Consider the following 71,460-nt stretch of genomic DNA (forward strand, 5'->3'; position numbering starts at 1 on the left):
GCAGCTTTATCTCCAAGAGTCCAACACTGGGAACAGCCCACGAGGCCGCCGAGTCTACAGAAGGCGAGTCGTGGTGCATCTGTGCAGCAGACCTGGCCTGGAGGTGGACAGGGCTGGCCACTCATGGCCGCAACGTGGAGCTCTCACACCTAAGACCACATGCTCTAAGTTCCCACTTTAGCGCAGGAGAAAATGAATCTAAGATAGAAAAATGGAGGGGAAGTAAACTGAGATGGCCTGGGAGGGAAGCAGGGAACTTCTGGCCCGCCTGCATCCACCTGCCCCGAAGGCGCCCTGGAGCTCAGTGGTTGGAGACAAAGCCCCGAGGGGAGAGCGACTCCTGATGAGAGAGCAGCCCTTGACCTTCTGTGGCCACTGTTGGGTTTTCAAAGTCGACGACAGTTCCCAGGCTTGCTAAGGTGTTTCCTGGTGCACAAAGCCTGTCTGTTTAAAGCCGTGCTCTGAAACTGCCCGTGGGCTGTACCACTGCGAACTGGGCTCACTGTTCAATTATTACACATCATGGCATGGGCGCCTCTGGGAAAAACCCTCCACTCAATATTCCAAGACATCAGCTCTTCTGAACTTAACCTCTAAATTCAATGCAATCCAAACCAAGACCCCAGTAGGTTATTCTGTGAGTTTTGACAAGCTGATTCCCAAGTTTATACAGAGGCAGAAGACCTAACTGACCAACACTGCAGTGGGGAGAGAGAAGGACGCAGCGGGGGCTGCACTGCCCGACTCGGGACTCACGATAAACCACGGTGCTCGGGACGGCGCAGGGCCGCAAAGAGCAGACAGACACACCAGCTGAACAGACAGAGGTTTGCTTTCATTTTCTGTTGTTTTTTGGGGGCTTCCCTGGTGGCTCAGTGGTAAAGAATCTGCCTGCAGTGCTGATAGACCCAAGTTCTATCCTTGGGTCAGAAGATCCCCTGGAGAAGGGAATGGCAACCCATTCCAGTAGTCTTGCCTGGGAAATCCCATGGACAGAGGAGCCCGGTGGGCTGCAGTCCACGGGGCCGCAAAGAGTCAGACACAATTGAGCAACTAACACACACAACACTGTTTTGTTGCTCGGTTCTCTGCTTCTTCAGCTTCTCTTTTACCTTTACTAACTGCTTTCCTTTTTGTCCTGTGGATTTGTTCTACTGATTTCTTAAAATTGATTGCTTGTTTTATATTTTTCCACCATTTCTATTTCCAGGTAAATGTACTCAAAGCAATACATTTCTAGGTATAACTTAATCTATAGTCCACAACTCACATGAACCTGTATGTGTGTGTGTGTGTATGTGTGTGTGTGCATATAAATGCCCCCCCCCCTCCACCTCTCACACACACATTTCTGAGTCTTCATCTGTTTGTGCTGCCTTGTCAGAAGGTTCCTTGATTTGATCTTCCATCCACTAATTTTCTAAACAAGGTCAAGAACTTTGCTCTTTACCCCATTTCCTGTTTTTGTTGTGCTCACTACCATTGCTTCTTCAGCCCTAATGATTCTACTTGATCCAGTTTCATGACTTCGTTCTACTTAAGTCTTCTCCTCTGTGAGGGTATTTGGTCTTCTGAAGGGGAGGACACAGGACGAGATGGTTGGATGGCATCACTGACTCGATGGACATGAGTTTGAGTAAGCTCTGGGAGTTGGTGATGGACAGGGAGGCCTGGCATGCTGCAGTCCATGGGGTCGCAGAGTTGGACTTGACTGAGGGACTGAACTGAGCTGAGCGTTACTGCTCACCTCACGGAGGCCCCTGGCCTTCATCTGTGCCTTGTCTGGTCCAGCAGTTTCCCACTGGCGTGTTTTGTTCAGCTTGGCTTCCCTTCCTCACGGCTGTGCCTCTGGGGGTCTGTCTTGGCCTGTGACTTCACGCTCCCCTGGGGGGCCAGCTACCCCGTCAGGTGAAGTGGACAGAGAAGAACCAGGAGCAGCCGTGGACCACGTCCCCAACAAGGAAGTAACGAGAGTGGTAGGCTGGGGTTGGGGCGGGTGGTGGGCAGCCACCCTCTCCAGCCGCCTGTCCGCTAGGGAGCTTCCGTGCTTAGAAGCACAGGGGCCAGGAGGCACTCCTCTGCGGCCGTGCCCACCGCTCGGGGTGCAGGTGGAGGCACGGGGGGTGAGTGGCAGCTGCACAGAGCGCACGCTGAGCCGCTCGGTTCTGAGCAGACGTTGGGGGCGCGGCACGAGAATGGCTCTGCTCCCTGAACCCTCCTCGGCGACTGCCTCCAGCCCCTGCCCCGACACCCAAACACACACAACAGTTCTGGTTCCCACTAGTGTTCCACTGTCTTTCCCCCTCAAACCCACACTTTTCTCTCCTTCTTGCGGTTTTTCAGTAACTAATTCTGGAGACTGAAGGCAACAGTCAGACTAGGTGCCATCTTCTCTACGAAAATACCAGATTGTGCCCAATGCAGCCAGGTCACCATATGCTAAGAGGAAGCAAAAAACAAGGCCAGCTAGAATAAACCCATTCACACCCCCCATAGTCACACTTCCTCTGAAAGTGCAGCAGAGCATGGAGGCAGCCAGCGCCCATCTACCTCATTGTCCCTGAGTCCCCAGCCCCAGCCCACAGATGGGAACTAACGTAACGTCCGTGCAGATGTGAAGGACTCCTCCGTATACCCTCAGGGAAAGGTCTGCAAATGGGGCTGTACACGCAAGTAACAGTCACAGACAGTCCTGCCCAAGAAAGGCCCAGACGCGCAGAGTCCGCAAAAGCCACTGTGTGAGGACTTAACTTGTCACAGTAACTGGGGGATTGCAACTGCTGGCTACAGAAAAACAACTCAAGCCTGCTTGAGAAAGTGAAAGGAGAGGGACCTGAAGAGGAGTTAATCCCGAGGAAGGCGGGTGTAGACACAAGGTGCCCAAGATGCCGATCCACCCGCAACAGGCCGTGTGCCGAGAGCAGAAGACACACGCACACGGGCGACTCTGTCACACGGAACGGGAGCCCCGCAGGCAGCCCCTCCCAGCCTGTCTCTGCACGTCGACCACGTCCCTCCAGGGTGGTCCCCGCCACGGCCCCGTCCAGACCGGCACAGGTGGCTGCAGCGCGAGGGCGCCTCTCGTGTGAGCCGGGGCCCAAGCTGGACGGCACGACTCCTCAGATGCTCGCTGCTCACGTAGCGAGTTCCAGGCCTCCGCGGCCGGAGCCACGCGGTAGCACAGCCCCACCTCCACCAGGCCACGGTGGCCCAGACCTGTGGACAGACCACCAGGCGTGCAGACTGGCCACCCGCACGTCGTCGGCCTCCAGCGGACCCCTGGACGCTCCGGTGTCGTCTCCTGCCCGGCAGAGTTCCCCAGGGCTACTGTTTCCATGTTTGTCTTAAGCAGCGACAGGCTCGCCTCCTGGGGGCAGGACCCAGGGTGTTAGAACCGGCTCCTGAGGGCTTCCTCTTGTGGGGCCCCAAGGTGAGGGTTTGGTCTGAGGGGAGAGTCAAAGCGAGAGGGCCTGGGACACGGCATCCGGACGGCATGTCCTCTATGGCTCCGGGCAGTAACCTGCGCGGGGGTGGGGGGTAGGAGTCGACGGCGGCCACACGCGGGGTGTGGGGTGGGCGGGGGCCCGGCTGCTGCTGCCCCTGACCGCTTCCTTCCAGCTGGGACACACACAGGGCCCACCCGAGGGTGAAGGGATACGAGGCACCAGGCAAGAGCGATGGCCGCTATGCAGATGGCTCCACGCCTGCCTGCTCCCCTTTTCTCTGCTTTGGAAACGTGGGATTTAAGGTCGTCTCTATTCAAGTGGCCCATTTGATCACTGATCACTGCCTCAGCCTAAAGTGCTGTGACCAATCACAGTCTAACCTCTCTGCAGCTTGTTTTGACTAACTTTTGGAACCAGGGCCTCATTTCATGAGCACAGCAGCTCTGCGAGAGCACACACCTGCCATGCTCCATTCAGGAAGCAGAGCGTGAGTGATTTGCCCAGGTCACAGGGAGAACTCAGGTAATGAAGATTAAGATAAAAGCACAAGGAGCCCTGCCTACCCGCTCTAGTGTATGCAAGGACTGGGAGGCTCATCAGCAATCGTGCCAGATCCTCCCACACAGCAAACCTCTGGAGAACTCCACATCAGAACCACCTGCAGACCTGCAGACAATCTCTGGAGAACAGGAAAGGAACCAGGCCTGCTTCATCTCCTGCCTGGCTGCCAGGAGGTGGGACTCAGAGAGACAGATGCTTGTACGTGGAGATGCTTCCTTGTGGAACCTGCAGGAAAAACCCTAAGCATTCCTGGGATTGTGTGGAAGGTTGAGCTGCATTGGTAGGGGGCAAGGGGTCTGCCAAGTGCAGGAAGAGTTGGCGTAAGGGCGGGCTGGCAGGGGGCCCATAAGGAACACACAGAGGTGGAGACTCATCTGGCTGAAGGCTAAACACCAATCCGGTCGTTAATACAAACAGCCCCTCGTGGCCCCAGGCTGCTGCTAATCAGAGGGCATGCAGCTTGGGCCTACCTGTCCTAGAGCCTCCCCAGAGGGGTGGCTGCAATGAGAGTCCCGCTCGTCACCCAGGGCAGGGATTCCAGGCTGCCAGATTCCCGCAGCTGCAGGGGCGACTGAGCAGGCAGCGGCCTCCACACGGACCTGCAGCCACTCTGTGTAAGAGTCGCAGCAAATCAGAGAAGCGGCTGGCCTTGTGACATGAAGCAGCTCGCTGGGCTCAGAGGCTTGGTGGAAGGAAGCTAAGTGCACAGGCAAATTCCCGTCCTCCCGGTCGCAGCAAACGGCCGCCCACCTTGGACGGGTTGGCCAAGGAGCCTGAGGGGAGTGGCCAGCGGCCGCAACACAGATGGGTGGCCAGGGAGGGGGCGCTTACACGGGCCGCCGGCTGGGAGTCGCCAGGCGTGCAAGGGCCCAGCCAGAGGTGCTGACAGCCGTGGCGAGTGAAGCGTGTGTGCCAAGCCCGGCTCTCAGGTGTGCCGAGCCCCGCTCCCAGGTGTGCCGAGCCCCGCTCCCAGGTGTGCCGAGCCCGGCTCCCAGGTGCCGACTTCATGGGGTTTTCCTCCAGCAGACCCGAGGGCCCTCCTCCTCCTCCCAGGCTGGGCCTCGCTTCCTGAACATCAGCCTGTGGGGACAGCCTCAGGGAGAAGCCCAGGCCTGGACATGTCAGGAGGAGATTCCTGTTTCCTGGAAGTCTCAAAACAGCCAACAGGGTTTTGTTGTTTTCTTAGAAAAGGTCGATTTTTGCTTTTTCCCCATAAAGAATAATGCCTAATGTTAACCAAGCTTTTGCAAACCAGAAACCCCACCCCCACCCCAGGAACAGCGATCGCCCCGTCCCTGGAGGGTCTTGATTGGGACCAACGCCCTCCAGGGGCCAGGCGGGTGGGCAGGGGGGCCCAAGCCCTCAGCGGTGCTGACGGCACAGACAGGTGTGGCAAGTGAAACATGCGGGCGGAGCCGGGAGAGCAGCGTGACCGCGAGGGGCAGGAAGGCCCCCTGCGTGTGAGCGCCCACCCTCGCAAACCTCCACAGTCACTACCCCTCATTCTCCGATGGGGACAAAACAGCTTCCGGTGTCAGCCACTCACAGCCACGCCTCTGAGACCTGCACCCGGCTCAGCTGGAACCTCGCGGGCACCTGGGGAGCAGGTGTCACATGAGGAGGCGGAGACGCAGGTGTGGACGCAGGTGCACACTCGGCCGGCCTGGCCTGAGCAGCTCCCCGGGGATCAGGGCCCCCTCCCTGTGGGCGTGGGCCAGTGTCCCTCCCAGAGGAGCGGGCGCCAGACAGGCCCTGAGAGGTGGGGCCGTCCCTGAAATGCTCAGACTGCTGCTCCCGGTGGGCCTGGGGCTCCGCTGTGTTGTGGGCTCACACCTGCAGCGAGGCAGCCCCGGGGCTCAGCCGATGCCTCCGCTGCACCGGCCAACCCGCTCTGGGCCTCCTGCAGCCCAGGTTCCGTCCCCAAGCCCCGAAGTTCTCCAAACTCAGACTCTCGGCAACGCCTGCCGCCCCCTCCTCTCGCACAGCCCCCGCCTGCCCTCTGGGCTCCACCTCAAGCCAGTGGTCAAGGCTGATTCCAGGCTTCAGGGTCACATGTGTCCGAAGTCTCCTGCCCAGGAAAGAGTTTCCCCTCTGAGTTTCCTCTAAGGATTCCAGCATTCTGTACCTTGTAATTTGTTATTTACATGTAAGTTATAACCCATGTGGGCAGGAGTTCAGTTCAGTTCAGTTCAGTCACTCAGTCATGTCTGACTCTTTGTGATGAATTGCAGAACGCCAGGCCTCCCTGTCCATCACCAACTTCTGGAGTTCACTCAAACTCATGTCCATTGAGTCGGTGATGCCATCCAGCCATCTCATCCTCTGTCGTCCCCTTCTCCTCCTGCCCCCAATCCCTCCCAGCATCAGAGTCTTTTCCAATGAATCAACTCTTCACATGAGGTGGCCAAAGTACTGGAGTTTCAGCTTCAGCATCAGTCCTTCCAATGAATATTCAGAACTGATTTTCTTCAGGATTGACTGGTTTGATCTCCTTGCAGTCCAAGGGACTCTCAAGAGTCTTCTCCAACACCACAATTCAAAAGCATCAATTCTTCAGCACTCAGCTTTCTTCACAGTCCAACTTTCACATCCATACATGACCCCTGGAAAAACCATAGCCTTGACTAGATGGACCTGTGTTGGCAAAGTAATGTCTCTGCTTTTGAATATGCTATCTAGGTTGGTCATAACTTTTTTCCCAAGGAGTAAGCATCTTTTAATTTCATGCCTGCAGTCACCATCTGCAGTGATTTCGGAGCCCAGAAAAATAAAGTCTGACACTGTTTCCACTGTTTCCCCATCTATTTTCCATGAAGTGATGGGACTGGATGCCATGATCTTCGTTTTCTGAATGTTGAGCTTTAAGCCAACTTTTTCACTCTCCACTTTCACTTTCATCAAGAGGCTTTTTAGTTCCTCTTCACTTTCTGCCATAAGGGTGGTGTCATCTGCATATCTGAGGTTATTGATATTTCTCCCGGCAATCTTGATTCCAGCTTGTGCTTCTTCCAGTCCAGCGTTTCTCATGATGTACTCTGCATATAATTTAAATAAGCAGGGTGATAATATACAACCTTGACATTCTCCTTTTCCTATTTGGAACCTGTCTGTTGTTCCATGTCCAGTTCTAACTGTTGCTTCCTGACCTGCATACAAATTTCTCAAGAGGCAGGTCAGGTGGTCTGGTATTCCCATGTCTTGAAGAATTTTCCACAGTTTATTGTGATCTACACAGTCAAAGGCTTTGGCATAGCCAATAAAGCAGAAAAAGACGTTTTTCTGGAACTCACTTGCTTTTTCGATGATCCAGCGGATGTTGGCAATTTGATCTCTGGTTCCTCTCCTTTTCTAAAACCAGCTTGAACATCTGGAAGTTCACGGTTCACGTATTGCTGTGCCTTACTCATCTTTCTAAGAGCAAAACAAATACCTGTCAATCAAATTTAGCACCAAGCCCAAAGCATTATTTCACATTTTCCTTTAAGGTCCAAGACAGTGGTTCGGGCCAGACAGGAGATCAGAGTGGGCAGACCCAGGAGCTGGGGCTGGAATTCCATCAGGTGAGAGGCTGGACCGAGGCTGCGCTGCCCACCCTGAGGTGGGTGTGAGTCTCCTGGGATTTCGCCAAAAGGCAGATTCTGATAAGGAAATCTGGGGTGGATCCAAGACTGCATTTCTAACAAGTGCCCAGGTGAAGTGGGGGCTGCTGGGCCTGGGGCCCCACCACCAGTAGTGAGGAACCCTCTAGAACTTTCCAGAGCTAATGTCCAACGAGAGGCAAAATAAAGTTAAGGCCAAGGTCTGCTGAGGCCTGGACTTAAGAGTTTGTACCCCAGCTCAACCCGGTGACCTCGACCAGGCCCCTTTGCACCCCTAAACCGTCCCTCCTGGAAACAGGGACCGAGGCCCGTGGCTGCTGCAACAATTACAGAAAAATTCACGCAGAGGTTGGCCCTGTGCTTGGCAGGGAAGGCTTCCAGACACCAGCGCCTACCTTGATTTTGGGATTCCCCACCCTGGCAGCCTCCTTAGGGCCCCAGGCCCCGGGGTGCTGAGAAGGGCACCCTCCACCCCAGAGTTGGGTCCCCAGGGCTTCCAGCCAGCTGCCTCTCCGACCAGCAGGGCGTCGGGAGGGTCCCTCTCCTCTGGCCCCTCTGAGGGCCTCCCTGCCCTCGGCATCGCTGCCCTGGGCAAGAGGCCATGAGCTGCAGGAGCAGGACGTGGAGGAGAAAATCTTCTGTTGTGTAAACACGGCCCGGGTTTGAGGTGGATGAACTCAACCCAAGCCAGTGCTCTGGCCGGCAGCTTTGAGCGCAGGGCACGGAGCTTCCACAGCCGGGCGTCTGTCCGGAGGCGGCGTCCAACGCCACAGGAGAGGGAGCGGGGCTGTGTTTCTGACGCAGCACCCACACGGAAGGAGGTTCAGGGCACAACGCCGGCAGCCCGACGCCCACGGCTCACCAGGCCCTCTGGGGAGCCCGGGCCCCCCAGGGTGCCTTGCAGAGGGCAGCACATCAGCTTTCCCACCCACTGTGTGCACCTGGCCCACGCACCCTATAGGGAGGGGAGCGCAGACACAGCTACCAAGGCCTGACTAGAACAGGTGTTCAATAACAGGATCGTGAAGGACGTGGTCTGCACAGCGCCCAGTGACGCCACTGAGTGCCTTCCGCCCACACGGGTGCTGGCACAGTCCACACTGCTGGTCAGCCCTACTTACGAAGCCACGATAGAAGCGGGCTGTGTTTCTGCACGGCTGCGCAAGCTCCCCAGGTGGCTCTCGTGGACAAGGCCCTGCCTGCCAGTGCAGGAGACGTAAGAGATGCGGGTTCCATCCCTGGGGGGATCTCCTGGAGGAGGGCATGGCAACCCACTCCAGTATTCTTGCCTGGAGAATCCCTTGGACAGAGGAGCTTGGCAGGCTACAGTCCATGGGGTCGCAGTCGGACACGACTGAATCAACTTAGCACACGCATGTGCAAGGGCACACAGAGCACCTGGCCCCTGACGAGCAGGAAGCCTGCAGGCTTCCGCCGGCTCCCAGCTGGTCCACGTCCCCACAGGGGAGTCGGCAGCACTGGTGACCGCCCCCTGCTCCACAGACAGTGGGTGTGCTCGGGCAGGGCCGCCAGGCCAGGGCAGCCCTGCTGGGCAGACAGCGGCCCAGCAGGAGAGCTGCAGCTCGGAGGCAGGGCGCTGCCCAGTTCCAGTGCCCCTGATGCCAACAGGGTGGCAGCCTCCTGGGAGCCCTGTGGGCTGAAAGGCCTGGACTCCTGAGAACAGAGCTGCCCTCGAGGGGCCACACTGGACAAGCGCTACTCTTGGCTATGGCCTCTGACTGACTGTTCTCTTCCCAAGCATTTTCCACCCACACCCCTTCAGAGTATGATATTCCTGTCAAATGAACCAAATACTTCCCCCAGTTGACAGTCCAGAATGAGGTGCCCCCGCCCCCAGAGAGCCTGTCCTCCCCAGCTGCAGCCCGGGGCTTTCCAGGGTGCAGGACCCTGAAGTCGGGCAGACGCTGGGCTGCCTCCCAGCCTGCCTCCCACAAGATGCGGTGCCTGCTTCCCATCAACAAGAGTGGGGTCAGGGGAGCCTGGAGCCATGGGAACCAGCTGCTGCACCCCAGCCCCACGTGACAGGCCCACAGGCCCCGCTGGGCAGGTCTCACCAAGGTCTCACCTTGGCTTCCTGGCACGCGGGCCTTGGAGCAGCCCTTGGTGGTCCCCAGCTGGGGCTTTGGTCTGACGCTGGGCACTCCTACAGCACCATGCCGGTGTGCGGCTGGTGTTTCCAGTAACAGACAGGACTGACCTTCCAACAGTGGGCATGTCTAGGAAGTTTAACGCGTGTGTAGAGCTGAGTAATCACAGTCTGGATCCAAACTCACAGTGGAACCCCCTGCAGCCACACTCCGCCTCTCCGCAGAGCCCCAGGCACTGACCTTCCCCCAGTTCTGTCCTGCTTACTGTCGTCACACATGGAAGGATACAGCAGGTAACCTCCAAATCTGGATTCTTTCACTCAGGAGAACAGCTCTGCACGGGGGCCTCATTGCTTGGTGGGTCGGCCTTGTCAGCTGAAAGAAAACACAACGTGGGAGCTTAAGCTTTACTTGGGGAAGATGAGGACTGCAGCCTGGGAGCCAGCGTTTCAGGCAGCCCTGAGGAGCTGGGGGCAGGTCAGCGCACACAATTTTGGTGAAAGAGGGGCACGCGCAATCAGCACACATTTTTGCACACGGTTGCTGCTGGTCACAAGGAGCAGTTGTCAACATTCATGACTTTAGTGCTTTTCTAAACGTTAGCAGATGCGAGAATTGAGCTCATAAATCTTGTCTGGAAAATATCTATCTGAAGGGCCCATTCTGCCAGTTTTTCCCAGAGCACATCATGCCTCATTCCACCCTGAACCTCCTTCAGCAGGTGTTGAAGGTCTGCAGTGGCAGCATCTTACTACTTAATCCTTCTGGAAGCAGATGGCAAGGAGCAGCTTTAGTCGGGTGCATCATCGTTCCTCACCGCCCAGTGGTGTTCATGGTGTGGATGGATCGGTTTGTTATCTCTTTACACAATGAAGAAAATTTGAGTTGTTTTGAAGTTTTGTCCGTGATGAATAGAACTCTGTAAATGTTCATGCAGGCTTGAGGGTGACCATACATTTTCATTTCCCAACAGTAGATCAAGTGGCCATGTTAAACCCTAAGGAACCACCGCAAGTGTTCAGAGTGGGGTCCACCCTGCAGCCCCACCAGAGACATGTGATCCAGGCACAGCCTCCTCTGCGGTGAGTGTTGCCAGCTTCTCTCACTTAAGCCATTTGGATGCACGATGGAGTCTCTCGGGGTTTAATCTGCATTTCCATCTTTATGTCCCCTCGCTGACCTATCCACTCACGTATTATTGGGTTATCTTCTCACTGTTGAGTTTTGAGTGCTGGCTGTTGGATACAAACCTTCTGTTGGATTCATAATTTGAAAATATTTTCTGCCACTCTACAGCTTGTCTTTTCATTCTCTTAACATGCTAAAAGCTCTTCATTTCGATAAAGCCCAATCGATCCATTGTGTAAAAGGGCTGTGCTTTTGGTGTCGGGTTTGTTCGAAAGGCTAGCCTCTCTCCACTGAATTGCCCTCGAATCTCCACCAAAAATCACTTGGCCTTGCCTTTCGAGTCTATTTCCAGACTATCTATTCCGTTCGGCTCTGTTGACCCACACGTCTATCTCTGCCAATCGTCCACTGTCTTAGTTGCAAAATCAGATAGTATGATGCCCTCAACTTAATTTTTCTTTTTCAAAATCATTTTGGCTACTCAGCCATTAAAAAGAATGAAATAATGCCATTTGCAGCAATATGGATGGGCCTAGAGATTGTCATACTGAGTGAAGTAAGACAAAGAAGGAGAAATATCATATGATACCCTTTATATGTGGACTCTGAAAAGAAAAGATACAAATGAACTTATTTATAAAATAGAAACAGACTCACAGACTCAGAGAATGAATGCATGGTTGCCAGGTGGAAGGATGGAGGGAAGGAGTAGTTGGGGAGTTTGGGATGGACAGGTATACACTGCTACATTTAAAATGGACAACCAGCAGGGAGCTACTGTGCAGCAGAGCGAACTTCGTTCAGAGTTACCTGGCAGCCTGAATGGGAGAGGAGTGCAGGAGAATGGATACACACAGCCTGGATGGGAGAGGAGTGCAGGAGAATGGGTACACGCGGCCTGGATGGGAGAGGAGTGCAGGAGAATGGGTACACGCGGCCTGGATGGGAGAGGAGTGCAGGAGAATGTGTACACGGTGCACATGCTTGAGTCCCTTTGCTGCCAACCTGAAACTATCACATTTTTAATCTGCTAAACTCCAATGTGAAATAAAAAGTTTAAAACAGAAAGCAAAAAGAAGTCATTTTGGCTATTCAAGTTTTCCTGTTCCATGCAAGTTTTAAAATTTTCACATATATATATATATAATATATTTATATATGCTCACACACAAAATACATCTAGGATTTATATTGGAATTGCATTAAATGTGTAGGTTAACTTGGGAAGAATACACGCGCTCACTACATTTTCCAGTTGATGAATACAGTGTGTCTCTTCATTTATTTAGTCCTTTGATTGGTTTCAATGGCATTTTGTAGTTTTCAATATGCTTGTCCTACACGTCTTTTGTTAAATTTACAACTAAATAGTTCACATTTTGCTGCTCTTACAAATGGTATTCTTATTTTGACTTCACTTGCTATTATTGATTTCTATTCTAGGCTTGATTTTTTATATATTAAGTTTGTATCTTACAAACTTGCTAAACTCACACGTTAGTTCTTTGAGATTTTTTTCTGTGTATTTCTTGGGGTTTTATGTGTAGACAGTCGTGTCGTCTGTGAATACAAAGAGCTTTATTTTTTCTTTCTCAGTCTGCATGGCGGTTCCTGCCCTGACTAGAGCTTCCCGTACAGTGCTTAACAGGAGACAGGAGAGTGGACAACCTTATCTTCCTCTCCAAGTGAATCTTAGGGTAAAAGCAATAGCTTCAGCATTGAGTGTAAAGTTAGCTGTAGGACTGATTGCTTTTTTATCTGACCTTTGTCAGGATCAGGAAATCCCCTACTGACCCTGGCTTACTGGGAGTTCGTCATGGAAGAATGCTAAATGTTTTTAAATTCTTTTTAATGTATCAGCTGATAAGATTTTTCTGTAGTTTTTCTTCTTTAAACTGTTAATATTATGACTTATGTTGATTGATTTTTGACTATTGAACCAACCTAGAATTCCAGGAATAAACTTCAGTTGCTTATGATATCAGATCAGATCAGATCAGATCAGTCGCTCAGTCGTGTCCGACTCTTTGCGACCCCATGAACCAGCACGCCAGGCCTCCCTGTCCATCATCAACTCCCGGAGTTCACCCAGACTCACGTCCATCGAGTCATTGATCCCATCCAGCCATCTCATCCTCTGTCATCCCCTTCTCCTCCTGCCCCCAATCCCTCCCAGCATCAGAGTCTTTTCCAATGAGTCAACTCTTCGCATGAGGTGCCCAAAGTACTGGAGTTTCAGCTTTAGCATCATTCCTTCCAAAGAAATCCCAGGGCTGATCTCCTTCAGAATGGACTGGTTGGATCTCCTTGCAGTCCAAGGGACTCTCAAGAGTCTTCTCCAACACCACAGTTCAAAAGCATCAATTCTTTGGCGCTCAGCCTTCTTCACAGTCCAACTCTCACAACCATACATGACCACAGGAAAAACCATAGCCTTGACTAGACGGACCTTTGTTGGCAAAGTAATGTCTCTGCTTTTGAATATGCTATCTAGGTTGGTCATAACTTTCCTTCCAAGGAGTAAGCGTCTTTTAATTTCATGCCTGCAGTCACCATCTGCAGTGATTTGGGAGCCCCCCCAAAATAAAGTCTGACACTGTTTCCACTGTTTCCCCATCTATTTCCCATGAAGTGGTGGGACTGGATGCCATGATCTTCGTTTTCTGAATGTTGAGCTTTAAGCTAACTTTTTCACTCTCCACTTTCACTTTCATCAAGAGGCTTTTTAGTTCCTCTTCACTTTCTGTCATAAGGGTGGTGTCATCTGCATATCTGAGGTTATTGATATTTCTCCCGGCAATCTTGATTCCAGCTTGTGTTTCTTCCAGTCTGGCGTTTCTCATGATGTACTCTGCATATAAGTTAAATAAACAGGGTGACAATATACAGCCTTGACATTCTCCTTTTCCTATTTGGAACCAGTCTGTTGTTCCATGTCCAGTTCTAACTGTTGCTTCCTGACCTGCATACAGATTTCTCAAAAGGCAGGTCAGGTGGTCTGGTATTCCCATCTCTTTCAGAATTTTCCACAGTTTCTTGTGATCCACACAGTCAAAGGCTTTGGCATAGTCAATAAAGCAGAAATAGATGCTTTTCTGGAACTCTCTTGCTTTTTCCATGATCCAGCGGATGTAGGCAATTTGATCTCTGGTTCCTCTGCCTTTTCTAAAACCAGCTTGAACATCAGGAAGTTCACGGTTCACATATTGCTGAAGCCTGGCTTGGAGAATTTTGAGCATTACTTTACTAGCGTGTGAGATGAGTGCAATTGTGCGGTAGTTTGAGCATTCTTTGGCATTGCCTTTCTTTGGGATTGGGATGAAAACTGACCTTTTCCAGTCCTGTGGCCACTGCTGAGTTTTCCAAATGTGTTGGCATATTGAGTGCAGCACTTTCACAGCATCATCTTTCAGGATTTGGAATAGCTCAACTGGAATTCCGTCACCTCCACTAGCTTTGTTCGTAGTGATGCTTTCTAAGGCCCACTTGACTTCACATTCCAGGATGTCTGGCTCTAGGTCAGTGATCACACCATCGTGATTATCTGGGTCATGAAGATCTTTTTTGTACAGTTCTTCTGTGTATTCTTGCCATCTCTTCTTAATATCTTCTGCTTCTGTTAGGTCCATACCATTTCTGTCCTTTATCGAGCTCATCTTTGCATGAAATGTTCCTTTGGTTTCTCTGATTTTCTTGAAGAGATCCCTAGTCTTTCCCATTCTGTTGTTTTCCTCTATTTCTTTGCATTGATCACTGAGGAAGGCTTTCTTATCTCTCCTTGCTGTTCTTTGGAACTCTGCATTCAAATGGGAATATCTTTCCTTTTCTCTGCTTTTCGCTTCTCTTCTTTTCACAGCTATTTGTAAGGCCTCCCCAGGCAGCCATTTTGCTTTTTTGCATTTCTTTTCCATGGGGATGCTCTTGATCCCTGTCTCCTGTACAATGTCACGAACCTCCGTCCATAGTTCATCAGGCACTCTGTCTATCGGATCTAGGCCCTTAAATCTATTTCTCACTTCCACTGTATAATCATAAGGCATTTGATTTAGGTCATACCTGAATGGTCTAGTGGTTTTCCCTACTGTCTTCAATTTAAGTCTGAATTTGGCAATAAGGAGTTCATGGTCTGAGCCACAGTCAGCTCCTGGTCTTGTTTTTGCTGACTGTATAGAGCTTCTCCAACTTTGGCTGCAAAGAATATAATCAATCTGATTTTGGTGTTGACCATCTGGTGATGTCCATGTATAGAGTCTTCTCTTGTGTTGTTGGAAGAGGGTGTTTGTTATGACCAGTGCATTTTCTTGGCAAAACCCTATTAGTCTTTGCCCTGCTTCATTCCATATTCCAAGGCCAAATTTGCCTGTTACTCCAGGTGTTTCTTGACTTCCTACTTTTGCATTCCAGTCCCCTATAATGAAAAGGACATCTTTATTGGGTGTTAGTTCTAAAAGGTCTTGTAGGTCTTCATAGAACCGTTCAACTTCAGCTTCTTCAGCGTTACTGGTTGGGGCATAGACTTGGATTACTGTGATATTGAATGGTTTGCCTTGGAAACGAACAGAGATCATTCTGGGGTTTTTGAGACTGCATTCAAGTACCGCATTTCGGACTCTTTTGTTGACCATGATGGCCACTCCATTTCTTCTGAGGGATTCCTGCCCGCAGTAGTAGATATAATGGTCATGTGAGTAAAATTCACCCATTCCAGTCCATTTCAGTTCGCTGATTCCTAGAATGTCGACATTCACTCTTGCCATCTCTTGTTTGACCACTTCCAATTCGCCTTGATTCATGGACCTGACATTCCAGGTTCCTATGCAATATTGCTCTTTACAGCATCGGACATTGCTTCTATCACCAGTCACATCCACAACTGGGTATTGTTTTTGCTTTGGCTCCATCCCTTCATTCTTTCTGGAGTTCTTTCTCCACTGATCTCCAGTAGCATATTGGGCACCTACTGACCTGGGGAGTTTCTCTTTCAGTATCCTATCATTTTGCCTTTTCATACCGTTCATGGGGTTCTCAAGGCAAGAATACTGAAGTGGTTTGCCGTTCCCTTCTCCAGTGGACCACAGCCTGTCAGACCTCTCCACCATGACCCTTCCGTCTTGGGTGGCCCCACGGGCATGGCTTAGTTTCATTGAGTTAGACAAGGCTGTGGTCCTAGTGTGATTAGATTGACTAGTTTTCTGTGAGTATGGTTTCAGTGTGTTTGCCCTCTGATGCCCTCTTGCAACACCTACCGTCTTACTTGGGTTTCTCTTACCTTGGGCGTGGGGTGTCTCTTCACGGCTGCTCCAGCAAAGTGCAGCCATCGCTCCTATCTATATCTAAATATGGATTCATTCACTAACATTTTGTTAAGGATTTTTGGACCCATATTCATAAGGGATTTGGATTGTAGTTTTCTAGTACTGTCTTTGGATTTGAGTATCAGTGTACGTTGGCTTCATAAAAAAAGTTGAGTGATATTTTTCTTCCTGTTTCTGAAAGTTATTTATGTAGAATAGAAGCTATTTTTTCTTTAAATTTTTGGTAGAATTTGCCAATGAAATCATCTGGGTATGGAGTTCAAAGCATTCCCTTTACCATCCATTTAATGTTTGCAAGTATTGACACCCCTCTTTTGTTCCTGATATCAGAATTGTGCATTCTCGCTTCTTTGTCTTTGCCTTTGTTCTTGTCAGTATTAAGAATTCTGATCAATTCATCATTTCAAAGGACCAGCTTATGGGATCATTTGTTCTTCTAAATTGTTTTTATGTTTTCAATTTATTTATGCTGCTATATTAATCCTTTACATTTATTTTGGTCTTTTTTTAGTTTGTTAGATTTGAAGCTTTTTTTTTTTTTTTTCAGTTTTATTTTTTATTTTTTCTTGACAATATTGTGGTGGTTTTTGCCATACATCAACATGAACCCGCCATGGGTGTACATGTGTTCCCCATCCTGAACCCCTCTCCCACTTCCCTCCCCATCCCAGTGCACCAGCCCCATGCACCCTGTATCATGCATTGAACCTGGACTGGCGATTCATTTCACATGTGATAATTTACATGTTTCAATGTCATTCTCCCAAATCATCCCACCCTCGCCTTTTCCCACAGAGTCCAAAAGACTGTTCTATACATCTGTGTCTCTTTTGCTGTAGTTACCATCTTTCTAAATTCCATATATATGCGTTAGTATACTATATTAGTGTTTTTCTTTCTGGCTTACTTCAGTCTGTATAATAGGCTCCAGTTTTATCCACCTCATTAGAACTGATTTGAAGCTTAACAATAATCTTTTGTTTTGAAAATAGAAGATCTTTTTCTATTATAAACATTTAATATTCTACTTTCCCCTCTAAGCCTTGAGAGCAATCCACAAATTTTGATATATTATATTCTCATTTACATAGTTTTCTAATATTTCCTAATTTCTCGATGTTTTACTATTTCTTTTGAGACTTTCTCTTTGATCAAAGGATTAATGGGATTTCTTTGTTTGATTTTAAATTATTTAGAGATTTTCATGTTGTCCTTTTTTTTTTATTGACTTCTAGTTTAATTCTTTTAGGGTCAGAGAACAATATAATTTCAATTCTGTTTAATGTCTTAAGGTTTGTTTTTTGACTCAGAATACAGTCTATCTTGGTTGATGCTTAATGCTCACTTGAATGTAATGTGTCCTCTATTGTTCAGTTATGCTACATAAATATCAATTCTACACTGTTGGTTGATGTTGCTCTTCAGATCTTCTGTATCTTTGCAGACTTTTTGTTCACCGGTTATTTCAAGTATTGAAAGGTTAGTGCTGAAGCTATCGATTACTGCCATCAGCTTGTATGTTTGTCTCTCAGTTCTGTCATTTTTACTTGATGGATTTTGAAGCTCTGCAGTTAGGTGCACACTCTCAGGACTGTTACACCTTCTTGGTGAATTGTCTGTTTTATTATTGCATACAGAAAACTAGTCAATCTAATCACACTAGGACCACAGCCTTGTCTAACTCAATGAAACTAAGCCATGCTGTGTGGGGCCACCCAAGATGGGCGGGTCATGGTGGAGAGGTCTGACAGAATGTGGTCCACTGGAGAAGGGAACGGCAAACCACTTCAGTATTCTTGCCTTGAGAACCCCATGAACGGTATGAAAAGGCAAAATAATAGGATACTGAAAGAGGAACTCCCCAGGTCAGTAGGTGCCCAATATGCTACTGGAGATCAGTGGAGAAAGAACTCCAGAAAGAATGAAGGGATGGAGCCAAAGCAAAAACAATACCCAGCTGTGGATGTGACTGGTGATAGAAGCAAGGTCCGATGCTGTAAAGAGCAATATTGCATAGGAACCTGGAATGTCAGGTCCATGAATCAAGGCGAATTGGAAGTGGTCAAACAAGAGATGGCAAGAGTGAATGTCAACATTCTAGGCTGAAACTCCAGTACTTTGGGCACCTCATGTCAAGAGTTGACTCATTGGAAAGGACTCTGACGCTGGGAGGGATTGGGGGCAGGAGGAGAAGGGGACGACAGAGGATGAGATGGCTGGATGGCATCACTGACTCAATGGACATGAGTCTGAGTGAACTCCGGGAGTTGGTGATGGATGGGGAGGCCTGGCGTGCTGCGATTCACGGGGTCGCAGTCGGATACGACTGAGCGACTGAACTGAACTGAACTGAATGTTCCTCTTTACCTCTGGAAATTTTCTTAGCTCTGAAATCTACTTTGTCTCATATGGGTATGTGTTGTGTTGTGCTAAGTCGCTTCAGTCATGTCCAACTCTTTGCGACCGTGTGGAGTATAGCCTTCGAGGCTCCTCCGTCCATAGGATTCTCCAGGCAAGAATACTGAAGTGGGTTGCCATTCCCTTCTCCAGGGGATATTCCAAACCCAGGGATTGAACCCGGGTCTCCTGCACTGGCTGGCAGGTTCTTTACCACTAACGCCACCTGGGAAGTCACAGCCACTCTTTCACTAGTGTTTACACTGTACATGTTTCTATCCTGTTACTGTTCACCTCCATGTATCATTTATTTGAAGAGAGTTTCCTGTAGATGACAGATACTTAGGTTTAGTTTTCCAATCTTTCTAGCAATCTTTTAACTGATGTGCTTGGATTATTAACATTTAGTGTAACTATTATGTCAGGACTTAGAACTACCAGTTTCTAATTTGTCTTCTGTTTCCTATGTTTTGCATCCTTCTGCTGCCCCATCCCACGCTCTTATGAGCTATCTGAACTTTTTATAACTCCACTTTAATTCATCTACAGTGTGTTTGCTATGTCTCTTTGACTAATGTTATTAGTAGTTACTGTGGGGTCACTTTGTACACACTTTTCACAATCCATTTAGAATCAGTATGTTGCCTTTTTGAATGTGAAGTGGAAATCCGGCCTCATGTCTGCTCCTTTGCTCTCTCCTCTTTAGGTCATGCTTTCCTTGGGTGCGCTGGAAACCCCATAGGGTGCCGTTGCGTTTTGCTTTCAAAGGTGCATCGTGAAGAGCTGCGGAGAGGAGGGGTAACCCAGAGTTTTGCTCAGGCCCTCGCCAACCCTGCTGCTCTTCCTCCTGAGCTGAGCTCCGCTCTCCTCGGGGCCGCTTCCCTTTCGTCCAGAGCGCTTCCTCCAGCGGTTCTTCTGAAGTGGTTCTGGCGGCGACGCTCTCTTACTTTGTTTGATTGAAATATGCCTGTGCTTTTACTTTCACTCCTGAGGGACACAGAATTCCCTGTTGATAGTAGTTTCCTTTTAGCTCTTGAAGAGTTTAAACGTGTATTAAGCAGAACTCTCGGTTTCTAATTTCAGGTCTTCTGTATCTTTGCAGATTTTTTATTCATTAGGTATTCCAATTATTGAAAGGGTCGTACTGAAGTCCCCAATTACAACTGTAGATCTGCGTATTTCTCTCTCAGTTGCTGTTTTTACTTCATGTATTTTGAAGCTCTGTAGTTAGGCGCACACACAACTAGGACTGTTCTGTCTTCTTGGTGAATCGGCTCTTTGCCGACAGAGGTACGTACACTCAAAGCTATGGTTTTTCCATAAGTCATTTATGGATGTGAGATATGGACCATAAAGAAGGCTAAGCACCAAAGAACTGATTCTTTTGAACTGTGGTGCTGGAGAAGACTCTTGAGTCCCTTGAACAGCAAGGAGATCCACCCAGATCAGATCAGATCAGTCGTTCACTCGTGTCCAACTCTTTGCAACCCCATGAATCCCAGCATGCCAGGCCTCCCTGTCCATCACCAACTCCCGGAGTTCACTCAAACTCACATCCATCGAGTCAGTGATCCCATCCAGCCATCTCATCCTCTGTCGTCCCCTTCTCCTCCTGCCCCCAATCCCTCCCAGCATCAGAGTCTTTTCCAATGAGTCAACACTTCGCATGAGGTGGCCACAGTACGGGAGTTTCAGCTTTAGCATCATTCCTTCCAAAGAAATCCCAGGGCTGATCTCCTTCAGAATGGACTGGTTGGATCTCCTTGCAGTCCAGGGGACTCTCAAGAGTCTTCTCCAACACCACAGTTCAAAAGCATCAATTCTTCGGTGCTCAGCTTTCTTCACAGTCCAACTCTCACATCCATACATGACCACAGGAAAAACCATAGCCTTGACTAGACGGACCTTTGTTGGCAAAGTAATGTCTCTGCTTTTCAATATGCTGTCTAGGTTGGTCATAACTTTCCTTCCAAGGAGTAAGCGTCTTTTAATTTCATGGCTGCAGTCACCATCCGCAGTGATTTGGGAGCCCAGAAAAATAAAGTCTGACACTGTTTCCACTGTTTCCCCATCTATTTCCCATGAAGTGGTGGGACTGGATGCCATGATCTTCGTTTTCTGAATGTTGAGCTTTAAGCCAACTTTTTCACTCTCCACTTTCACTTTCATCAAGAGGCTTTTTAGTTCCTCTTCACTTTCTGTCATAAGGGTGGTGTCATCTGCATATCTGAGGTTATTGATATTTCTCCCGGCAATCTTGATTCCAGCTTGTGTTTCTTCCAGTCTGGCGTTTCTCATGATGTACTCTGCATATAGGTTAAATAAACAGGGTGACAATATACAGCCTTGACATTCTCCTTTTCCTATTTGAAACCAGTCTGTTGTTCCATGTCCAGTTCTAACTGTTGCTTCCTGACCTGCATACAGATTTCTCAAAAGGCAGGTCAGGTGGTCTGGTATTCCCATCTCTTTCAGAATTTTCCACAGTTTCTTGTGATCCACACAGTCAAAGGCTTTGGCATAGTCAATAAAGCAGAAATAGATGCTTTTCTGGAACTCTCTTGCTTTTTCCATGATCCAGCGGATGTTGGCAATTTGATCTCTGGTTCCTCTGCCTTTTCTAAAACCAGCTTGAACATCAGGAAGTTCACGGTTCACATATTGCTGAAGCCTGGCTTGGAGAATTTTGAGCATTACTTTACTAGCGTGTGAGATGAGTGCAATTGTGTGGTAGTTTGAGCATTCTTTGGCATTGCCTTTCTTTGGGATTGGAATGAAAACTGACCTTTTCCAGTCCTGTGGCCACTGCTGAGTTTTCCAAATGTGTTGGCATATTGAGTGCAGCACTTTCACAGCATCATCTTCCAGGATTTGAAATAGCTCAACTGGAATTCCGTCACCTCCACTAGCTTTGTTCGTAGTGATGCTTTCTAAGGCCCACTTGACTTCACATTCCAGGATGCCTGGCTCTAGGTCAGTGATCACACCATCGTGATTATCTGGGTCATGAAGATCTTTTTTGTACAGTTCTTCTGTGTGTTCTTGCCATGTCTTCTTAATATCTTCTGCTTCTGTTAGGTCCATACCATTTCTGTCCTTTATCGAGCTCATCTTTGCATGAAATGTTCCTTTGGTATCTCTGATTTTCTTGAAGAGATCCCTAGTCTTTCCCATTCTGTTGTTTTCCTCTATTTCTTTGCATTGATTGCTGAGGAAGGCTTTCTTATCTCTTCTTGCTATTCTTTGGAACTCTGCATTCAGATGCTTATATCTTTCCTTTTCTCCTTTGCTTTCCGCTTCTCTTCTTTTCACAGCTATTTGTAAGGCCTCCCCAGACAGCCATTTTGCTTTTTTGCATTTCTTTTCCATGAGGATGGTCTTGATGCCTGTCTCCTGTACAATGTCATGAACCTCCGTCCATAGTTCATCAGGCACTCTGTCTATTGGATCTAGGCCCTTAAATCTATTTCTCACTTCCACTGTATAATCATACGGCATTTGATTTAGGTCATACCTGAATGGTCTAGTGGTTTTCCCTACTGTCTTCAATTTAAGTCTGAATTTGGCAATAAGGAGTTCATGGTCTGAGCCACAGTCAGCTCCTGGTCTTGTTCTTGCTGACTGTATAGAGCTTCTCCAACTTTGGCTGCAAAGAATATAATCAATCTGATTTTGGTGTTGACCATCTGGTGATGTCCATGTATAGAGTCTTCTCTTGTGTTGTTGGAAGAGGGTGTTTGTTATGACCAGTGCATTTTCTTGGCAAAATGCTATTAGTCTCTGCCCTGCTTCATTCCATATTCCAAGGCCAAATTTGCCTGTTACTCCAGGTGTTTCTTGACTTCCTACTTTTGCATTCCAGTCCCCTATAATGAAAAGGACATCTTTATTGGGTGTTAGTTCTAAAAGATCTTGTAGGTCTTCATAGAACCGTTCAACTTCAGCTTCTTCAGCGTTACTGGTTGGGGCATAGACTTGGATTACTGTGACATTGAATGGTTTGCCTTGGAAACGAACAGAGATCATTCTGTCGTTTTTGAGACTGCATCCAAGTACTGCATTTCGGACTCTTTTGTTGACCATGGTGGCTACTCCATTTCTTCTGAGATCCACCCAGTCCATCCTAAAGGAAATTAGTCCTGAATATTCATTGGAAGGACTGATGCTGAAGCTGAAGCTCCAACACTTTGGCCACCTGATGCAACAAACTGACTCATTGGAAAAGACTCTCATATTGGGTAAGATTGAGGGCAGGAAGAGAAGGGGGTGACAGAGGGTGAGATGATTGGATGGCATCATTCACTCAATGGACATGAGTTTGAGCAAACTCAGGGACACAGTGAAGGACAAGGAAGCCTGGCGTGCTGCAGCCCATGGGGCCACAGAGCCAGACACGACTTAGAAACTGAACAACAACCTGAATAATTTTATGCTGCTTCCTCCTCGTCCTCAAAGTTCCTGATAAAAATCCACTGTTATTCCAATTCCTTTTCCCTGCAGGTAACGTGCTATGCCAAGGTGCTTCAGTCGTGTCCAACATTTGGCATCTGGTCCCATCACGTCATGGCAAACTGATGGGTGAACCATGGAAACAGTGACGGACTCGATTGTCTGGGCTCCAAAATCACTGCAGATGGTGACTGCAACCGTGAAATTAAAAGACGCTTGCTCCTTGGAACAAAAGCCATGACCAACCTAGACAGCATTTTAAAAAGCAGAGACATTACTTTGTCGACAAAGGTCCATATAATCAAAGCTATAGTTTCTCCAGTGGTCATGTACAGAAGTGAGACTTGGACCATAAAGAAAGCTGAGCACCGAAGAATTGATGCTTTTGACCTGTGGTGCTGGAGAAGACTCTTGAGAGTCCCTTGGACTGCAAGGAGGTCCAACCAGTCTATCCTAAAGGACATCGACCCTGAATATTCATTGGAAGGACTGATGTTGAAGCTGAAACTCCAATACTTTGGCCACCTGATGCAAAGAACTGACTCATTTGAGAAAACCCTGATGCTGGGAAAGATTGAAGGCAGGAGAATAAAGGGACGACAGAGGATGAGATGGTTGGATGGCATCACCGGCTCGATGGACATGAGTTTGAGTAAACTCCGGGAGTTGGTGATGGACAGGGAGGCCTGGCATGCTGCAGTCCTTGGGGTCGCAAAGAGTCGGACATAACTGAGCGACTGAACTGAGCTGAACTTGCTAAGATCATTCAAAATTAAGAATATAAAATTACTACAGGGCCTTAGAAGAGCCTGTGCAATAAGGGGCTGGGAAGTTTAAACTTCACTGGCTTCATGATAAATCTGATTTGTTAGGCTTTGAATATCTCAAATGCTTGGCTCTACCCCCAAACTGCTAAGCCAGCTTTGGGGTGTGTGGTCACCAGCCTCATGTTTTGCTTTAAACATTTTCTGACTGGTTCTGATGCACATGTAGGAACAAAAACCTCAGATGTGTAGCAAGCAGGACCCACCCCACTTGGAATATGGCACCTAGGAATACAGTCCTCTAAATGCAGGCTTCCAACTAAAACAAATGTAGGTGTATGTGTGTGTGTGCAAGACCCAAACACACTCGGACATGGACATGCTGGTTGCACAGAGACTGCAGTGATGCAGAGACTGGCAGAGACAGCAATCCCTGGGTCAGAATCCTAGCGGTCTCGAAGGCGGCAGTCCTGAGCTGATAAGGCTCTGGGGGCCAGTCCCAGCCAGAGGGCCTGGGAGCCCACACTTCTGGGGAACTGACGGTAGAGGCACCCAGCCCTGTCTTCCGTGTCCAATCAGAAGAGCAGAGCCTACAGCCTGCCGGAGGAGAGCCCAGGTCGATTCAGCACCTAAACCTGTAATTGAAAACTGGTGGATTAACAATTTGCCTCTGACTAATTTTATGACCTCAGGTAAATCAGTGAATCAGTTCAGGTAAACCCTGAACCTCAGTTTCCCTAAATGTGAATTGGGAATAATAAAAATATTCTGTCTCTGGCTTTGTTCCAGGATAAAATAAAATTACAGACCTGAGGATCTAAAAATCACTATTTGGATGCAAACAAGGAAAGATTATAAATGATGCTTTTCTCAACTATTGCCTGGAATTTTTGTAATCTTGAAGTGAAAAAGGTCTTTCTTAGCATACCAACTGAGAATTCACAAGTGAAAAGACGACAGATCTGTTGACAGCGACCTTTGTTGAAAGAGAAAGAATAAAAAAGGGAAGCTACTCACTGTTTCCCACTTAGATGGCGTGGTAGCCCACCTCAGGGGTGGCCGCAAGGACCCACCCATCTCCCCTGCGTAGCCCCTTCCCGCTCCAGAAGGGCTGGTCGAAGTAAACGGGACGACACCGGAAGCGATACAGTGAGACTTCCCAGGCGCATCCTCCCTGTGCCCAGGAAACGCCTGGGGGACTCAGAGTCCAGGCAACAGCAACGCCCAAGCCCGAGGTCCGAGTCCCGCCACAGAGCCCCGGAGGTCCTCCTGGTGGGGACGCCCAGTGCAGCGGCCGGGGCACCCCTGCCGCAGGTGGTCACCTCCGCTGGGCAGAGGCCAGGCTGGGCGGGGCCGCGGGGAGTGGGTCCAGCCTGGAGGGCTTGGACCCTTGGACAGAGATTCCTCCTCTTGAGGCGATGCTGAGGCCTCCGGTTCCAGGGGCCCCCTCCCACCCACTGTTCAGAGAAAGCGAGGGCAGACCCGTTGGGGCTCTGGCCGCCCCTCTCACCTGTGTGGGTGGGGGTCTCTCCGTCTCTGCCCTCCTGCTTCCAGCTTCACACTGAGCCCGGGCCCCTGCCACCCCAGATCAGACCCGACGAGGCTGGATGAGGCTCCTCCACCCCTGGAGGTGATATGAGGTGGGCGCTCTGGCTTCACACCCAGGGCAGGAGCCCAAGGATCCAGAGATGGGAGAAGGCTGGCCTCAGGGGGAGAGAGGGCAGTACTGCACGCCCCTCGGGGAGGTGTGGGGGGTGGACAGACGCAGGGCCCGGGGAGGGGTGGGGGGTGGACAGAGGCAGGGCCTGGGGAGGTGTGGGGGGGTGGACAGACGCAGGGCCCGGGGAGGTGTCGGGGGTGGACAGGGGCAGGGCCCGGGGAGGTGTCGGGGGGTGGACAGACGCAGGGCCCAGGGAGGTGGGGGGTGGACAGAGGCAGGGCCCGGGGAGGTGGGGGGTGCAAGGGCACTGCCCTAGGGGAGTTGGGCCCTCTCTCCTCCAGAGGCTCGAGGTCAGACCTGAGCCCCTGACCCACGGTGTCTGAGTCCCGCAGGTCTCCATGCTGGACTTGGAGGTAGATGGACCAGAGAGCCCGCCTCCATCTCCCCATCCTCCTCGCAAACCCGTCTCCTCTTTCAAGCTCCCATGGAGGACCCCGCTCCGAACCCCATAAAGCCTTCTCTGGCAGAAGCCACACGACCCTCAGCCCCACCTTGTCTGTCTTGGCAGGCTCCTGGCTCACTGTGCTCTGACTCTGGAGGCCGGTGGCTCTGACCCTTCCCACCTGCTTAGGCAGAACTGAGTATCCACCAGCACAGCCCACCCTTCGGGCGGCAGACTCCGTGAGGGCTGAGAGCTCATCTGTCTATTGTGGTTTTATCTCTGACTCTGTGCAGAACACTTGACAAAGGAGGCCCTGGACACACTCCTAAGTGAACTGACCTGCCCACTCGTCTTGTGTCCACGACCCACTGCACTCTCCCTGGGGAAGCGATTCGGTGCGCCCCTGAGCTGCATCAAGGTGCCTCCCCAACCTGGACACCCAGGTGCAGTCCCCGACAAAGCACCCAGCCTCCTGGGAGTCTGAGGCACAGAGCCAGTGCTCCCCGACCTGCAGTCAGAATCTAACTGTAGCGGGATCGTGGGGGACACGCGTGCCCCCGACTGCTGCGCCGTCTGTGGGCTCACCCAGCATGCATCGGGGAGGATGTCAATTTCCTCCTTGCACAAGCAGCAGTGCTCTCACAGGCTCACTGTTCACTGACTCAGGGCAGGGGCTCGGGGACCCCGCTCCAGGCAGGACGCTGACGGCTCCCTGCAGAGCCAAGTCCACATGCTTCTGGGTTCTGGGCGGGAAAGGCTAAAGTCACAGTTGAAACTGGGGTCGCTCGTGGCTTAGAACCAGCAGAAAGGCCACAGTCTCTCTCCCGTGCTGCAGCCTCGGCTCCCACCTCTGTGGCCTGGAGCCTGTGACGGGGGCGCCCCTCACGCCCCACGACCGTGTGTCTCGGGGGGCCAGCCTGGCATCCTAGGCCATTGCTCTGATGAACAGCCCTGCCCAAAATTCCTCCCAACCCAAGTCTCCTGGTCCCGGATGAGGCTGACTTGGACCACATGTCCTCGTGTCCAGCAGAGGTGCTAAGCCGGTGCTCCCACTTGAGTCGTGTTTTAGCACGAGCTCCGTGTTTTTAATTCTTCTGAGATTTTTTGGACTGTTTACTAGTTTTGCCAAATAATATTGCTAATGACCAGGACCGTGGGTGAGAAATCATAAGATAACAGGATAATAGATCCTCCAGGGAGACAGGGAGCTTCAGGAAGACAAAGGACACCCCCAGGACACTTGATTCCAGATGACGGTTCTTGCTCCCTGTGACCTGACCGAACCGCCTTTGAGGACAATAGGAAGCTAGCAGGCCATAAACGCAGAAGTTCAGCCCCAGCCCTTCCTGCTCCTAAAAATACAGCCATTCCTGCAGCGGCTATTTTGGACAACAAACTGCTTCCTCAACATGAAAAGGCCCCGTGGCCATAAACAGGATTTCAGACCCAGACTCCGTCAGACAGGGGTCAGGGCCCAGGTCCACTCCAACCCCTGGGAGCCGTGGTTTTCCGGGGCCGGGGCACGGGAGGAGCGGTACCTCTGTTTTTCTTAGTTTTATTTTGTTTTTAAATATAAACTAACTCAGAAAAGGTGGGGCTTGGAGAAGGATGTGGAGCGGGGAGAGGACTACTTGGCGAGACTCTAGGCTCTGAGCGCCTGTCTGGACGTGCAGCCGCTCCATCAGCAAACACTGTCAGCCTTGCCCTCGGAAGCCGGCCTGGTCTCTTCGATCCAGAAACCCTCAGACTTCGACACAGGGGCTCAGGATCCCAAGCAGGTTGACATCACGGTGCTCTTCCCAGGGGATCTCCCAAGACCTTCCTGTTTTTCCACAGATGTGACCCCTGACAAGAGGCTTGACCGAGCAAAGGTCAGGCCTGTTTCTCTTCAGGGCGACGTCACTCTTTTGATGTTGCTCCAGGGCCCCTGGATCCTGGCGGGCCTTCTCCTGGCTCCTGAGAGAGGCAGACATGGAGGGACAGTGAGTCCACCCACAAGCAGCCCAGGCCGTCCACTAGGGTGCAGGCTGAGGCCGGGGGTCACCCTCGCTTCCCAGCATCCCGGTGGGTGCTGCTCCCTGAGAAAACGGCTTCACCTTTCCATTTCTTTCTCGCCATCAGTAGGGCAAAACGGTGACCTTGGCCCCAGACGTCCTCGTGCACGCAGAGTGCTACAGCCACCTCTCCACTGAGCGGGGGTCAGCGTCTGCTCTCCTGTGCGGACCCGGGCCCCTTCTGTGCCGGCCTCCCCTCACGAGCCCTGCCCTCTCTTCCTCCAGGAAGCCTGGCAGACCTGCTCTATTCCAAGAACTCCTCTGGGTCCGCCTGCTTATGACCAACCCTGGGGGTTGAGGAGTTCTGTCTGCTTAGAGAAGTGTTAGATCATGAGGCTGCAACTCTCCAGCAGTTCAGAACGAGTTCATCAATTTTCACTTTGCTGTGCTTGGTCTAAGGCAGTAACCCAACCCCAAAGAGAAAGGTAACGGAGGATGTCCATTAGACCTGTAATAGCAGTCCCCCTTCTGTACACCTGTGGCAGACTCATGATGATATATGGCAAAACCAATACAATCTTGTAAAGTTAAAAAAAAAAACAAAGATTAAAAAAAATAAAAAGAAAGAAAATCCTAAATGTCACACAGGAGTTTGGCAATGCCAATTATCATTGTAAAAATATTAGGAGTCAAAACTGGATTTTCCAGAGACAAAAACAAACAGGTAAGTCAATGTGAAACACCTGGAGCGAGGGTGGCGGTGGCCCTACGCGCTAGCTCGGCCAGGCGAGCAGGAGCCACACCACGGGTGGGAGCAGTCGTCAATCCGGTGTGATAAGAAGGGTGCTGCTGGGTGACTCTCCTCCCTAGAGCTCATGACCCCAGTGTAACCATGAGGAAAACATCAGACACACTTACATTCTACAAAACCCCCAAGCAGAACTCCTCAGAACTATCCAAGTCATTAAAAAAAAGGACTGAGGAGCTGCCCCAGCTCCGCAGTGCTGAGGGAACCGTGACCATGCACCATGGCTCTGGATGAGATTGGGGAAGGAAAAAGGTGAAGTCCCAGTAAAGTCAGGAGTGGAGTTCGTGTGCCAGGCAGCTTCCTTAGACTTGACAAATGCATCCTGGTCATCGTCTCAGATGTTGAGAAAAGGAGGCTGAGGGAGGGCGTAGGAAACCTTCTACTATCTTTGCAACTGTTCTGTAAATCTAAAATTATTCCAAAATGACTATTATTTTAGTGGTGTAGGCCTTATCAAGAGCAATACTAGATACCTAACATAATACCTAAAAGTTATGTGAACGAATTATTTCCACCAAGAACTTCATGCCAAGCTGTGGTTTTTCTAGTAGTCATGTGAGATTTGGGCCATAAAGAAGGCTGAGCACCAAAGAATTGATGCTTTCAAACTGTGGTGTTGGAGAAGACTCTTGAAAGTCCCTTGAACAACAAGGAGATCAAACCAGTCAATCCTAAAGGAAATCAACCCTGAATATTCATTGGAAGGACTGATGCTGAAGCTGAAGCTCCAATACTTTGGCCCCCTGATGGGAAGAACTGGCTCAGTGAAAAGACCCTGAACCTGGGAAAGGTTGAAGGCGGGAGGAGAAAGGGATGACAGAAGATGAGATGGTTGGATGGCATCACTGACTCAATGGACATGAATTTGAACAAACTCCTGGAGAAAGAAATGGCAACCCACTCCAATATTCTTGCCTGGGAAACTCCATGGACAGGAGCCTGGTGGGCTACAGTCCACGGGGTCGTGAAGAACTGGACAGGACTAAAGCGGCTGAGCACGACTGAGCACGGGCGTATCCTACCAAAGAGAATGCTTTCATAAGTTGATTTTAAAGTAGTGGCCATTGTTGCTTATTTTTTATTTAAGAAGCATTTCACGTAGTAGAAAAAATTTCCCGAAACCCTGACCGTAAACCCCCCGCCTAAGTAGCCCCCTCTTCTGCATCTGAACCGCCACCCCACCCCGCCCCTTCCTGCAGCCCCGGGACGCGCCTTCCCCTCAGGACAGGTCCCAGCGGGCGTTCCCAGCGGGCCTGTCGCTGTTACAGCCACGCTCCCCGTTCCTGAAGAAGCTGAGCTGCCTGAGAGCACACGGGCTTCTGCCTGCATGCTGAGGATTCATGGGCTTCTGTCTGCTGAGGGTGGCCGCACGGGGCAAGCCCTGTCCTGGGCCTGCCTTTCCTGTCAGTCCCTGCGGCCGCCCCAGCAGGAGCGGCCCACTGCCTCCCCACCCTGCCTGTGCCCTGCTCTGTTTCAAGTCAGTTCTCTTCGGGCATCAGCCCTTGGCTCTCCTGGGCAGTCCTCAGGCCTGACCCTTGTCCCGACACCTGCAATCGGATCTCAGCCCTGGGCTTGCAGCTCTGGCCCCGACCACGCGGCCTCAGCTCCGAGCCCCTGACCCCCATCCTCCTCCCCAGACCGCTTCCCTTCACCCTCAGCACCCCAACCCCGCATCTCATCCAGAGGATCCCACATTTCACGTACAGCTCAGGCCCTGCCCACCCAGACCAGACCCTCCCGGGCACCTGTGTGTTCACACCGAGCTCGCCACCCACTCCTCCCAGCCCCCTCTGCGGGGCGCTGAAAGCAGCTCCCCTCTGCATTGCCCACACCTCCCCAAACCCCCACACCTGCCTCGGCCTCCAGGGCACGTTCACTCGCCCACTTTCTGTCTTCCCTCTGGGCTGCCAGCCCCGGGTGGATTCAAAACATTTTCAGATTCATGCATGGTGTGTCTCCAGTGCTGAGGAGTAACGCTGGGAGAGAACACCCAGGGAGGGCCCGTGAGCACCCAGCCAGGGCCCAGTGAGGACCCAGCGAGGGCCCGTGAGCACCCAGCCAGGGCCCAGTGAAGACCCAGCGAGGGCCCGTGAGCACCCAGCCAGGGCCCAGTGAGGACCCAGCGAGGGCCCGTGAGCACCCAGCCAGGGCCCATCAGCACCCAGGGAGGGCCCGTGAGCAACCAGGGAGGGCTCGTGAGCACCCAGCGATGGACCATGAGCACCCAGGGAGGGCCCGTGAGCAACCAGGGAGGGCCCATGAGCACACAACAAGGGCCCATGAGCACCCAGGGAGGGCCCAGTGAGGACCCAGAGAGGGCCCGTAAGCACCCAGCAAGGGCCTGTGAGCACCCAGGGAGGGACCGTGAGCACACAGCCAGGGCCCAGTGAGAACCCAGCGAGGGCCCGTGAGCACCCAGCCAGGGCCCATGGGCACCCAGGAAGGGCCCGTGAGTAACCAGCGAGGGCCCGTGAGCACCCAGGGAGGGACCATGAGCACACAGCCAGGGCCCAGTGAGGACCCAGCGAGGGCCTGTGAGCACCCAGCCAGGGCCCATCAGCACCCAGGGAGGGCCCAGTGAGCAACCAGGGAGGGCCCGTGAGCACACAGCGAGGGCCCGTGAGCACCCAGCCAGGGCCCGTGAGCACCCAGCGAGAGCCCAGTGAGCACCCAGCAAGGGACCATGAGCACCCAGGGAGGGCCCATGAGCAACCAGGGAGGGCCCATGAGCACACAGCGAGGGCCCATGAGCACCCAGGGAGGGACCATGAGCACCCAGCCAGGGCTCATGAGTACCCAGGGAGGGACCATGAGCACCCAGCCAGGGCCCATGAGCACCCAGCGAGGGCCCAGGGAGGACCCAGCGAGGGCCCATGAGCGCCCAGCCAGGGCCCATGAGCACCCAGGGAGGGACCATGAGCACCCAGCCAGGGCCCGTGAGCACCCAGCGAGGGCCCAGGGAGGACCCAGCGAGGGCCCGTGAGCACCCAGCCAGGGCCCATGAGCACCCAGTGAGGGCTGATGAGCACCCAGCGAGGGCCTGTGAGCACCCAGTGAGGGCCCATGAGCACCCAGCCAGGGCCCACGAGCACCCAGCCAGGGTCCACGAGCACCCAATGAGCACCCAGCCAGGGCCCGTGAGCACCCAGTGAGGGCTGATGAGCACCCAGCGAGGGCCTGTGAGCACCCAGTGAGGGCCCATGAGCACCCAGCCAGGGCCCACGAGCACCCAGTCAGGGCCCATAAGCACCCAGGGAGGGCCAATGAGCAACCAGGGAGGGCCCGTGAGCACCCAGGGAGGGCTCATGAGCACCCAGCCAGGGCCCATCAGCATCCATGTGAGGCAGGGGCGGGAGGGGAGAGAAAAGCCCTCTTTTTTCTCAGAAGCGTCTGAAGTCCTATGACCCTCCACCTTGTTATTGTAGGTCCTCTCATCTGTTTGTTTTCATTTTTCTTAGAATCCAGGTCCCTGTCATCTTGACAAAGGACTTCTACGTACATTTTTCTCTCTCTTTTTGCAGTTACCGTGCTCTGACAACATACATGAGAACACACGGGTCTCCTTGGGAAAGAGGAAGGGACACGGTGTCAGAACAGTGGGTCCCGTTTTTCTATTAAAGATCCGTCTTGCCTCTTCTGTCTTGGTGGTTTGGTCAGTCCACCGCATGCTGGCCTCAAGGGGAAGCCCCCGCAGAGACGCGGAGCCCATGTGCCTCCCCGTTAGAAGCAAAGCAGCTGCAGCTGCGTGTGGCAGGCTCACGACGTGACGGGGGCTTCGCTGCTTGCCCACCGAAGCCTCGGGGTGGGGAGTCTGCCTCCATCTCCAAGCTGCAGCAGGCATAACACAGCAGCAGAGGTGCCTCCTGGGACCATACCCACGCCGGTCAGCTCAGGCTGTGGGGCGGGTGTGCTGTTCTTTAAGAGCAAAACAAACAGCGGGGCTCATGAGAAGATCCTAGAAGTCAGGTGTGTTGTTTAGGGAACAGACTATGGAAACGGCAGCTGTCTGAGAACCACAGCCCCTCAACGCCCTGCAGAGGCTGGAGGGTCCCCACGGCCTGGGCCCAGCAGGGCAGGGGTCTGTCTGGGCCGCGGCAGGGACCCCTGCAGGTTTAGTGTGAAGGTTGGCTCCAGACCCCCAAGCTCCCAGCAGGAAGACGGCGCCCTGACAGATGCAGACTGGATGGGTCAGGTGTGGGCACGAGAGGCATCTGGGTTTAACTCAGGGAGTGTGCAGTCAAGGCCACTCTCCTGGGACAGGGAGAGGGCCCTGGTCGGGCGGGGGACACTTCGGTGGGAGCTGCTGGGATCCAGCGCAGAGCCCAGGTCCACCACTCCAGCCCCTGCCAGGTTGGACTCTCTCTGCAAATTCATACCCAGTTGAGACCAAGCTTCTTAAAACTTCCTGCCCAGATATTCCCAAGTGCCTCAGTGTAAGTCGGAATGTCTGGGTGTTCTTTAAACATTAGCATCTTCCTGTGAGTATCAGGGTGCCGCTGAGACGCAGTGGGATTGTGTCCAGCTGCTCAGCTCCAGGAGGCCTTCCCTGGGCTTGTGTGAGAGGGTGGGCCAGGCCAGCAGCTGTTGGACGAGAAGGAAGCACTGCAATAAACACACCCAGATTCCAGAATGTTCCGTGACATCATCTGCACAATCCCTGGTGTGCAGTGAAGCCAGCCGACTCAGCTTGACCAGGGTCACTGGGGGGGACAGTGGCACCACAGTCCTCCTGCTGAGAGGAGGGGTTCAGATGACGCCCCCACCCCTGGGATTCGCCGAGGAGCCCGGTGGAGCTGGAGGCAGGGGCTCGCGGGGAGGTGGGGGACTGCCGGACCCCGAGGGCACCTCACAGAAGCAGACGTCCTTTCCTGGGGTGCTGATCGCTGGACTCTGCTGCCACGTTCAGAAATGCTGTGAGCAAAGCACAGGCAGGTGAAAAGGGAGACGGATGGACAGAAGAACCCGGGTGGCACCAGCAGCCCTTGGCAGGCACAGCCCCGGAGTCAGAAATGGACAGCTTGCCAAAATGCACCTCATATCTGCCACTTGACAGTTTGTTTCTGATCACACTTGAATTGTGAAATTAGAAATGCCTGGATTATTTTTTTTATTGCGGTATAATATAGTTTAAAAGCTGGCTTAAAACTTAACATTTAAAAAACTAAGATCATGGCATCTGGTCCCATCACTTCATGGCAAATAGATAGGGAAACAATGGAAACAGTGACAGAATTGATTTTCTTGGGCTCCAAAATCACTGCAGATGGTGAGTGAAGCCATGGAATTAGAAGATGCTCCTTGGAACAAAAGCTATGACCAACTGAGACAGCATATTAAAAAGCAGAGGCATCACTTTGCTGACAAAGGTCCATCTTGTCAAAGCTCTGGTTTTCCCAGTCGTCGTGTATGAATGTGAGAGTTGGACCACAGAGAAGGCTGAGCATTGAAGAATTGATGCTTTTGAACTGTGGTGTTGCAGAAGACTCTTGAGAGTCCCTTGCACTGCAAGGAGATCCAACCAGTCAATTCTAAAGGAAATCAGTCCTGAATATTCATTTGAAGGACTGATGCTGAAGCTGAAACTCCAATACTTTGGCCACTTGATGCGAAGAATTAACTCACTTGAAAAGAGCCTGATGCAGGGAAAGACTGAAGGCAGGAGGAGAAGGGGACAACAGAGGATGAGATGGTTGGATGGCATCACCGGCTCGATGGACATGAGTTTGAGTAAACTCCGGGAGTTGGTGATGGACAGGGAGGCCTGGTGTGCTGCAATCCGTGGGGTCACAGAGAGTCGGACACGACTGAGCAACTGAACTGAACTGAACAGTTTAGATGGGTTCCCTTCTCTCCACAGGAGAAGGCGATGGCACCCCACTCCAGGACTCTCGCCTGGAAAATCCCATGGACGGAGGAGCCTGGGGGGCTGCAGTCCATGGGGTCTCGAAGAGTCGGACACGACTGAGCAACTTCACTTTCAATTTTCCTTTCATGCATTGGAGAAGGAAATGGCAACCCACTCCAGTGTTCTTGCCTGGAGAATCCCAGGGATGGGGGAGCCTGGTGGACTGCCGACTGTGGGGTTGCACAGAGTCGGACACGACTGAAGCGACTTAGCAGCAGCAGCAGCAGCTTCTCTCCACATCATCCCCAGCTTCTGTTATCTGTGGTCCTCTGATGATGACCATCCCAACAGGTATGAGGTGATATCTCATTGTGTGATTTTTTTTGTTTGTTTGTTTTGCATTTCCCTGATGATTAGCACCTGTTGGCCATCTGTATGTCTTCTTTGGGGAAATGTCTATTCAGGTCTTCTGCCCGTTTTTTAATAGGGTTGTTTGTTTTTTGATATTGAGTTGTTGTATACGCTATTTATATAATTTGCATGTGATTCCTATTTGACTGGATCATATGAAAATATTTTTTCCCATTCAGTATGTTATCTTTGCATTTTGTGAGTGGTTTTCCTTGTTGTACCAAAGATTTTAAGTCTAATTAGATCCCATTTGTCTATTTTTGCTTTTGTTTTCTTTGCTTTTTAGGTTTTTTTTTTTTAAAGAAGACAAATATTTGCATTAAGTGAAGTGAAAGTTGCTCAGTCATGTCTGACTTTTTGCAACCTCATAAACATCCATGGGATTTTCCAGACCAGAATATTGGAGTGAGTAGCCTTTCCCTTCTCCAGGGGATTGTTCCAAACCAGGGATCAAACCCATGTCTCCAGCATTGCAGGTGGATTCTTTACCAGCTGAGCCTCAAGGGAATCCCATATTTTTGTATATTTTTCTTAAAAATATATGAGTGGTAAATTCCCCTGAGGAAGAGAGGGCCATGAATATGGGAAGTGAATGAATAATCCAGCCTCGCCGTGGACTTGGACAGCCTGGCAACCTCCCGAAAGGTGGAAGTATGCAGGTCTCATGGGGGCCCAGGAGAGAGCTATGTCGGCCTTTGCTGATTGAGTTTGGGAGCTGGGAGCCCACGCACTTGAGGACTGGCCCAAAGACCAAGGCACCCAGCCCAGTGGCAGCACAGACAAGCCGGCACTTTCTGGGCAACGCCTGGTACTTAGACACCCTGGGGAAGGAGCACAGACAGGCGTCTGCAGAGGAATGCTCGTGGTTCTGTCTGTCCTGGTTTCTGTGGCTCTTCGTCACGGGGTCAGAATGACGCCTCCTGTGACCCTGAGGCTCCGTCAGCGCCTCTGGCTGGAAGGGCCAGCAAAGCGCACTCGAGTGACCAGCCCTGACCCTCAGCTCAGCTGAAACAGAAGTTGGCTTCACCCCGCTCACCAGGGAAATCTGGGTGATCTTCATTTTCGAGGTGAGAATGGGGACTTTTCTCACTTATCTGAATTATTTACATGAAAACTTACTTTAAAAAGCTCAGTTGGTCTTCAGTTGGTCTCGAGCACTGGGCAAGGCTAGGTGCGGAAGAAGCCCCTCGAGGCCAAGATCCCTCCCTTAGGAAATGCGCCACGCGGACTGAGTCCGGCCCTTGGAGCCTGCGTCCAGTCCATGTCTGCCCTCTGGGGCTAAGATGGGCCTGAGGGAATGTGTTTGGCTGGTTCCTCTGGCCAAACTTTGGGCAGATTGGCTGAAAGAGGCCTGGCTGGAGTATGGGTGTAGAAAGAGTGCGGGCCTGCAGCAAGGCAGCCGCGTGTTCCCTGAAAGCTGTACTTTACACCTTCAGGCCCAAGGGGTCCCCTCTTTACAAAGCCCCTCCTCCTTCCAAGGCCGACAGGCCATCTGGGCTTGGGCAGAGCCCGTCCACTCAGTGGGCGCCCCCAGCATCTTTCCCTTGCAGGTCCAATGCGGCCATGTCCTCCATCCTTCTGGATGATGCAGTCGGTAGTCTGAGGGTGCCCAGGGAGCCTCAACCAGCCCTGGTGGGGTTCACAGGCCCCTGGTGAAAGGGTCAGAAGGCATGGTACGGCTCCAGGGGTCCGCCAGCCAGGGTGCAGCTATTCCCACAGGTTTCCACCCACCTGTGCACCAGGCCCCACGCTCAGAGAGGTCACTTCTGCAGGACCAGACTCGGGCGGCTGCTCTGCATGCTGCCTGGAGCCTGTCTGCGGCCCCTCCCCTGAGCCTGGAGACTGGCCCCCCTGCCACCTCCTCCTCTGCCCTGCCCGGACAGCTCCGACCTTGGAGGACTGCGCTCTGGCTGGCCCGGCGGGCACTGGGCACGGACCGCATGGGTGACTTGCTCTTGCTGTGTTTCTCTGTGACCTGCTGCACCATTAGGGAAAGAGGGGCTCAGCCCGAGGGCAGGATCCCTGACGAGCCCTAATTACCCAGGATGAGTCAGCAGCTCTGCTCGGCGGGACATAGGCGGCGCCTGGCTGCGGCCCAGGCTCAGGGCTCCAGCAGGAGCTGCCTCTGACCCGGGAGGCCCAGAGACCCCTTCCGTCCATCTTACCTGAGTCCTCGGGAGCTGGAGGGCAGAGGGAAGCGGGCTGAGAGATTTTCGAAAGAGGCTCGTGTTCCTGTCCCCTAAAGTCAGGCCTCCAGGTGACTTCCACTGTGACCTTGAATCCCCTGGGATTGCCTGCCCTCAGGACAGCTCCCCTCTTTCCTGCCCCAGGGTCCTCCGTGGGTGGGGGTCTTACAACCAAAACCAGAAAGAAGAAGGTTGGGGACACTGCCCAGGTGTGACACACAGGTGTGCCAGGCGCACTGCCAGAGGGCGCTCACACCCTCCGTAGGGCAAGGTCAGCGGAGGAGGCGCCAGTCCACGTTCCCAATCCTGGGGGCCCACTGCTCCTTCCTTTCTCTCCTGCACCCGTTTTTCTGTATCAGAGGGGGTGCTGTGATCAACTCCGACCCCTGTTCCTTTGAGGCCCCACTAGCAGAAGACGCACGTTCCATCCCTGGGTCGGAAAGATCCCCTGGAGAAGGAAATGGCTGCCCACTACAGTATTCTTGCGTGGAGAATCCCATGGACAGAGGAGCCTGGTGGGCTACAGTCCATAGGGTCGCAAAGAGATGGGCACAACTTAGCTACTAAACAACAACAACAAATCTCCCTTGTCACCTCAAAAGCCCGTGTACGGGCATCTGAACCCCTGAAGGCGCTAGCCGTGAGGAACACACTGCTATCTGTCTGTCTGGCCTTAGCTTTTTCCCCTGCCCGTCGCCCGTCCTGTGCAGTCAGACTTTCTCCGTCTCCTCTGACCCTGTGGCCTTGCAAGCAGGCCAGGACTTTGAGGAGGAGGCGATGCGGCCCAAGGGCTGGAGCTTGGTGCCCCGCGTGTGTTCTGGAACGCAGCCTGCCCTAAGCGCACGAGACAGAGGGTGGGTCCCCGTGAGAGCGCAAGCGCCCCGGGTTCCCCCTCGTGCCTGCCGGTCCTCTGGGACCTCGGAGCCCGGGGCATCTCTCCGCTAGGGAAGCAGGGCTTCTCCCCAGCGCTCAGAGCCCACAAGCTCCAGGCCCGCCTCACTCCCAGCCCGGCTGGGAGCCTGGCTTGAGCCCCGATGAGTGTAGACCGCAAGGCCCCACACACCTCGGTGGGGGCACCACACCTCTTCCAGTTCACATCCAATCCTGGGAATTAAGGAAACTGAACTGGCCAGTTGTTCGTGTAAGTCTCTCCGTCACAGATGTCTTCACTTACTCATGCAAGGTCATGTCTGGAGCCCAGCACAGCAGAGCAGTGAAGGGGCCTCTCTCTCCCTCTGGGGGGGGGGGGGGCGACAGGAGAGGTGCCCCCACAGAACCCGGGCTGTGAGCCTGCGTTAGAGGCCCAGGCAGGGTCCCCCGAGCCCTGTCTCCGTGTCCTGCCAGGACCTTCCAAAGAAGCCAGCTCCCCTCCAGAGGAGGCCCACTGGTCCCAAGGGCCAGCTGACGTCATGCTCCTTCTACAAACGGGCGTGAGGATGCCTGAAACCGGGGGTGCCATGGAAACAGGATGTCTTTCCTGTCGGCTTGACTCCTGCGGTCAGCATGCCTCATCCTTCCGACCTTCCCAAACCAGACCCCACGGCTGGGCTTCTGCCTCCAGAGAGAAGCTGTGGGGCCAGCAGGGGGAGGGGCATGCTCAGCTCTGCAACTGGACACACGGCCTGCTGAGGCTGGGCTTGGCGGCCCCGTGGGTGACTGTTTCCGGAACGGAAGGGCTTATGACTACAAGTGCTGCGTTCCGACGGCTGATGCAGCAGGTGAGGGGCTGGCCAGCAAGTGCACGAAAACATGGGCTTCAGTTCTGATCAAGATAAAGGACCGGGCACATGATGCTGGGCATCTAGGGTGTAAAAGCCTATTCAGGGAAGTAATTATGGGCTTCAGATGGAATCGTAAAGAATGAGAAATCAACTTACAGCCAGGGTGAAGCTAGGGCCAATTGCGTTCCACCTTCTGAGAACCTGAGTGTGTGTTTCAGAAGAAGAATCTTCCCACCAATGTTGCTCCAGGATCCCAGCCATCAGTCCATCCATCCATCTGTCCTGGTTAACAGCTGTTGTTCTGAACCAGGGGGAAGCTAAGCCCCCAAAGACAGAGGACCTGTTCCAGGAGGCAGCAGAGGGTTCGCCTCCATGTGACCTTCCCCAGAGGTGAGGTCCAGTGTGGTGTGTGGTCAAGCGCTGGGTTGGATGTGGGCACCTCACCCACCTGGTGTGGGCTTGTCCCCTCAGCCGTGCCTGAGGACAAGCATAAAAAGAATTTCCCGAGGTCTTCTCTGCTCAGCCTTCCACCAGCACACCACCCTCGCACAGTCCAGCCCTGCTGGACTCCAGGGCATGTGCCCCCAGGAGGTGCAGGGAGGGGTCGCCTCAGTTTTTAGGCCCTCCCCGGAGCCCATCAGCGGGGGCCCCGCCCTCTCCTGTGTCATCAGAAGAGGGCTGAGTGAAGCCAAGAGGGCCTGATGCTGGCCTGTGACAGAAGGGGCCTCTCTGGACTCAAGGGCCCTGCAAGAGCCTCACGTCTGGGACAAGGAGAGGTAGCTTTCATCCATGTCAGGAGAGGAGGGGTGCAGGGTGTGGAAGTGAAAACAAAAGCCAGGAGAAGTTGCCATGTGGATGGAGAGGAGGCCCTGATTCCTGCCACCTTGACTCTCAGGAGGGATCTGGTCACTCAGATTGAAATCAAGTCAGCTCACACGTGGAAAGGATCAAGCAGGTCAATAATTGGACTTAATTTTTCAAGTTAGAAATGAGTCAGGGCCGTTATCATCTCTCTCTAACCATTGCAAGCCCTAACCACCCCTGTTTCTGTCCCTCCCTGTCTGCCAGTGTCCACCTGGCCAGCTGGACCCCAGCTTCTGGAGCCCTGCAGCTCACCCACTGACCCTTCAGATTCACCCAACCTCTGATTCCTGCAGGGGATGGATATTCCCAGACATGCTGGGCCCCAGAGCCCGGACACGTGTGGAAGAAAGCCCAGGTGTGAGCCCCGCCCCCCACAGCAGTCCCGCTTCCTCTTGCCCTGGCACAAGCCATCGCGCTGAGCAGCTCGGCACTGCTGATGCCAGAGGTCTGGGAAGGGCCTCCCTGGGCTGGAGATGAAGGTGTCGGCAGGGCTGGCCCTTGTGGAGGCTCCTGAGGAGAATCTGGGCCTTTTCCAGCGTCCAGAGGCTCCTCCGTCTGCAAAGGTCCTCTGTACTGAGTCAGGGTCCCCGTGGTCCACACACCCCCTTGGGTGACAGGCTCCTCACCTCTGTCCCACTCCCACAGGCTTGCCCGGTCCATCAGCGGCTCTGGTGTGGCACTGAAGGAAACTTTTGCATCAAGATCCAAACCAAAGCTCCACTGGCAGCATTGTTGGGTGACCACAAACCTGGACCCTGTGCAGGCTCACGTGGCGTCCCCAGGCAGTCCTCCCAGAAGCCCACCTCCTCACCCGCCAGTCCCACTGAGCGAGTGGAAGAAGCTGATTGCAGCTGGCACTCAGGAGCTCCAGGGCCCAGGCTCCCACGGCTCACCAAGGGCTGTGCCTCGAGCCCTCCTCCAGGGCTGCAGATGAATGCCCCTCGAGTCCATGTCCTGATGCCAGGAACCAGGAACGTGGAGTCCAGGGTGCTGGTCCAGTGACCCTGAGGTGGACAATATCTCGGACTATCCGGGGCCCTGGTGTGATCGCAGGCGTAAGGCTCCACCTAAAAGTGAGCGAGGGGCGGCCGAAGAGGTCAGCGCAGTGTGTGGGAAGGACTCGGTCTGACCTGCTGGCCTCGGAGATGGAGGGAGGGACCACGAGCCGAGGAAAGCGGCCAGAGAAGCTGGAGACAGGCCCACTGTGGAGACGAATTCACCCCGGAGCCTCTACAAAGAAGGCACGCTGACCCGGGAGGAGCAGCATGCAGCCTCCAAGCAAACTGGACGCTCGGGGAGGAGGGGCTTCCCGCTGACTGAGCTCATGAGACAAACAGAGCAGAGTCTGAAAAAGCATGTTTACATTTTTTCAAAAGTAAAGTGGACTAATTGTCAGTAATGATAACCTGCATTTGTAACTGGATTTAGCATTTGCAACGCATGCACATCAGCATGCGTTAATCTCTGAGAATGTGGAGATTGCAGATGGGACTTGACGGCAAGGCCAAGGCACTCACTCAAGGTTGCCTGGCTATGCTACAGGTGATGCTGCCAAGAGGCGGCACCGCTTCCGATCTGACACTGCCCAGCGCAGACAGGCCCTGGAAGACTCACTTTTGATGATAAAAGGCAAGGGCTGCTTTCAAAATTAAACTCACTCTGCACGTCTTAGCAACAAGAACAGTGAGAATATGAGTGATTTCCGAAACTGTTTTTCCAAAGCTTCACCTGAGTGAAAACCCCTTAACAGCAGGCCTATTTGGGACTAGCCTCCAGAAATCCTTCTTGGGGAGGCGGTATGCTAGCTAGGACATGAACCCCTGAAGCCTGTCCCCTTGCTCACCCTGCTCCATCCAGCACATCCCACTGCAGGGCCGCGCTCCGGACAGACCTCCACGCCGAGGGGCCGGCTGCACCGCCTGCCTCGTCACCTGCTCTTTAATTGGGAAGCCCAGCGTCCAGGCCCGTGGCACTGCCCCACCGCCATGCCCCACCGCCCCCGCCCTGCTTCATTAGTGCAGCCTCCTAATTGATTAAACGGATGATTGATTATCGGGCCTGAGCCATGTGCTCTCCAGACGCCCATTTGCTTGGAATAGAAGGAGTGCGGCCACATCCATCACCGGTGGCTGCCCGCAGACACAGAGCCAGGGCCGCCGCGGCCGCCGCTGTAATTGCCGCCAGGCTCCCCTGAAGCAGGCGCACACCCGCCATCAGTCCTGCTGTCTTGATGAGCGCGTCCTGCCTGCAGGCCACTGTGAGAGGCTGCTGAAGCGGGCACAGCATCCCAGCCCCCACGGCAGCCACACCAGGGCGGGAACACAGTCCCCAGATGGGAACTCGGCCCAGAGAAGAGAAAGGGACCCAAGATGAGCACTCGGTCCCACCACGACGCCCGGTGATGTTCCATCAAAGAGCAGGGCGTGAGGAATTCAGGTGACGCCTGCTGTGAGTGGGTGCTGCGCCCCTGTCTGCCGAGAAGCGATCCCAGATTGGCCCCTGGAGTCAGAGAATCGGCTTCCTTCCTCCTGGACTTCCGCCTTCAGGTAAGTTTAGGATGACATCACTAGGCAGCCCTCAGAAGCCCAGGTATCACATCCCCCATCAGGACACGAGAAAGTGGGGGAGAAATGAGAATGACTCAGCCAGTCTAGCCGCGGGAGGCCCTATGTCTCAGGCAACCTGGGAGGCAGGCAGGTGCATGACGGTCACACACGGTCCTGAGACGCAATGCCTGAGCTCCTTTCTGCAGGGGTGTGTCCATGAACTGTCTTTCTTGGTTGAGACATGAACCTCCATGACTTTTGTGCTTCTTTAAAGTGAAGGAAAAACCATAGCCTTGACTAGACGGACCTTTGTAGGCAAAGTAATGTTTCTGCTTTTCAATATGCTATCTAGGTTGGTCTGCTTTTGAACTGTGGTGTTGGAGAGGACTCTTGAGAGTCCCTTGGACTAAAGGAGATCAAACCAGTCCATTCTAAAGGAGATCAGCCCTGGGTGTTCTTTGGAAGGAATGATGCTAAAGCTGAAACTCCAGTACTTTGGCCACCTCATGCAAAGAGTTGACTCATTGGAAAAGACTCTGATGCTGGGAGGGATTGGGGGCAGGAGGAAAAGGGGACAACAGAGGATGAGATGGCTGGATGGCATCACTGACTCGATGGATGTGAGTTTGAGTGAACTCCGAGAGTTGGTGATGGACAGGGAGGCCTGGTGTGCTGCGATTCATGGGGTTGCAAAGAATCGGACACGACTAAGCGACTGAACTGAACTGAACTGAACTGAAAGTGAAGGAGTGATTAGAAGGCAAGTATAAAGCTGTGTGACTGCAGAGCGCTTATGTGTCAGCGATTATCTCTTTATTCTTCTAACAGTAACTGTCTCACCCATGGCAAAATTGGGAGCAATGCTTATGCTACTCACCTTTACCTGGTCTTACAGAATCGTGAGCCTCCATTTTCATAAATCATCACCTCCTTCTCTTCTCGGTGAGCCTCCATGAATACGCTTCCCAGTAAGTAACACAAAAGTGCCATAAAACAGTCTAAGAGGTTGATTGAAGACAAAAAGAGAAGAGGGTATCAGGGAGCCTGTGCTGAGGGAGCCTGTGCTGAGGGAGCCTGTGCTGAGGGCGCCTATCCATTCTAAAGGAGAACGGTCCTGGGTGTTCTTTGGAAGGAATGATGCTAAAGCTGAAACTCCAGTACTTTGGCCACCTCACGTGAAGAGTTGACTCATTGGAAAAGACTCTGATGCTGGGAGGGATTGGGGGCAGGAGGAGAAGGGGACGACAGAGGATGAGATGGCTGGATGGCATCACTGACTCGATGGATGTGAGTTTGAGTGAACTCCAAGAGTTGGTGATGGACAGGGAGGCCTGGTGTGCTGCAATTCATGGGGTCGCAAAGAGTCCGACATGACTGAGCGACTGAACTGACTGACTGATGCTGAGGGAGTCTGTGATGATGGAACCTGTGCTTGGAGAGTCTGTGATGAGGGAGCCTGTGATCATGGAGTCTGTGGTGATGGAGTCTATGCTGAGGAATCCTGTTTTGAGGGAGTCTGTGCTGAGAAAATCTGTGATGATGGAGCCTGTGATGAGGGAGTCTTGATGAGGGATTCTGTGCTGAGTGAACCTGTGCTGAAGGGAGCTGTGCTGAGGGAGCCTGTGGTGATGGAGTCTGTGGTGAGGAATCCTGTTTTGAGGGAGCCTATGCTGAGGGTCCTGTGATGAGGGTGCCTGTGCTGAGGGAGCCTTTGCTGAAGGAGTCTGTGCTGAGGGACAAGTGGGAGCATTCATGGCCCGCCCCCCGCTCCGCCCCCTGCCCTCGCCTAGGCTCTGTGGACTCAGCCTGCTTTCCTGGTGTCTTCCCTCCTGCCTCCTCCAGGCACAGTTTTTATGCAGTCATTTTCTGAAAAGAAATCGAAGCCGGGGAGGGTTCTGCTGGTCACCTTCCCAGTCTCACCACTGGAGTGGAAGAGGCGAGACTCACTGGTTAGTGCTGTCCCCTCGCATGGAGAGGACAGACTCCTGGGAGCAGGCGGCCGTCGGCCTGGCCCGGAGGGGCAGGGAGTCGCTGGTTGGGTCTCATTAGCCCCCTGTGGGGAGCCAAGCTACTGCCTCCTACTGCCTGACCCCTGCCTCCAGCTCATTCTTCCACAGATTAATTCCCCAAACTGACAGCTTTCAGTGCCCGGTGTGCCCAGGGTCACTCAGTCACACTGGGTTCTGGTCAGTGTCAACCAGAGCTTTACCCAGAGCGGGCGTGCAGTGGGAGCAGAGGGTCCAGAAGCACAGCAGGTGTGAGCTCAGCCCAAGGGGTGGGGAGGACACGCTCAGGGCTGACGACACCGTGATGCAGCGACGTGAAGGTGCAGCGCTCAGCCGGACCCCTGAACGTGGAGGAAGTCTCCCCCGAGAAGTGGTTTCAGATGAGAGCACTGTGCCCTCAACAGCATCTCATGTGTGCATATAACACATATTTTGCAGAATTATCTTTCATGGCCTCGAGCCTATCATCTGATGCTCCAAAATCTTCATGTCCTTGTCGGTCTTCATGGACACACGCAGCTGAGTCACCACCAGCCCAGGTAGGGTGAGAGCGCTGTTCACACCTCTTCGTCAGCCCCACTGCCTGTCGGAGGCCCCGCGGCTGGGACACCAGGGCTAAGGTCAGAGACTCCATTTCGGTACCAGCAGTACCTCAGTTAAACGCGTTACACCAAGTACTTCTCTTGCCCAAGGGCTGGAAGAGGGCAAGGCCAGAAGACAGTGCTCCACGAAGCTGGGATCTAAGACACTGGTCCAGACATTCCGCAGGTGCCCAGAGGGAAGGACCCCTGTGGGCAGCAGCTCTAGGCAGGATCCTGGGAACCGTCTTGGAGAGGGTGACAGAGGGCCCTGAGCCGAGCTTGTTGCACTCCACCATGCCTCAGCCAGCGGCCCCTGCTGCTGCCAGAGAAGCAAAACCACAGAAAACCAGGATAGGCTGGTCACCAGATCGGCAGGACCCAGAAGCCAGTCCCCACGTGTGGAGGCAGCGCATGGTCACCTGGTCCCTGTCCGCTCGTTTGTCTAAGTGAGCAGCGACCCTGAGCTCAGCGCACAGGTGGGGGCCCACTAGACTCCAGCTGCCGTGCAGGCGGCCGAGGGTGCCAGTCCGGGCACCCGAATTTTGAATGTTCCTCAGTGGTCCCAGGCTGAGCACCCTGGCCACAGCGACCAAACATCTGCATAGCAGGGCATGTCGTGGGCACCTGAGAAGTGACAGCTATGAGTGGCAAGGCTTTAGACTCAGGTGCACTCAAGCCGAGTGGTGTTGTATACCAGACACCACAATGAGGACATTAAATCCAGATGCTCACGACAAGCCTGGGGCTTCCCTGGTGGCTCAGACAGTAACGAATCTTCCCGCAATGCAGGAGACCCAGGCGCAATCCCTGGGTCAGGAAGATCCTCGGAGAAGGAAATGACAATCCACTCCAGTATTCTTGCCTGGAAAATTCCATGGACAGAGGAGACTGGCAGGCTGCAGTCCACAGGGTTGCAAATAGTCAGACACGACTTAGCAAGTAACACGAGGTGCCCCCACCATCCCCGATCACAGATGCAAACGCTGAGCCCAGGGGTGCAGGTACCCGCGTGAGGCCACCCAGCAGTCAACAGTCCAGCCAGCTTAGGCTTAAGCCCTTAGGCTGCCGCATTCTTGCAGATACTCTTTGGTCACAAGCCTGCTCAGTCGTTTCCTTCTGCACTAATTCTGGTCCAGCAGATAAATTACACTTTGCGTAATCTCTACTTTCTTATGAAAGTAACGATTGCAACTTCATGTCGTCGTTGTTGTTCAGCTGCTAAGTCATATCCAACTCTCTGTGACCCCACAGACTGCGGCATGCCGGGCTTCCCTGTCCTTCACTATCTCCCAGAGTTTGCTCAAATTCATGTCCTTTGAGTTGGTAATGCCATCTAACTATCTCATCTTCTGTGATCCCCTTTTCGTCCTGCCCTCAATCTTTCCCAACATCAGGATCTTTTCCAACGAGTCGGCTCTTCACATTAGCTGGCCAAAGTATTGGAGATTGAGCTTCAGCATCAGTCCTTCCAATGAATATTCAGGGTTGATTTTATTCAGAAGTGACTGGTTTGATCTCCTTGCTGTCCAAGGGATCTCAAGAGTCTTCTCCAGCACCACAATTCAAAAGCATCAATTTTTCAGTGTTCAGTCTTCTTTATGGTCCAAGTCTCACATCTGTACATGACTAGTGGAAAAACTATAGCTTTGACTATATGAACCTTGTTGGCAAAGTGATATCTCTGCTTTTTAATACACTGTCTAGGTTGTCATAGCTTTGAGTATTCCGTAAGTGTTGCACATATAAGTTTGTACATGTAGACATACAGACACACGTATGTGTATTTCTGGTGTGGTCTGTCATAAAATGTGCATCTGCAGGCAACAGAAAAATCAAGTCAGCACAAAGATGTCTTCAAACTGCTTTGAGGGCCCTAACTGAGTCTGCTGCCTGCATATCCACTTGCAAGGCCTCCTGACTCGGAACTGAGCCCACAAATGCCACGGCACCAACTGCCTTAAGCCTGAATCACTCCAGCAGAAGGATGGTATTAGCTGTCCTCTCCCTTCACATGTTTTCATGTTTGTAACAGTATTCCTCAGCTCAGAACTGCCGTAGGTGGGTGAGGAAGGAGCGTGAGGAGCAGGCCTGAGGAGGCGAAGATTGATGTCGCCTGCGGGCACGGGGCTCCAAGTCCCGACTCAGGCAGAGATATGAGAAGTGGTCCTGTCATCTGAAGCCGCCACCACCAGGGCAGGACCAGAGCACTGCCCCTCCATCCCTTCTGGACGAATTCACGCACACACATGACAGGTACACCCTTCCATGCTGCTGCTGCTGCTAAGTCACTTCAGTCGTGTCTGACTCTGTGCGACCCCCTAGACGGCAGCCCACCAGGCTTCCCCGTCCCTGGGATTCTCCAGGCAAGAACACTGGAGTGGGTTGCCATTTCCTTCTCCAATGCATGAAAGTGAAAAGTGAAAGTGAAGTCGCTCAGTCGTGTCCGACCCTTAGCATGGACTGCAGCCTACCAGGCTCCTCCGTCCATGGGATTTTCCAGGCGAGAGTACTGGAGTGGGGTGCCATTGCCTTCTCCGACACCCTTCCATGAGTAAGGGCCAAACTGCCAGCATTCCAGGAGAAGCCCCCGGTAGGTGCTCCAGCCTTCTGGTGGGAGCCCAGTGCCGCCAGGCACACATCAGTTGCTTGATCAGATGAATGTTTCTCCCTCCTGCTGGGAGGTGGTCCCCATGGCTCCACACTTGCCGCCTGGCTTTCAAAGGATGGCCATGTCCCAAGCTCTGGAACCTGTGTGTCATGTTCCGTGGAAAAGGAGAACTTAGGTTTCTAGTCGGCTGAACTGAGACATAGAGAACCGGAGAGCCCTGATGCTGCTGACCCTGAAGATGGGGCAAGGGGTCACGGTCCAGGAACGCAGTGCCCCCAGAGGCTGGAATGGCCCAGGAGCAAACGCAGATTCTCAGGGGCTCCAGAGAGAAGCAGCCCTCTGACCCCTTGTTTTAGCCCAGCGAGACCCATGTCGGAATTCTACCCTAGAGAACTGTGAGTAGACTTGTGGTGATTTGTTACAGTGGCAACAGTTATCTAATTCAGTCCCACTCCAAGAAGAAGTCCAGCGTCCAAGGGAGAATTGTAAAGGAGGGCTTGTGAGCCAAAGATGTGATGAGCGGATTACAGCCGTCCCTTCCAGAGCTTCCTCCCTCGTGCCATCTCCACAGAATGATTTGCTCTGAGGTCGGCCTTCAGGACAGCCCCTTGGCCCCTGGAGGAGTCGGAGTCACCAGGGGAGATCCCAGGGACCTCACCTGGCACCACCAACCCCACGGGGTCAAGATAGTGGGGTCTGCAAACTTGACCCCTCAGTTCTGCTGCTCACAGGACACTGGGAGGGGTCACAGAGGACACCTCGGGCCTGCCAGACACCCTGCTGTGTGTTACCAGAGTCGGTGACCCAGCAGTCGGGACAAGACTAGCTCACGTCTCTTCACGGCCATGAACTCACGGCCACCTTCCTGCTCCGGCTCCACGGCTGCCCTTGTGGGGTCATGAAGAGCTTCTGGAAACCTCAGTGAAGGGCCCGTGAAACAGGCTCCCTCCCCGCCATCTCTTCACGTGCACAACTGGGCAGGAACTTCTGCCAGCCAACCTAGACCCTCAGCCTGGGCATCATTCAGCCTCCCTTGACCAGAACTTTGCACGCACACACACATACACACAAGGGTGTGTGCACATGTGTGCACACTGAGATGCACAGGACACATACCCATGCGCACACACATGTAAGCACACTCATGCACATGCCCACCCCACCTGGCAGGCTCACCAGCTGGGCCCCGGCACAGGGCTTGGACAAGGATGGGAAGCCCACTTCCTCCCGTGTTTATGCTCCCTCCTGCTGCTAATCCCACTGGCTGCACCTCCAAGCTTGGTTCCCTAGAAAGAAGGAAAGTCTCAAGCTCACAGCAGCTGCTGTTGGGGAGGGAGCTGGGTGTCTTCACTTCTCCAGATGGAGGGCTGAGGGCACCACTGACCCCTGGAGAGCACCCAGGGCCCCTGAACGTGTCTGCCCCCAGAGCACATGCCAGACACTGTGGCAGGCCTTGCCAACAGGCAGCCTTGTGGGCGGGGGATGGGTGTCTGCTCGGTGGTTCCCAGGCAACTAGCGGGCCCCCCCTCCGGAGGCACCCAGCTGCACCCTGGCCTCTTCTGTCCGCATTGGAAAACTGAATGCAGAGGAGTGCGAGCTGAGTTCCTATGAAAGGAGCCTGGCAAGATGACCCAACACTGGAACTGGCGTGGGGGTGCCACCCCTCCCCAAGCCCCCTGACCATAAGAAGCCACCTGCTCTGAGGACCCAGAGGCAGACAACAGGCCCAGCAGCTCCTGCCACTGAGGGCTGAGCCCCCAGCCGCGGTCACAGAGCTGCTGTGGCCAAGGTCAAGAGGGCACTGTGTCTCCAAGGCTGGTCCGCGCTGACCACACAACTGGTCTTCCGGTACTGGGGTCCTCAGGAAAGTGCCACTGGGTATCTGCATGGGGGCCCGTCCTCTCAGGAGCTGAGGGGCATTCCTGACCCCACCTGACAACCATGGAGACTTCAGGACTCAGTCCTCCAGGGCACAGCCGTCCAGTGTGTGCTCTGCCGCAGAAACGGTGGGAATCTGACGAGTGGACACACGTCACGGGTAAGGAAGGCAGGGCACACGGACAGGAGAGGAGCCCCCGCCCCGACTGCAGCTCAGACCCCTCTGCGCCTCAGGGCAGCACCCTCACGGCCGGGGAGACGGCACCATCGCGAGGAGGAACCCGGTGCGCTCCAGTGCCGGCCAGCCAGAGCGCAGCGCCCTTGCTGTCGTTCACACTGCTGCTGTGCCTGCCTGCCGGGGCCCACCGGGCCGCTCTGCAGGGAGAGGACTGGGGTGAAGGGCTCCCTCCCGCCTCCTAGGTCTCCGCCCTCCTTTAGGAAACCTCAGACTGTTTCGTCTGCATTCTCACCAGGAGGCTCCAAGACCAGGTGCTCGCTGGCTCCGTGCTGCAGAAGGGAGGCTGGTCTGCACTGGTCCCCAGCAGCTGCTCTTCTGCTGTTGACTGGGTCCCGAGTGCGGGGCTGTCACCTAAACCCTCCCTGGGGACCCCCCACCAGAAACTCCAACATCCAGCGAGGTTTCCGCACTTCCCTGCCTCTTAACCCAGGAGAGGAGACTCAGAACGTCCAAGCACAGCAGTCCTCAGGCTCTCAGACGGTTTGTAGGGAGGCAGTCGTCACGGTCGGGGACTCGCCGTAGGACTCTGGGGAGCCAGTCGGGGTGGTCCTGGGGGTCTCTGGCTGTCCCCTGTGCCCACGGCGGCCCTGAGCACTGCAGCCTCGGAGCTCAGAGTTAGTCATGTACGGAGCAGTCTGTGCTGTCTGGATTCTGTCCTCAGGTGGGGCATAGAGCACTCACCCTTCTGCCGTGTGGCTCACGCTCAGGGGAGACCAGGTGGCCCTCGGAGGGCGTCCAGGCCTCACTTGGGCCTTTGCTGCCTTGTGGCGATGGCAGAGCTGACACCCTTAGGGACGGAGCATGCTGTCCAGCCCACATGCCGGCACCCGTCTGCCGGGGAGCTGCGCTGGCCTGGGCCGTTGTAACAGGGAGGTGGTCTAGGCCCCGGGACGGCCCTGCCAGCCTCCTCTGGGGGAGGGCGGCTCATGCCGCACCCATCCTGCGTGCCGCTTTCTTTCCCCTCAATTCAGAGACCCAGGAAACACCAGCTGATGGGAATTTAGTGACGAAACGAGCATGTAAAGCCTCAGGCCCCTCTGGATGGACCACGTGCTCCAAGAGAAAAAGGCCCGGCCACGTGCAGGTCCTGTTGGGTCAGAATCGGGGTGTCCAGCCTCCTCAGGGCAGAGGAACCTCCTGGTGCCCCGACAGCCACTTCCCCCACAGCCCTGATATGACTCTTCCTTACTGGTTTTGCCGTAAGCATGCACTACCAGATTTCCCAATTCTTCTCTAAAAACCAAGTACTTTATTACTTCCTGATAATTTCCCCAAGGGAAAAAAAATTGAAAGTAGTAACATGATTGTAAGTGAGCAGTTACATTATGCCAGAGACTGCGGGCTGACTGAGAAGTACTTTCACAAAGCGGTGTCACGGGACGGCAGTGGGGTGACTGAAACAACCTCACTTCTCTCCTCTTTCTCGGCCGCACCTGTGTCCCGGGAGCAGGCACCTGGAGGGAGGGCCTCGGTCGTGCTGTGGCACCCTTGTTTCCCCGTCTCCCCTCCCAGCGGTGGTCCCACGCAGCATCACACCCCCCGAGCCCCGTTTCCAAGGCGCTAAATGACGTGCCCCCAGCCTCCCTGCATCGGAAGCACACCAGCTGACTCGTGGAATCAGACGGTCCTTTCTTCTCTCCAAGGATGTGGCGCTCCTAATCTTTCACTGACCAGTTTTGCCCCCTCATGAAATATTCATCGCCTGAGAGCATCCCCCCTGGAAAGCGGCCCAGCCTCCCCAACCCGAGATGAGAGAAGGTCAGGGGGCGGGGGGCTGGTGCCATATTCGGCAAGTGGGGGCCGGGCCCTTCTCAGGCTATGCCTTCCCCCAGTCCGCAGCTGCCTCTGCACGAGCAGGAGATGAATCATGGTGACCATGGATGCTTTAAGGTCTTTTCGATGTTGCTGGATGGATTGCAGCTGTAATGCAACCTCCATCCTCACCACCACTGCTTTCTGGGAACCGGTGAGAGACGGCAGCTGTGGGGCCGGGGCCAGAGGAAGCCGAGGGCCCGAGGGCGGCCGGGCGGCTCGGGGTGGGTGGGCGGCAGGCCCTCAAGCCGCCCCGAACTGGAGGTGGAAACAGGCAACCAGCCTCCCTGTGGTTCCTCGCCAGCCCCCAACCCCTGGTGGGCCCAGGAAGTCAGCTGTAAGTGCTTCAGAAATGAATGTGTGAGAGAGAGAAAGAAAGAAGAACCAGCATTAAAACTAGCTCCTTCTGAAGTTCAGAGACCTTGGTTCGAGGAATCTCCACCCCCCTCTTCCTGGCACTTCTCAGTTTCTGTTTCCACTGGAAGAGAAAATGCTGCCCCACAGCAAGCGTGGGAAGGTCCAGCTCCTCAGTTCCCATGCAACTTGCACCCAGATGGGTTCCAGTGCAACCGAGGCCTGAGGCCTGCTGGCCCTGAGGGTCCCGGGCCGCCGCCTCTGCCCCCGGCACCCGCCTCTTCCCAAGCTCAGCCCGAGCCCCTGTGTGGATGGTGTCCAGCGGCTGCACGGGGCCACTGCTGCCCAGTGTCCTGCGTGGGGGGCAGCACTCCTGGAACGGCATCTCTGCAAAGGTCTCTGAAGCCTGAGCTTCAGTGAGCCTCTGAAATGCAGCGGTTAAGTCCTGAAGAGCCTTGTGAGCAGAAGGACATCCTTGGTTCACGTGGCCGTTTGTCCATCCAGACGCCAAGCAGAGCCGGCGCTGCCTGTGCGTCTCTCCGGGCAGTGCTACACGATCGGAGTCTGGGGCTGACACAGAAAAGGCGGGCAGCTTACACTTCTGGAGGCTGGGTACCGCCACGTCCAGGGCCTGCCCCAAGGCCCCAGGGACGACCTCCCTGCCTCCAGAGGGCCATCTTCTCCCTGGGCCCTCCTCCACCCATCTCCCCCCGTGTCCAAATTCCCGTCAGCCAGGACGGTAGGCCCTGGGTGAGGGTCCATATCTCCAGTGGGTACACCATTTCCAAATAAGGTACCATTCTGAAGGGCTGCGGTCAAGACCTCAGCGTGTGGATGGCAGGGACACGATTCAGTCCATAACAGACTCTGGGTTTGTTCCCAACCATGGGCGGAGGGCCTTCTGCCGGCAGGCACAGGCTGGAAACCTCACGGGTCCTGTGCCTGCTCAGCACATGGGGGTGAGCTGCTGCCGCGTTTCTTGCGGATCAGGAGTGGGGCCAGCCCTCTGCTGACCCTGGTGCCCTGCCACCCTGAGGCCCCCCCAGAGCCCAGCTGAAGGGGCCCCGGGGCGTCCACAGCCTTCGGCCCCGCCCGATAGGAGCACGTGGACAGGGCTGGGCCGCAGCGCAGGGTCTGCTCTGAGCAGCAGACCTGCTCTGAGCAGCCCCGAGGTCCGCTTTCCTTCATTGGAGCCCTGCGCTGCCCCCGAGCGCGTCTCAGAACCAGGGCAGGGGCCAAGGATGAGGGGAAGGGCCCGTGGGCCCTCTCAGGAGGCCTGGCAGCCAGTCCTGGCCGAGGCCGCTTCCCCCAGGGCTGGGGACAGAGCCCGTGAACAAGCCGCAACGCTTCCGACGGAGAAAGTGAGGTGGGGAGGGGGCTGGGGTACTGGGGCCTCTCTGACCGGGGGTGTTTGAGGGGGTCTGAACGTGTTCAGGGAATAGCTCTGCCAAGGCCCGGGGGTGAGAACAGGGAACCAGAGGAGGCAGAGGGCCGAGGGCCGGGTTCAGGGGACCACAGAGCGTTTCATGGTGGAGGAGGCCCAGCAGCTGCTCTGTGAGTGCTGGGGGTTGGGGGTGGGAAGGGCGCAGAGGCAGAGAGAGCAGGAGGCCTCGCAGGGACCCAGGGTGCGTGTGGTCGGTGACCCTGTCTGGCCAGTCCTGGCTGGGGCTGGAGGGTGCTCAGACGAGGCCCTGGTCCTTGCTGACCGCTGGACGCTTGTGCAGCAGACGAGAAGCACCAAGGTTACCCAGCCCCCAACTCAGGCAGCACCGATCAGGGCCTCGAGGAAGACTGCAGGACACAGGAGAAACAGACTGGGGACACGGACGCTGAGACCTTGACCTGGACCGTCTTAGTGCTGTGCAGACACTGGGTGGGCTGATGGCGGAGACCTGGGCTGGGGAGACAAATTTGGCAAATCTGGTGGTTATCAGCCTGGACGGCGTTGAGGGCCACGAGGCTGAAAGAGATACCCCTGGGATGAGCCTGGTAAGAAAGGAAGATGCCTCAGACAGAGGCAGGGAGTCCACCTGGCACAGACAAGACCCCAGGTGGGGGCTGTGAGTGTGTGGTGGGCTCCAGGCCTGACCCAAGCAGTGCCCCAGACAGTCTTGGAGTGCGAGGGGTGCCGACGGCCCTATCGGATGTCTGCGCTGAAGAAAGCTGGCCACGATCCTTCCCTCTGAAGAAGCCTCTTTCTTCCTCCTCTTTACATTCAAGTATAAATATCCACTGTGTTTGCACTTAGAACACGGCAGCCCACCGGGCTGGCCCACTGGCCTTGCTAACTAACTCACCCACTCTCCCCAAACCCAGCTCGCGCGGTCGGGTGGCCCAGCTATGAGCACACATCCTCGCCTAAAGGGGCTTTGCCCCCAGGATCCCACGTGGCAGTGACTGGCCTCTGCCTCCAGAGCCCAGGTTGCAGGAGGAGTGGCTCCTCCTGGACTGGCACGTCCTCTGATGGGGGCGGTAATCGCACGTGGAACGCAGACGCTCTCCAGTCATCACGCCAGCACCCGCTGGTCCAGACCGAGCCGAGAGCACAAACCTCGGGCTCCTCAGGACCAGGGGCCGGGAAGCTGCTGTCCACAGGGTCGGGACAGATGGTTCGCAGGATGCAGGAGGCCGCCTGCTGCCCGCTCAGTGCAGGTGCCTCCCAGACCCCAGCTGTGAGCCTCTGGACGCCGCTCTCAGGATGGAGGAGCGCCCCCCAAATCTCAGCATCCTGGCCCCTGGGACAGGACCCGCACGCTCCCCTCCGTGAGTCACTCCAGCCTCCTGTCCACTTGGCAAGAGCACTCTCAGAAACAACCGTGGCTGGGAAAGAGACAGAAACCTTCTGTCATGAAACTTCATGTAGTAAAACTTTAAAAATTGAAGACTGATAAACAGTGAAACAGGTCTTACATCCTAAGAAAGGAAAGGAGTCACAGATGAACACTTCTTGATTTTAGGAATGTCTCTTCACCAAAGAGGGCCGGGCAGCATGCAGGGATTTGCTGCTTTAGCTCCCAGGGGCCGCGCTCGAGTGGTGCGGGAGTGACCCGGCACCCCTGCTCCACGACTTCAGTCACTGTTAGTCCTGAACACAGGCTTGTGAATTCAGAACTACCGGTCTGCGGTGATAATAGGAGCGAGCCACGGTCTCTCTGGTTGAATTGCTTTTAAACTCTCTGCCGACAGCCCCCCGCCCTTGCACCGAGGCCACAGAGCTTCGCTGGACAGGATGGCCAGTGCTGGGCAGACCTGCCGGATGCCAGTGCCACTGGTCAGGGAGGAGCCACAGAAGCCAGGGCTCCGGACAGGCTGCCGATCACACCACAGCACGTCTGCCCTCGAGCGGGACCTGCTCCTGCTGGCACTGAGGCACTGCCCACAGCCGGGTCCATCTGGCCAAGATCAAGGCATCTCCAGGTGGGCCCAGTGCCCCACGACCGGTCAGTTCCGTGAGAGAGGCAGCTTCGGGTGGCCACAGGCCACAGGAACCAGGCCTCGCTGTCCAGAGGTTGGGGCCTGACTGCACAGGAACCTGCTCGTCAAGAGTTCGGATCTTCTGGCCATAAGACAGGGGCTGCTGAGGGCTCTCCAGGCCGTCAATGTTCCACCACCCAGAGCGGGCCTGCCCTGCAGACCAGGAGGGACGAGAACGCAGGCGACGGTCTGTGTGGTGGTGCAGGGAGTCCGAGGGTCCCCACAGGGCCTCCCGAGGGGAGCCTCGATTGCAAGCATGGGGCTTTAATAAAATGGCTTTTCTTCTCCTCAGTCAGGCAGCGGGCGCAGCCTGGGGGCCCCTGGGAGGAGGGGGTGGTGCTGGGCCTTGCCCCGGCTGTAAACAGCTATTATGCTGATCAAAGGAGCTGTGTGCGCCTAATTACAGAGCTTAAAAACGAAGGAAGTGCAAGGCTTTTGCCCACGATAGGGATAAACTTGGAGTTAAGGTAATCCATCGTGACAACATGGGGCGGGCGTGGGGGGCGGTGTTCCATGGTCATCAGGCCTCCTGTCCACCCTTGTCAGCGAGGCAGGACCAACAGTGAACTTTCCACATTTGGACGGCCAAGTGTTTGCTGTTTAAAACATGCACTTCATGTGAGAAGTGAGATTTTTCAAGATTCAAGGGAAAGGCAGTCTTGCTTCATTGCCGGAGACGCTGCCATTTGGACCAAAGGTGAAACAGCTGGAGTCCACATCCAGGTGACGAGGAAGCAGATGGGACACAGACTCCCTGCATCCATGGCCTGTCCAGGCCGAACCTCCCCCTGGGTGCCTTCCAAGCCCACCTCCTAAGGGGCCCTGGAGCTGAGGAGGAGCAGAGATCACACTGGATTTGAAGAGGCCAAAAGCGTGTCACCTAGACCCTCACCTGCAGGGAGAGAGTGGAAGGACCAGCAACCCCTCTGGAGCCACCATGTTTATGGTTATGATTCGTCCACTTCCAAGAGTTGCCTCTGGTCAGGGGCTGGGCCAGGGGGCAGTGCGGGCCCCCCACCCCCCATGCCATCCCTTCTTCCGTCAGCTGACCTTGCCAGGAGCCCTTTGGGGAGCTGCCCCAGTGCTGGCTGCTCCTCCCCGACTCCTCTCAGGCCCGGCTGCTCCTTAGGGGTCCTGGCTGCTCCTCCCCGACTCCTCTCAGGCCCGGCTGCTCCTTAGGGGTCCTGGCTGCTCCTCCCCAACTCCTCTCAGGCCCGGCTGCTCCTTAGGGGTCCTGGCTGCTCCTCCCCGACTCCTCTCAGGCCTGGCTGCTCCTTAGGGGTCCTGGCTGCTCCTCCCCGACTCCTCTCAGGCCTGGCTGCTCCTTAGGGGTCCTGACCACCGCTGGCTGCGTTCCTTATCAGCACCTCATCGGCAGCATCGGATTCTTGTCGTCTTCTCAGATCTGAGGCTCTCTGTACCGTCCCCATGCAGGACACACCTCCCCTGGCCCAGGCTGCCCTGGGGGGGTCAGGCCGAGCAGCCCCATGACACGCCCTCAGCTGGCTTCTCTCGAGAGCATTTCGGGGCTGACCCTGACGTGATCGCTGCTTCCTCATCAGCAAGCGCACGTCCGGGTGCCGTGCCCTGGCAGGGCCTGGGCCCAGGGCTGCGGATGCTGTGTGGCCAGCAGCCTGTCCCCAGGCCTCTCTGGGCCCTACGGCTTCTTCTCTGCTAAGCACACCTTCCTGAGAAAGGACCTGTGTTCGGCGGAGACTGGCACGTGTAGGAGAGGCCCTCGGCAGGGTGGCCCGGCCACTGAGTGCCCAGTGTGTCACTGGCCAGCAAGAAGCCCCCCCAGGCAGACACCCAAAAGCTGCGCGTGGGGATGCCCAGCACAAAGGACCCCGCCAGGAGTGGCTGGGAGTCACGCCCGAGCGGCTGGTGGGCTGTTCTCACACGCAGAGGAGAGCACCTCCTTTAAGAAGCAGTCCCCACCCACAGCCCCCGCGCCCCGCCAGGCCAGGCCTTGCGGTCAGGCTCCCGCCGTGGTGGTGGGAGGGGAGCTTGGTCAGCTCAGCCATCCTTGTCGGGCAGGAGCAGGGCCAGGCCCCGGCTGTCCCTGTGACCCCGCCGCTGGCACGGTGAGCGCGTGCGGCAGACGCACAGTACACGTGCATGGTGATGAGTCCAGGCGAGCAAGTCTCCAACGCTGGGCTTCCTGAGACTAGGAGCCGGTGAGAGGTGGCGCCGCGCTGGAGCTGTGAGCCCTCGCGGTGTGCCCCACCCACTCACAGCACCAGGTAAGACGCCGGCCTGTGCTTCATTCACTCATTCCTATTTTATTTAACTGTTTTCACTAAACCCTTTAAGCAAACCAATCGCCAGAACTGCTAGATTAGAAAGTGTAACGTGCCATCAGAGCAGAAGGTCGAGAGATGAAAACCCAGGCAGGATTCCTCACGAGTATTCCACTGTCATGAATCTCTCCTCCAAAGGAAGACCACACACAACTCCAAGAAGAGATTTTCACAGTCAATTTATATAACATAAATGTATAAATTTGTTGTCTTCCGAGGACGTCTGTAAACATGTAATTGGTGTCTTTATCAGTGCCTCTAAGAAATAATTCCTCCAGAATAGGCAGAATGAGCCTTATTGCAAAGCCATTTTTAAAAGAGGACTTGTTGCTCTTTAGGATTATAACTTATTAATTATATTTTAAATGAGTAGAAATGCTTTCAACATTAAAATTGCAAGTCAAGTATATGCTGAGTCTCTCCTCACTCATGTATCAAACCCTGAAAGGATAGGGGAACAGCGAACGTGAGGGGAGGAACCGGAGCAGGGATTCCCAGACTCTGCCCGTGAGGACACCCCAGAGACGGGAGAAGAGAATGGCGGCCTTCGTGGTGGTCCCCAGCCCATGGGGGACTCTGGTCTCAGAGGCAAGGGCCGGAGGGCTCACGCCTGGGAAAGCACCAGCTGCGGGGCTGCCACCTCCCCCAGGGCCCTCGGCCCGGCAGACAGGGAGGGCGCAGAGGTGGGGTGGGGGCGAGAGTGGAGAGGCAGGGGCAGGCCCCTCTCAGCAGCATGGCCTGTCCACGCCCTCACCGCTGCTGGCCTCTGAACCAAAACCGGGAGAGAAGGCTCCGCAGCCCCCTGCGCAGGCTGGGCCCGGGGAAGCGGCCTTGCGGACCGCGAGACAGCCGACGGCTCCGCCTGAGGAGGTCTTCACCGCAGGAGACGGGCGTCCAAGGAGACAGCTAGGAAAGAGGACAACGCGGGAACTCTGAAAATTGAGACTGTAACTGTCAAAATGTCAAAGTTCAAGTTATATGTTGAATTTTAAAGTGGCCACAACAAAACTGTGAATAATGAGCCATGAAAAGAGGCTGAGGGATTGTCCCTGAGTGTCTGAAATCTAGACAGTGTAACAGTTAAAAGATGTGACAGGGAGACGAGACGTATGTTCACTCAGGCTCTCAAAGGAAAGAATGGAGAAATCACAGAGAAATCATTATATAAAGAAGTGATTCTTGGGACTTCCCTGACAGTAAATTAGCCCTCAGTGCCTGTCAAATGCTGAGCTGCATAAACAGGTCTCACTTAGGCACTAGTGGGAAAGAACTCGCCTGCCAATGCAGGTGGATGTAAGAGAAGTGAGTTCGATCCCTGGGTTGGGAAGATCACCTGGAGAAGGGAAAGGCAACCCACTCCAGTATTCTTGGGCTTCCCTGGTAGCTCAGATGATAAAGAATCTGCCTGCAATGCAAGAGACCTGGGTTTAATCCCTGGGTTGGGAAGATCCCCTGGAGAAAGGAAAGGCTACCCACTCCAATATTCTTGCCTGGAGAAACCCATGGACAGAGGAGCCTGGCAGACTATGTCTACTGCTGCTGCTAAGTTGCTTCAGTTGTGTCCAACTCTGTGCGACCCCATAGATGGCAGTCCACCAGGCTCCCCTGTCCCTGGGATTCTCCAGTCAAGAATACTGGAGTGGGTTGCCATTGCCTTCTCCAATGCATGAAAGTGAAAAGTGCAAGTGAAGTCACTCAGTTGTGTCTGACTCTTAGCGACCCCATGGACTGCAGCCTACCAGGCTCCTCCGCCCATGGGATTTTCCAGGCAAGAGTACTGGAGTGGGGTGTCATTGCCTTCTCCAAGACTACATCTATTGGGTTACCAATAATCAGACACAACTGAAGTGACTTAGCACCACACACGCCTACCCCTAGACACTCTGGAGAGAAGTATCATAACATGAAACGTAAGAGAAATCCTCAAACCTACAGAAAAAAATCATATTTTCCACAAGAAGCAAAAATCGTGTAAAATCAGACTATTCTCATTACTGGATACATGAAGAAAAGTAGGATAATGTTTTTAAAGTGCTAAAGGAAGAGAATTTGGAATCCCAAATTGTAAATCTAGCCAATCTGTCGTCCACTGAAGGTTCCGACTCACTAGGAATCAGAAGTCCACTGCTCACCAGTTCTTTTTCACCAACTCTGGAGAACACACTCCAATAAAAAGAAAACTTAGTCCAACAGAAGGAATGAGATATAAAGTTATAGCAACAAATAAATTAATAAAATGCATCATTGCCTAAGTATATTACCTTTAAAAACTTTAAAAAACACATTTAGTATAAAATAAGATGATTTTTACAAATTTTTAAAAACAAAAATCCCAGACAGTGGACAGGGCAGTAACAGACTGATGAGAGTGGAGGAAATTATGATTATGCTAATTTTCTTATTTTCTATCTAGAGAATTTAAATATTTATTACTTTAGAAATTTTATAAAAATATATGTATTTGTATTAATAATATTAATATAAAGGTAAAAACTAAAAGAATAGAAATACACTATGACTTTAAAACCTACAGAAGAATAAAGTTAAAAAGGAAACTAGATCAATATGCAAAAAGGAGAGAAAAAACAAAGAAAAAAGTAAATAAAAAACATAGTAGAAAATATAATAATAGGCTGAATTAAGTGCAAATATTTCTGAAATCATAAAAATTGTACACTGGACCAACCAATCAATTAAGAAACATTCCTCAGTGTAAATAATAAAAAGGCAATATATGCATTCATTATAACACATTAAGCTCAAACAAAAGGAAAAATTAAAAATAAATTAAAATTAAATTAAAAATTAAAATTAAAGGAAAATTAAAAATAAAGGGCAAACAGTATCAAAATGAAATCTGTCAGCACTATTAACCAGGCAAAATTCAATTTGAGGTAAAAAGTATTAAAAAGTGTAAAAAAGAAATACTTCTGAAAGAATGAAGGAAGAGACACCCAAAATATATGATTGCGAGCATATTGGAGGCCACATTGAAAAACACACAGTAAAACCTAAGCTAAGGCCGGAGATCCTCACAATCACCATCACGGGGGCTGGGTGTGGTCCACGGACCTCTTGGGAACTGAGAGATGAGTCAGGGAAGTACCAGAAAATGTCTGAAGTTTGAACCGCTTTGGTTGATCAGCTTGATCTAAAAAGTGACAGCCACACATAGAGAACACTACACCCCAGAACACAGATGGCGAGAACCTCTGCACAGGACCTGAAGCTCACGTGGTCACAGAGGCTGTCTGGACACACCCCATGCAGACCACATAATAAACTCTGTGTCGTCTGACCTGCACCACTGACTTTGGAAATCAACAGCAAAAAGACACCATCTAGAAATGTCAGGCCACAGGTCAGGAGGCCAGGTCCCACCCTTGCACGGTTCCTAGTGCTGAGACGGGTGTGGGGTGCGGGGCACCTACCTGGGTCTGTCCGGTGGAGAATGAAATGGGGGCAGAGCTGGGTGGCCGCCTGCTCAGGAGCCCACACACCCTCCCAGGCATCCACAGGCAGCTCAGGGGCTCCCATGTGCTCATAGCACACTAGGCGGTGGGGGGGGGTGGTCTGGGCGGCATCTCCCTAGGCCCACCAGACCCCACAAGCCCAGGAAGGTGCAGGAGCAGGGGTATGGGCCCCTCTCAAACCTGCAGTCCCTCAGGGATCCCTCGTCACTGCATGCCTGAGGCAGTGAGAGACGCAGCTAGGGTGTCCAGGCTGCTCTGCCTGGGGAGAAGCCCCCCACAAAGAAGCACTCTTGCCTGGACGCAAGGAGAGTCTCTGGGTGGTGCTCATGCCCCCTGAGGCCACGCCCATCCTGGGCAGTCACACTTAATGAGCTAGGCCAGTTCAGCCCTGCAAAGAGCAGCCTTCCCAGGGCACTGACCCAGGTGGCCTTGGGCCCACACTGCAGGTGGCATGTCCCCCTGCCCTGCTCTGCTTCCCTCCTCCTTCCACAGGTGTTACCCCAAATAAGCAGCCGGCACCCGAAACATGGTCTCAGCCCAGGGGACCACAGGCTGCCAGGTGCTGGCTGGGAGCCAGAGTGAATGGCATCCTGCCGGTGGGACCCTGTGTCCAGCTGCAGAAGCCAGCGGGTGGTGAGTATGGTTATTTCCTCCTCACTGGCATGTAAGTTTATCTCCATATGTGTTTGCCATTTCTTCCTTTCTTTCCCCCATTTCTCACTATCCGTCGTAAGCAGTTTTCATGGTGATTAAGGAGACATCTCGATACTCAAGTCCCAGGCTGTCAAAGGGGACTGTGGCTGCAGAGCAGGAGAGAGGACAGCCACCTGGGTGGACCGCCCAGGCGCCGGGACCCCCTCCCCCAGGACTGTGCCATCCCTGGGACAGAGGGTCAACACGTTTATGGTTGAACACTCCTGGTTCAGAAGAGAAACACACTCCAAGAGGCCCGTGTGGATGCCGGATCCACACTGAGCGGACTTCGGCAGTTTACCCAGGGTCAGCGGAGGGCTGACAGAGAGGAGCTTGCTGGGGCTGTGAAGGCAGAAATGGAGCAGCTGCGGGGCCTGGAGGTCGTTGGGCCAGAGGCGGAGGCGGGCAGAGCAAAGGCGCTGGAGGCTCCAGTTGTCCTCACGCTTCCTCTTGACGTCCTGCAACTCTTCCCAGCCGCTGAGCCCAAGGCCAGTGCCAGGTGCTTGGCTGCCGACCGCACAGAAGCTCAGCCTCCTCGGGTCTCCTCGGGCATCCCCCTGATCCACAGCAACATCCACGTTCAGCTTCTCAGTGTCCTCAGACCCCATTTCCTTTCCAGACCGGTTCCCTCAGCTCTCCACAATTGCCTCAGCACCTGCCTCATCCAAGGACACTGCTCCTCCGCCAGCCCCCCACTGAGGGGTCAATCGAATATCTATCGAAAGGGACATGGAAGTACGGACTGGATGACACGGAGCTGGGCGCTCATCCCCACAGCACAGCTGGATGGTGCACTGTCCGTGTTTTCGTCGACTGTGTTCATTTCCAGAGCCGCCGTTACCATTTCTCCTAAACACTCCTTTTGATATTATTTTAACTGTCGACATATTATTGTTGCCCTATCTTTAAAAAGTTCCTCAGATATCAAGTGTGGGTGAGGATGTAGAGAGACTGACACTCATTGACCAGTGTGAGAATATAAATTAGTACAATCCTGTGGAACCACCTGGTATTATCCAGAAAAATAAAATCTTTAGTAGGTGTCCATCTGATAATGAGCAACTCTGCTCTGGGGTGTATGCCCATCAGGTCCCATGACGTGGGAGTGCTAATTTAATAGCCCCAAACTGGGGACCACACAGATGCTCATCATCAGCACAGGGATGGTCTGTGGTGTGTCTTCAGCAGTAAGGACCTACAGCAGCAGGTGCCGACGGGCACAGCTCTCAGATACAACGGGGAGGAAGCCAGATATACACACTGTCTGACTCCAGTCATATAAAGTTCAAAGTCAGGAAAAGCTAGTCAATGGCCATTCAGGGTTGAGGGGGAAGGACACAGGGACAGTGTGGAGAGGGCAGGCTCCCTAAAACCAGGCGCCGATGACCCGCTGAGCTCACTGCAGTGCTTCACTGAGTTTTGCACTTAGGATTTTGTATTCTTTTCTCCTCAAAACAAGTTTTTTTCCCCTCAGAGTTACTCTATCCATATTTCATCTTATTTCATTGTATTTCTCTTTGTGTCCTAAAAATATATGAGCTACACGTGTCTTATCACCCTTCTAGGAGTGTTCAGTCATAGTGGGCAAGTGGGGCAAGCACGTTTGTGCAATTCCCTTCATACCTTTCAGGCCAAGGGACACTGTGCTCTCAGGTTCTTGTAGAAGCCTTTTGGTGATGAAGGTGGTGGTGATGGCGATGATGATATTCATCTCAGAAAATGTGACAAAAACAAATGAATTATATTAATGCATGGATGATCAGATAAAAGATGTAATTAAAACCCAAAATATTAGTAATTTACATCACAGGCCCAGATGGGTTTCTGCAGTAGCCCGGGGCACCCTCCTGGGCGCTGTAGCATGTCCCCTTCCTGCTCTCAGCTCTGCTTGTCAGCACTGACCGAGGACTGGACAGAGCTTTAGATGGGGCAGCACCTCCCGCCACCCTCTTGGTGTAAGTACATGAGAACCCGCCCCTGGGGGTGGCTCCGTCAAACAGACGAGCACACGCCCACCTCGACAGCCAAGGAACGCCCCCCTCATTTCCATCCCCCACTTGATCATCCAGACGCCGGGGAAGAAAGGCAAGGACAAGTCCAGAATGACAGCCCCGAAGCCCACTGCTGCGAGCACTTCCCAGCAAAGCAACAGGCCCCATTGTGGGACCAGGCTCATTTACATGAGGAAGCGAGGCAGGTTTTGTCTGCAGTAAACACAGAGGGGAATGATCCGAGCCAGACAACAGGCCACAGCGGCAGCGACCGCCTGCTGGAACCACTGACGGGCCACTGGCTCCGGACTACAGACGGGGCTCTGCCACCTTCCTGAGGCGCCTTCCTGAGGCGCCTTCCAGAGTCGGGGGCGCTGTCCTGACTCTGGTGGGTTTCTCCACTGTTCTGATCTTTGTCTGCGGGCCAGGCTGCACCTGTAGCCAGAGCACGTGGCAGACAGGAGGGCAATTGTTCTCACTCCCTGGATGCTCTGCAGCTGGACATACTGCCATCAGGACAGCGGCCCACTTGCCCCTGCTCTCCAGGTCTTTGTCTTCCTCTATGAACCAAAAAAGTTAAGTAATTGATTGCTTTTTCTCCAGTTATCATGGAGGATCTCGGCAATGTATCTGGTGATTTCAGAAATTTAGGGAAGGTAACCACGATTACTCGCTTGCAGCAAATACAGGGAAATGAGTGTGTCGCCTCCTTTAAAACAGAGCCATGGGACTTCCCCGGAGTTAAGACTTTGCCTTCCAATTCAGGGGGTGTGAGTTCGATTCCTGGTCAGGGAACTAAGATCCCACATGCCTCCCAGCCAAAAAACCAAAATAAACAGAAGCAATAAGAAACAAATTCAATAAAGACTTTAAAATTAAAAAGAAATTTAAAAGAAACAGAATAGACTCCAGCCAGCCATCAGAGCCCCTCCTCCAGGAAGCCTCTGCTGATTCCTCTTCCTCCTCCCTCCAGGCTGAGTCCATGCTGCCGCCTCTCTCGGAAACTCCACACAGAGACCACAGTCAGTCCCACAAGCACTCGGTCCACATGCTCACGGCCTGCAGGGGTTCTATTGGGTCACAGCTCGGGGTTCCCACGGACCCCCTCAGCAGTGACCCCGGGAGCCTGGGCCACCAACTGACCTGCCCCAGTCCAAAGCTACACAGGCCAGAACAGACATCATTTTCTGGGAAAACGGGAGCAGCAACCTGAGACTCCAGAGAGACCAGAAGAACTCGGGGAAGCATCAAGTCTGGAGTCTGAGGACCAGCCCTGACTCTGTGGGTCAGAACCCAGGACCCATGAGCAGCCACGCTGGCTGTGGACAGGGCCACACCAGGCACTGAAGCCACCATCAGAGCAAGGTCGGTAGTGTGCCGTGCCCACCTGAGTGCCAGGCGGGCCCTGCAGAGCACTCAGACCACGATCTGGCCTGAACTCCAAGACGGGGGCCAAGGTGGACCCCAGTGGGGCATACAAGCAGGATGAGAGCCCCCATGAAGGGTGGGATGTTGTCACCGCATCTAAGGGGGTGCCACTCTCTGGTTATAACAAACTCCGGCGAGGGGCAGCTTGCTCTAAAAGCTAGCAGAGGGCATCCTGGGGGATGCTGTGGACATGGGGCAGTGGGACCCACTGGTGGGACCCACCCACCCCACCCTTCCTGTGGGAACATCTGAGGACAGTCTTCTGATGTTGGGCCTCCACTCTCTGGGACTCCCCAGCAGGAGAGTCTCCCCAGGAGGTGAGTCCTTGTTCTGGGCACCTCCCCGGCCAGGACACACTCCCTGTCCCTCAGCCCTCCAGACCCCGCGTCCCACACGCCTTCCTTTCATCTCCTTTCCTAGCGGCACCTGAACTCAGGGTCTGTGTGATTTGTCTCCATGGCACGTGGCGGCATCAGGTCAGTGAGGACGGAGCCGATAGGCTGCAGGAGACCCAGGCTGAGACGTTAGGACCAACACACAGCAGTCCTAACTCCAAGTCCCCTCCAGGGGGACAGTCTCAACACCACCCCGAAGCCACGCTCTCCTCCCATGTCCTCAAGGGCTGCTCAGCCAGGAAGGGCCTCAGCAGCTCTCACACCCCCAGGAATGACACAGGAATGACGCGCCACCTTGGTTCCCTTGGGAAGCACCACCCGTTCAGTAAGGCACAGAGAGGGTGGGCCTCCCTGGGAGCTGCGCTGGGCAGATGCTGGTGGACAGCCATTCTCTGGACACCTGGCTACTTGTTCTCAGAGCGGCTAGAGGTTAGAGGAACAGAGAGAGGTTGAGGGCACGTGGGCAGCAGCTCATGCCCTTGGCTTTGCAGCCCCCAAGGTCCCTGCCCAGCTGCCGTCACCCGTGCCTGCAGCTCCCAGCCCCACAGGGACCCTCACCATTTCCAAGGCCTACCACAGGACGGGACCCGCCCTCCATCTCCCTGCCTCCCTCCTGTCTTCCATGCTGGCTTTCACGTTCCCAGGAGCCCCTCCCGCCTCCTTTCTGAGGCCCTAACCCTCCTTCCTTCACAGTCCAGCATGACTGGGCTTGGCCCTAGACTCTCGTCAGGGGGAGACTTTGGGGTTGATGATGAGGCTGAGTTTCCAGTTGTGGTCCTAGGGCCGCTGGAAGCCCCCGCGCCCTCAGCTGCCTCCCAAGTCATGCCTGGAAGAGCCTGAGCACAGTCTCTGGGCTCTGTTTCCCCTCTCCTCCAGTGAAGCAGGGCAAGTACCCCCTCCCGGGAATCCTCGTTGGAGGCTTGGTGGTGGCTGCTCAGATGTGCCAACCCAGCTGCTCTGAAAACAGACAGCACCGCCGCAGCTGGACTCGGGCCTGCCCTGTGAGCCCTGCACGGACTGCAGGGCCTCACCCCTGCCCAGCCACACCCGGGGGCAGATTGTTTCTGAGCCGCACCTGTGGCCACAGGCCCCACCGGCCAAGTGGAGCCCAACAGGGCAGAGAACCCCTTCCTCCTCCATGTGAGCTGCTTGCTCCTCCATGGCCAGGAGTGAGGCATGCTGGCCTGTTGAGGGCTCCCTCCTCCACCATGGCTACACCACCCCTGGAGGACAGGGAGCGTTGAAATTCCCAGGTGGGAAAGGGAGTGTGGAGCTGCTTAGACCATGGAGGGTCTTGAGGACTTTGTGAGGAGGAGGACTCACAAGCCAGAGGGAGGCCCAGAGAGGCCACCGCCCAGACTGCAGCCGCAGTGTAATTCACCAGGACCTTGGACTGAACCCAACCACGTGCCCAAGTGTGAAAGGCCCAGCCTTATCGTTAAGCCACCTGGCCTACTGGAAAATCTCTTCTGCGTTAATGCTGAGGAAAGACAAAACCAACTTGCTCCGGGAGCTGGGCCAGAGTCAAGCATACTGCCTGCCCCACTCCGGCAGACAGCCGTGCTCACAAAGGATGCAGGCGATCTGAGCTCCGCCCAGCCAGCCAAGGCCCTTGGACCCACCAGGTAACAGTGAGACCTGCACCCCAGGTGAGAAGAGCAGGAAACCTGACTCTACCCAGCCTGGCTGCCCCACACCCAGCCCAGCCCTGAAAGCGAATCAGGACCGGGCCTCTGAGCAAAGGCTTGGATTTACTTTCCAATGAATTCCCAGGTATTTGCACAGATATTGTGTGCACACAGCTTCCAGAAGCAGTGGTGGAGCCCACTGGCCTCCAGGACTTGATCTCTTTGAGGAGGCAAGGAGCCCACAGGTGAGCAGGAAGCATATTTTCTTCTGGATGGGGGCCGGGTGGGGGCACCTGGATTCAGGCTCTGTGACCAGGACAATGACATGGGGGTTGGGAAGATCTAGGGATCCAGGGTGGGGGCCAACCAGGGTGACCTTGGAGCAGATAGAAGCATGTCACCCCCACCACCAACACCAGGCCCAGAGAGATGTGTGTGGCTGCTGTGGAGCAAGCCCTGAAGAAGCATACAGCCCACAGAAATGTCTTTGTCCCTGAAGGCAAAGTTCCAAAGTTGACTGGGGTTGGAAATACAGATTAAAAAGAGAAACTGTATCTGAAATCTACTAAGATTTAAAAAGCAATCACTTTATCTTCTCCCATTTTAATATGAGAACCACAGGTTTAACTCTGCAGATTCATGCTCGCTGGAATGTGAGGACAGGACTAAGTCCTGACTCTCCATCCTCAGTACCCCCTCTCCCCACTCATGTGTACACACAACCTGGGGGTCCCTCCTGTTCCAGAAAACTGGCCACATGCTCTAAAGACCCCTCTAGTACACAACTATCCTCGTGTATTGCAGCACAAGAATAACAGCCCCGTGTTTTTTATCAGAAAACAAGAGAGAAAGAAAACAATCAATCAACTAAAATGTTTTATAGGCTTTGTGCAATTACAGTGGAATCTCATGCAGAATTCTCCAATTCAGGGCCTTTTGCTAAATTCTGCTTGGCTTGAAGGAAAATCATCCCTTATTTGTGAATTCTTTGTCATTTCACTTTCTATTTCTTCATACTCCACCTCCCACCTCCCCCTTAAAGTTACAAACTTCCTGCTTTCTTACAGGCAAAAGAGAAGACAAATACTACTTCACGAGCTTTTTAAAAGTCCCTTCTTTGTATATTCTTGCCTTCTTTGCCAAAGATAAGGTGTCCATAGGTGTATGGGTTTATCATTGGGCTTTCTATCTTGTTCCATTGGTCTATATTTCTGTTTTTTTTTTTTTTTAACAGGTACCATACTGTCTTGATGACTATAGCTTTGTAGTATAGTTTGAATTCAGGAAGGTTGATTTCTCCAGCTCCATTTTTCTTTCTCAAGATTGTTTTTGCTATTTGGGGGTCTTTTGTGTTTCCATTATGTGAAAAATGCCATTGGTAATTTGATAGAGATTGCATTGAATCTGTAGATTGCTTTGGGTAGAGAAAAGACAGCCTCTTCAAGGCACTACTCTTTAAGTGGTGCTGAGAAAACTGGAAAAATACATGTAAAAGGATGAAATTAGAACTCTTCCTAACCCTGGTGGCTCAGAGGATAAAGCATGTGCCTGCAATGCAGGAGACCCAGGTTTGATCCCTGGGTTGGGAAGATCCCCTGAAGAAGGAAATGGCAACCCACTCCAGTATTCTTGCCTGGAGAATCCCATGGACAGAGGAACCTGGTGGGCTACAGTCCATGGGGTTGCAGAGTCGGACATGACTGAGTGACTTCATTTTCTTTCTTTCTTTCACTTAACAACATACATGAAAATAAACTCAAAGTGGATTAAAGACCTAAATGTAAGGCCAGAAACTATGAAACTCTTAGAGGAAAACATAGGTAAAGAACTCTGACATAAATTACAGCAGCATCCTCTTTGACTCTAGAGTAATGGAAATAAAAATAAAAATAAATAAATGGGACCTTTGCACAGTAAAGGAAACTATAAACAGCATCAAAAGACAACCCTCAGAATTGGAGACAATAATTGCAAATGAAACAACTGTCATAGGGTTAACCTTCAAGTAATGTAAGCAGCTCACGGAGCTCAGTACCAGAAAACAACCCAATCAAACAGTGAGGGAGACACTTAGACATTTCTCCAAGAAGACACAGATGGCCAACAGACACATGAAAAGTGCTCAACGTCACTCATCACTAGAGGAATGCAAAGTCAGGACTAATGAGCTGTCACCTCACACGGGTCAGAATGGTCATCTAAAACAGTAAATGCTGGAGAGAGTATGGAGAAAGGGGAACCCTCCTGCACTACTGGTGGGAATGTAAACTGATACTATGGAGAACAGTACGAGAGCGTGCATGCACGCTCAGTCCCTTCAGTCATGTTCGACTCTTCGCAGCACTATGAACTGTAGCCCACCAGACTCTTCTGTCCATGAGATTTTCCTGGCAAGAATACTTGAGTGGGTTGCCATGCCCTCCTCCAGGGGATCTTCCCAACCCAGGGATCAAACCCACTTCTTCTGTGCCTCATGCACTGTAAGCAGATTCTTTACAACTTAGCCACCAAGGAAGCCCCATGGAGACCAGTATGGAGATTCCTTTAAAAACTAGGAATAAAACTACCATATGACCCAGAAATCCCACTGCTGGGCATATACCCTGAGAAAACCATAATTTAAAAAGACACATATACCCCCAATGCTCATTGCAACACTACTTATAATAGCTAGGACATGGACGCAACCTAGATGTGCACTGATGAATGAATGGGTAAAGCAGTTGTGGTACATATATACACTGGAATATTACTCGGGCATGAAAAGGAACACAGCTGAGTCAATTCTAGTGAGGTGAATGAACCTAGAGTCTGTTTTACAGAGTGAATTAAGTCAGAAGGAGGAAAAACATTTTTCATATGTTAACACATATACGTGGAATCTAGGAAAATGGTACTGATAAACCTATTTGTGGGACAGGAATAGAGACAGAGACATAGAGAATAGACTTTGGACACAGCAGGGAAAGAGAAGGTGAGATGAACGGAGAGAGTAGCGTGGAAGCATACAGTGCCATATGCGAAATAGGGAGCTAATGGGAAGGTGCTGTATCACACAGAAAGCTCCACACAGCACCCCGTGACAGTCTGGAACGGAGGGAGTGGGGCTCCGGGGGGTAGTTCAAGAGGGAGAGAACACATGTATACTTATGGCTGATTCAGGTTATTATATGGAAGAAGCCAACACAATATTGTAACACAAATATCCTCCAATTAAGAATAAATTCTTTAAAAAGTCCCTCTCACGTGGAAAGTATCTTCTCAACAAGGTTGAAAATCTGCATGAGACCATCCTGCTTCAGCTGACCTGTGCCTCCCATGCCTACCCTGTGGGAATGGCCTCCACACGGGTGTTGCCACTTGTCCCAGACACAGAGACCCACTGCTTACAAAAGGTCTACAGGCCACACCTAAAGTCAAGAAGAAATTGAGGAACAAGCCTCTGGGTGCTCTGACCTTGGGGGTTTGGGGAGTCACCCACAAACCATGAGCCATGAAGAAAGAGGGAGTTTTGTTTGATGACACCAACTTCAGACATTTTCTCACCGGAGGCCTTCTGACCCTGGCATGTGGAGACCCTGCATGGGTGTTCTGGGCTGGCTCTCCATGTACTGGCCTGTAGGGGCACACAGGCTGGCTGGGGAGCAGTCAGGGGGCTGCAGACTGGCACGTGTGCTTGACCTGAGCTCAGCAACTGGGGGGACCGCAGTGTCCGAAATTTTAATGTGATGATGTCAGTGGCCATCGTGGACCATGAATCAGCATATGGGGACAGAGGAGGTGGACCTCACAGAGCCAGCTGACCTGGGTGAGTCTGTGGCCTGTGAGGAGAGACGGTCTTAACAGAGCCACACGTGGACTCTTCCGTGTACACGTGTGATGTGTGCACACCTGTGCTTAAGTTCTTGTGTGATCTGTACACAACTTGTTAGTCGATGATTTGGTCATTCTCAACTGCATTCATAAATCTGCTTCAGGAGAGAAAGGCCCTCTTCAGGGCTTCAGCCCCACATGGTCAGGAATCTCTCTGGGGTGTCCTCACAGACAGCACAGAGAGAGAAGGTGTCTCTCCACCAGAAAGCCTGTGTTCTGAGGAGAGAAAAACCAAGAATGAGAAGAGAAGGAAGGAAAAGAAACACTGATCAGAGGAACAAGAGTTGAAAACCTCTAAGATTTGGCAAGAGACATAACCCTACAGGGGAGGCCCAGGTGGCTCAGTGGTTAAAAAAAAAAAAAAAAAAAATCTGCCTTCAATGCAGGAGACACAGGTTCAATTCCTGAGTCAGAAGATCCCCTGGAGAAGAAAGTAGCAACCCACTCCAGTATTTTTCCCTGGGAAATCCCATGGACAGAGGAG

Source organism: Bubalus kerabau, chromosome 9, assembly GCF_029407905.1.
Source record: "Bubalus kerabau isolate K-KA32 ecotype Philippines breed swamp buffalo chromosome 9, PCC_UOA_SB_1v2, whole genome shotgun sequence".
In the NCBI taxonomy this organism is placed as follows: Eukaryota; Metazoa; Chordata; class Mammalia; order Artiodactyla; family Bovidae; genus Bubalus; species Bubalus kerabau.